A 72,089-nucleotide genomic window follows, 5' to 3' on the forward strand; every position below is an offset into this window, starting at 1 on the left:
GTTTAAATAAATAGCTGAGGTTCTTGTGCATGGCCTGGGATATTGATATACTACAATGTTTTTTCAAACTTGGCCAGTTTAACATGTGTGAACTTCAACTCTCTGAGTTCCCCAGCCAACATGTTGAAGTCCACACATCTTAAAGTGGCTCAGTTTGAAAACCACTGATACACTAGATATTGCACTCTGGATTCTTTTGCAAATTCTTTTCATTTTACACATAGCTTGGGCTTTGTTCTGGCTTTACATTTGTATCTAAATGTATAAGTGTGTCCCCTTAGTTCGGGATTTCCAGAGAGATCCAACTCTGCTACTAACTCTCAAATTCTATTTTAGTGTAAATCTTTCTGGTGTAAGTTTTATAAACAGAATCTCTGTCTAAAAACTCTTTGTATAAGTTCACATGTTTATAGCCAATAAGCAAACTGAAATCATTCCGAAAGAATCAGGAGGACAGAAGGGGAAATATATATGCATAGACTACTTTTGGAAGAAACTAAATTTATCTGGATCTAGTTATAATTCCATTTGACTTTGACAGGAGCCAAGCCACATCATCATAAAATGTTGCCTTTTGACTTTTAAACTTCTAAGAAAGTTGGTAAACCACTTCACAAAATACCAGACAGCCAAGGTATTGTTTTTTTCTTCTAAAGGTGGTTTTTAATTCATTTTTTGAAACAAAGGTAGCCCATCTTTTTCCACATACTTATTCATCAAGAGAAGAATGGATTTAGAAAATAAAAATTCAGATAAACTAGATATCTTCGGATCCTATTCACACTTTCAAACCTCTAGGACTGGTTATGTTTTATGATACTGCATTTAAAACATATCTTATTCAATGTTCACTGCTATTTTGTTGGTGTGCCAAATTGATGTATTAATTGGCACACATTTTTACATTCAGGTTAAAGTAAACCAGCCAGAGTCCCCTGATGGGAGGAGATGGGCGGGGACAAACTGGATAAATAAATAAATAAAATAAATAAAATAAATCAGTCAAAATGGTGCTTTTAGCAGTGTTATATTGAAGAAGTGGGTTATTTGGACCCTTGGCAATCATGGGTATAGCATGGAAGTTTGGTAATCAAAGCTTCAGTGGCCCTGCTACTTTTACCTGCTACTGCTGAATGCCAGGTTAGTCTTTAATACAGCTTATCTCATCTGTAATGTGGGGTACCACAGGGCTCAACTATCTTCCTGCTTCTATATAATGTCCACATGAAACCACTGGGTGAGGTCATCTGTCAGCATCGGGCTAAGTATTATCAGTATGCTGATTTTACTCTGTTATGTACCTCTGTCCTGACTCACCCAGGTTAAGCCATTAATGTGCTTTTTCAGTGCCTGGAAGCTGTACAGGTCTGGATGGACAAGAAACAGCTTTGGCTCAACCAATGCAAGACTAAGTGGCAGTGGGATTTAGGGCTCCCATATCTAGTGATTTTCTATTGGTGCATAATCTGGGGCTTCTCCTGGAGTCTCCTGTTCCTTCTCAAGCAGCAGGTGGCAGCCATAGCCAGGACAGCCTTTGCACAATTACATCTTGCGCACCAGTTATAGTCATTCTTAGATTGGGAGGCACTGCTCATGATCACTCATGTCTTAGTCACCTCCTGATTGGACTATTGCAATGCACTCTACTAGGATTGGGGATGCCCTTGAAGACCATTCAGAATCTTCAGTTGGTCCAGAAAACAGCAGCACATGAATTATTTGGTGCACCACAGTATACCCATATAACACCACTGCTATGTGAGCTGTGCTGGCTCCCAGTAGAATTCTGAGTGCAATTCAAGGTGCTGGTTGTCACCTTTAAAGCCCTACATGGCACTGGGTTAGGATACTTGCAGAAGCACCTCTTCCCAATGGTTTCTATTTGTCCCACTAGATTACAGATAGTGGGCAAGCCCTGATTCCCACTGGTAAAGCAGTGTCACTTTGTGGGGTCCAGGAAATGTGCCTTCTCTATCATGGTGCCTGTCTTGTGAAGCAGCCTTCCACTTAAGATGTGGCAGTCCTGATCCTGTTGGCTTTCTGGAAGGCTGTGAAGACCTGGTTGTTCCCAGGCACTGGGGCCAGGATGTGGATGGAGCTCTTACATGGATGTGGATGTATTCTGGATATGTCAGCACGAAGATTGTTTAGGAGCCTCAACTTAGATTCTCTTAATTGTATATTTGGATTTTGTTTTTATTTTGCTTTGTTCCCCAGAGTTTCTCTGGTAGATGGGCAGCTATATTAATTAATTAATTAATTAATTAATTCTGCATTGGTCACACTTGTGGATGATCTTTGGAAGATCTGAATCAGGGGAAGGCAATCCTCTGGGTCCTCATAAATTTCTGCATTTATTGATACCATTGACCATGATATATTTCTGGAACTCTTCCAGGGATTGCCATGGGATGTACTGCTTTGTAATAGCTTTCCTTCTTCTTAAGGGGGTAGTTCTATCTGGGAAGGGGAAAGCTGCCTGGAGACCTCTATTTTTTTGGAGTGCCTCAGGGTTCTGTACCGCCTCCATTTCTTTTTTAATGTTTACGTACAGTAAAACCACTGGGGGAGGTTATTCATTGGAACAGCATCCAGTATTAGAAAAAAAGGTATTGGTAGCAAAGTATTTTAGAAGGCACTTTCCAATCTGGTATCCTCCAGATGTATTGATTTATGCCCCAGAATTAATAGCCAGCATGACCAATGAGCAGGAATTATGGAATTTGTAGTCCATAACATCTTTATTATACCAAAATAACTTCAGCTGAGACAATAGAATTGCGTTGCAGAAAGATTGGTCAACGTTTCCAGGAACAACTTTTTGTTTCTTTTCGTTGAGACTGCTGGATCCAGTTAAGTGAAGCTGTTCAGTCAAATGCACTAGCTCATTTGGTAAGATCTGAAGACTGATTTCTCAAACCCTCTATGTTTTACTGATGGAAATAACTGGGTATAGTTTTATGATAGGTAGATTTATACTTCTTACTGACATAGGCTTACAGTTACTTGTACAGGAGGCATCAACTACAAATCACAAAACACAGTATTTGTAAATACTCTGAAGTCATGTGGATTAACAATGCAATTGTTGCAACACAATTATCATTTGCCAAAGCTTAGTTGCATTGTCCTTATTGCAACGTAGTTCTAGATGGTGATTCATAGCTCCTTATAGCATCATCCAATCTTTGTTATGCCTATATATCAGTAATAAAGTAATCAGTAATAAAGGCTTTATATCATCACAATAGCTATGTGATCATGGTATCTCCCCTGCCAGGTAAGTATGGCTGGCCAAGAATAAACTGTCCTTTCGAATAGAAAAATACCTGACAATGGGTCTGACTCAATACCATAGGATAGCTCTTACTAGAGCAAGGTTTGAGCAACTAGATTCTATGGTCAAATACGGACGATTCCACCAATTGCCTTACCTTGAGCGGACATGTGTTTGTGGAGCACCCGAAGTAGAAGACATTGCACATGTCCTATTTAACTGCCAACTATATGCCCCAGCAACGGCTCAGTACCTTCAGACATTAATTGACAAAACCACACACTGGGACCGTAACAAAAGACTGTGTTACTTCCTCCAGGGCACAAATACATATGTGGTCAATAGAACTGTTAAGTTTATAGTTAGGGCTGTCCAACTGAGAACACAACTTATAGAAAGCATTGGGGTGGCATGTAAAGCTGATGAATTTATTTAAACTCACATAGTTTCTGTATTTTATTACTTGTTTCATTACATCTTGCATTTTTATCTTACAATTTTATCCCTATCTTACCCTACTGTATTTTATCGTATTTTATCTCACCATAGTATATTTTAGCTAACTTTACTGTATTTCAGCTGTTTTATGGTATCTTATTTTATAGTTTATATCTTATAGTGGCTGATGCCCAACTTTCTGATATGGTCATTTGACTGATCAATAAAGTTATTCATTCATTCAATAGCTATGTGCCAGTATACTGTGTGACTCTAAAAATCACTCCTGAGGAAATGATCATTTATGAGGAAATTGCAGTGTTAAACTAATTTAATTCCTAAATTATATTTTAACTAGTAGACAGATAAGTCTGCTCCAAATTATTAAAAAGTGACATTTTGGTCTCTGTTGCAAACTGTTCAATTTTAGAGATCTTAGGTAATTAGTAAAGCAAGCCACCTTAATTTGACCTTATAAGAACAATGTGCATGTCAAGTCTTTTCTTTTTATATTAGTTGATCTGTATTTATTTTTATTTTTAGATGCTGACATTAGTCTATCAGCACAGGAGTCTTAAAGTGATTTAGAGAGAAGATATTCCTGTATATCTTTAGAGGGAACTATCAAATACTGTAGAAATCCTTGCCCTATTATGTCACTTTCCAGTGGAATAATCCACTGAAATATCTAGTCACGGTAGATTCCTAAGGCACTGAGGGTGGCTGCTATCAACTTCTTTCATCAAATACCACATCATTTTTCTCCTTTACACTGAAGAATATTGAAGAGCATAGCAGTTCTGAATCAATCTGGGAAGAGAGAACTAGTAGATCTATGGAAAAGGTAAGAATGTTATTTTTTTCCTTTGTGACAAAATTTGGTGAAAAAAAATGGAAACAATGTTGTGGGAGAACAGCTCACTTTTCTCATTGCAAGGTTAGAAAGCAAAGGGAAAATAAACCAACTAAGGGTATAATTGACCCCCTCCCTTCCCAAGAGGGTCTGGAAAATTTCCTAGTCATCTAGATGAGATTGACCAATGAGGGTTCATGCCATCAAAACGTTTGTACATTAAATTCAGGACCAGTAATAATATTAAAGTCAAGACCAGTGGAAAGGCACAGTGCTGCTATGGTTGACTTGGAATAAGGGAAGTATGGAACTAATAGTGGTGGGCTAAAGCTCAGTGTCTTAACACTTTCTGAATCAGAACACCTTTTCCTCTGCAGTCACTAGCCAGATGTTTCTAAGCTGATGACAATCAGGAGTGAACAGTGTTTCTCTGTTTGTTACTTGCCGTTGTATAGATATTGCCTCTGGCCATGGAAGTTTCACTGAGCAATTAGGAATAATTAAGATAGCTTCTGTGGATAGAACTTGGTTAAAGGAACAGTAGGCAATGAAGAAGGTATGGGATGACTCAGCTGGCCCATTGGAACCTTACCTTTCCCAGGAGAAAATCCAGCTGCCAGAGAGTCTAAGGATTACTATACACAGTTTTGTAATCCTAATTATTAAATGCTAGGCTCCTTAAAAGACTTTGAACTTCAGTGTGCTCCTTGAATGGGTGAAATAGTTTTGCCTATCTGCAGGATATAACTACTGAATAAAATAAATAAAAATAATGAAAATCAGATGCTATACTATATTTAGAATTACAATGAAATTATTTTTCAGAAAACTGATCAAAATCACAGAACTGAAAAAAAATAACTAAAGTTTGCACATAACTGTGTTTGTTTCTAATTTAGCCTTTGTTCCTGCCTCCTGATGTTATTCATCTAACTGATAGTAGAGGGTTTTAAATTGTTTCACAGAACACAGGCTGTACAAAGATTGGTCCTTCATCTGCTTTCTGACATCTCTAGCAATGGGGAAAAAAATCCAAGTAAGATGAAAAAGCCAGTGCCAGTCAGGATGACTAGTAAAGCTAGTCTGTTAGACCAATAATTTCATTAAATATGAAAAAGTTTACTATTCAAATTACTGCCTTAAGTCATTTCTCCAACAGAAAACATAGCATAGTGATGGCAGAGGAAGCACTGAAAGGTTATATTTACATGGAACTTTAATTAAAATGGTACATTTCAAAATATTTATCTTTAGAACTGAGTCATTAAAGCTTTAAGTTCCCTGAAATTTATAACATAGCATACCCATAACCACATTTATTTGAAGTTCAAAGTTCAAAGAACTTTGAATAAAGATCTTAGCATGTACATGAAAGGAAGACTACTTTTTCCCCAAAATAATTTCTCTTAAAATCAGAAGATTATCTTCTTGTCATTATGAGTACAAAAAGGAGGCAGGCAAGAATTTTGGTGTCTGTGTGTATGTGTGATCTAATCTTCCTCTGAAGATCCATTGGCATCTCTCTTTCATGCCTCCCAATTCAAACACCTATTTTCCTGAGGCTACAAAACTCCCAAGCGAGCACAGGAAAGGCCTGGTTCTTTTGAGGAACTACTTACAGGTTCAGTGAGGGTGCCAACTTTTGCCTGCTTTGAATCTGAATCCTGCAAATTTTCTGCCTGATCCAGGACTGATCAACTGGTTCTTTGTATTCTTACTAACTGTAGTCAAGTCCATAATCAAAGATATCTGTCTTACTTCTCTTACTCTATCTCAGTTGTGCAATACTACATTAATTTCTTTCTTCCTTTCTTTCTCAGTTGTATGCATTTGCATATCTCAAAAATTGTTAGTATTTTGAATTCCAATTTTGATTCCATCTGGCATCACTATCAGTCCTACCATTTTCATTATATATTTGTGGTATAAGTTAGAGATATGGGGATCCTGTTCATTCCCTTCCTTATTTTGAACTTCTCCAAATTCACAGATATTGATCTGGTTATGCTAGTAGTAATGACTTTCTGTCCTATCTCATCTTCCTTCCATGTGTCATGGACATATCCTTAGTTGGAAAGCCAGATAGAAATAAATTCTTAAAAGGATTTAAGCATAAAGAGTATAAGTGGAGCAGGGATTGTAAAAGCAACATTTAGAATAAGTGGGAAAGTTTCAGTCCTGGAAAATGTCCTTATTTTGGAGGCAAAAAAAGTTTACAACATGTAAAGAACAAGAATTGTATTAAACTATTCTAATAGTAGGAAACTTATTTCATGAAGACTTCTGAAGAGTCTTCTCTGGTCTTCCTGATCAAGAATAATATCTCCATTCCTGCATCTGGTTTTGATCAAAATCAAATAAAAGGTTTCCACAGGAACAGATGGCACTAGTTTGAATTCTTTGTTCTCTAATTAGAGTAGCTTGAAAATGAATGCAAATATTTGAATGCATCTGCATTAATATTACTGATTTCTACTACAGTCAGTCCATTATGTCAAAACTTGAGCTTAGTATTTACCGGGAATGACTCCAAAGGCTTCTTGATGGGAAACACAGAATTTCCTGTATTCTATTGTGTAGGTGCTGAGGTAAGTTGCTATTTTAGGGTTAAATGTTGTAGTCACTGATGCATATATATATATAAGGTTGTATTCATAAAACACTGCCTGTTGCCTGTATCAACCTCATATAGTCTAACAGTTACCATAGAGAGAAGAGAATCCAAGCTGAGGTAAGTAAACTCTGAAACAGTATTAGATTAGAAACAATAGTCACCTGCTTGAAGTAATGTGCCTGTATATTTTAGACCTGAATGCTACAAATATTCAAGAAATGAGACTACATCTAATGCTGACAGGAAAGAAAAATGTTTGTTTTTAATGATTGCTACAAGCCTCCTGTACCTAATCTGTACAGGATAATATTTTAATTATTCATTTTATCAGTGTTGGGAATGAGCATAAATGTTTATGTAGGAGAAGGACATGCCAAATTAATGTATTAATAAATTACAATATTTCCTCAAATTATTTAGTCTCCCTCCATGTCTCTCATTCAGTTCATATGATACCTAGCAATTTTGCAGAGTTATCCATCAATGTCAAAGGCTATCAGGACATTGAGATGTTGGATTTCATGTTTTAGATCAACAGTATACAAACACACCCACCACACAAACACACACAAACACACAGAGCAAAATATTGTTTTCCTGTTGCTTTAATAGTCTCTATAATTTTCAACATTACTGTTGTTTGTTATTTATAAATGCACAGACATTTCTGAAGACATTTCAGTATGTTTCTGCATCTAGTCTCTCCTTTTTTAAAGAGCTAATTTTATAAATCAAGACTCCTATAATTTGAGGTTTACTATTACAGAATTGTACAAATACTACCTTATGATAGAAACTTGGCTTGTGTATTCATTTTTTAATGTACAGCAATGGAAAAAGTTAGCTTCAGTGTGAATACTTTAAGAATGGACCTGGGCATAGAAATCTGATTATATGTCAAGCAACAAAAGTGAAGATCTAGACAGAATTTGTTTTCAGAGTAATTACATTTTTTTAGAAGAAAGTCAATAATTTTGTAGCACAGGGCTAACTGAAACAAAGCAGTAGATTTTTCAAAGTTCTCCAGACGTAGAAGGAACTTGCCTAAAGAGCAGCTATAATATTCTTTGATCTTCCTCTTGTGTGTGTAATGAGATCTGGACCTAGAAAACCTTCTCATCATAGAATCTAAAAATTAATTAAAGAATCACTGAACTAAGGCTGGATAGCTGTCAACCAAGGCAATGATGTCAGTTATTTGGGAAGGGGTACTGTTTGTTTGATTTTTTTGCAGATAAATATGTTGCCAGGTTAAGGAAAAGGGTGTGTTTAACAATTTAAAAAGTTTACTCTACTTTAAAGCTTCTTTTAAACAAATATTGAATGTCCACACAGCTTATTTGATTAGCAACTTATAAGGATTCCAGACTGATACATAAATTAGTTGTAGATCAGATCTGCTAAGCAACCCTTTTTCTAATAAAGATGGGGTAGGGGAGCAGACAGAACTTATAGAAGACTATATTTTACTCTTATGAAAATATAAACTTTCAAATTTTATTATAAAATTAAATTAATATATTTTGTTGCTGAAAAAAAAAGATGGACATGTATTCTGTAACTTTATTTTGCCCTCTTTTTAAGGTAAACTATGAATATAATATTCTGTTCCAGCCTTTTGGTATCCTTCTTAACCAATATGGTGTGGCCTCCCACTATCAGAGCAATGGATGATCAACCTAATCCATACAACTGGTTGTTTTATACTTTTGAGTGTCCACAAGAATGTTTCTGTCCTCCCAACTTTCCAAATGCTTTATACTGTGATAGCAAGACACTTAAAGAAATACCTGCTATCCCAGCAAGAATCTGGTATCTCTATCTCCAAAACAATCTCATTGAGACAATTACAGAGAAGTCTTTTGGGAATGCCACCCAACTAAAATGGATAAATCTGAACAACAACAAAATCACTACCGATGGAATTGAAAAGGGTGTGTTTAACAATTTAAAAAGTTTACTCTACTTGTTTCTGGAAGACAATTATTTAGAAGAGGTGCCTGCTCCCCTGCCAACAAGCCTTGAGCAATTGCGTTTAGCAAGAAACAAAATCAGTACAATCCCTGAAGGAGTTTTCAACAATTTGGAAAACCTAACTATGTTAGACTTACATCAAAACAAGCTGTTGGACAGCACTCTCTCAAGCAACACCTTCCAAGGACTGAGCAGCCTCATACAACTCAATGTTGCTCAAAATTCCCTTACAAAAATGCCACCAATCCTTCCAGCTAATGTGATGCAGCTATTTTTGGATAGTAATTCTATTGAAGCAATACCTGAAAATTATTTTGATGCAATGGTCAAGTTAGTTTCCCTACGGTTGAACAACAATAAATTAACTGATGGAGGTTTACCAGTCAAAGTCTTTAATATTTCATCCCTTCTTGATCTTCAGCTATCATACAATGAACTCACCATAATCCCAGCTATCAGTATCCACCTTGAGCATCTTCATCTTGATAACAACAGGATCAATAGTAAGTGCATATGGCCCAACTCTTTGAAGTAACTCTATTTTCCTACTATTTACAGAAATTTGCAATCTTGTTTTTAGATGGTCTTTCTTCTGAATAATATGCATTGGACTATGCTTCATACATCAGAATGGGGGGAATAAACAGCGTTTTGAAATTTTTCACACATATCAAGATACTGTACATTAATATAATTTATATATTTATTCAATAGATTTCAAGGCTACCCAACTCCAAAAACATTCTGGGTGGCTTGCAGTTTCAAAAGAGTACATAATATAAAAATATGAATGCCCAGATAGAGCCATACAATTAACAACAAAAACATTGTCAGGAGCTGCATATACACCCTAAACCCAGGCCTGGGAACAAAGCCAAGTCTTAATACTTGAAGGGTGGGAGCTGTATGTATATCTGCGGGGATGCTGTTCCAGACACCAGGCCGATGACAGAGAAGGCACTCTTCCTTGGTCCTGCAAGTTAACAATGTTTAACTGAAGACATCCAAAGCACACCCGCTCTGCCTGATCAGGCCCTATGCCATGAAGTGCTTTATAGGTGACAACTAGCACTTGGAAGCCAGCTGGTAACCAATGCAGCTCACTAAGCAATGATGACAAAGGAGGTAGCAAGAAATTCCCATTATTGCCTGTGCCACTGCATTTTGAAACAACAGTAGTTTCCAAATGGTTTTCAAGGGCAGAACGTTGCAATAGTCATGTCATGAAGTGAATAGGGCATGAATGACTATTGGAAGGGCCTCCAAATTGAAGAAAGGGTGCAACACAGGATGAACCTGTGCAAAGGCCCTCCTGACCTCCTTTGAGCAGGAGCTCAAAGCAGGGGGACTCCCAAATTGTGTAGTAGTCATGAATGGAGAAGTGCAACCCCATCCAAGAACAAAAGTTGAGAATGTGCCAGATCTAGGGGGCCCAAACAGCCACAACACTCAGTTTTTTCAGGACTGAGCTTGAGTCTGTTCCTCTCCATCCAGTCCTGAACAGCTTCTAGACACTGGGTCAGTATATTGACAGCTTCCCCTGTGCAGTCATGAGTTCAGATATACAATTGATACTGTCATGAGTACTGATGGCGAGCAGGAGGGGCCCTCTATCCAGGGGGGAAAACGCATGCGTAGTACTGAGGAATTAAGCAGCCATTCAAAGAGACACAGATCAGACCCGCCTTAACTTTCAGGGTTTATCTGTCTGGGTTTTTCCCACGCTTCTTCAGTTTGTTAGGATTCTGTTTAATGTAGCAGTAATAAACACTAGAGACCTACTCCTCATCTCAGTGTGATTTCTGACTGTTAGGACAGATACAATCTGATGATACCTGATTCTGAAGTTACAGATGACTTCACCAAGCAGTTTCATGCAAACAGGAGGGGTGACAGCATTGAGCCCTGAGGCATTAGCGAGGGACTATGGGCACAATCTCTTCCCTCTTCAATACCAACTGAAACTGATCACTGAGGAAGGAAGCAAACTACTGCAGCACAGGGTCCCCCACTTTCAACTCCCACAGCTAGTCCAGAAGGATACCATAGTCAGTGATATCAAAATACACTGAGGGATCAAGGAGCACAATGATGGATGCACCACCTCCATCCCAGCTGTGCAAAAGGTCATCAAAAGTACAACCACAACCACAAAGGGAAGGTTGGAAACCAGACAGTAACTGTCTCCAGTGGCAAAGTCAGTGATGACTCCTTGAGAAGAGGGGTACAGGGACAGGAAAGGAGCAACCTTGGACATCCCCCGGGCAATGGTGATATCACCAGCAAATCCTTTCAATACAGAAGCACCTTGATAGGTGCTTCTGACACACACACACACACAACTGGTCCCCTGGGATCCCCAGGCCTGATGACAAAGCCAGGTCTTGTGGGACTTTCTGAACCTTAGTAGGGATGGAATTAACCTAACTTCAGGGGGCAGAAGGTTCAAGAAGGGGGTGCCATGGCAGAGAAGGGCCCCCTCCTGGGACCCACCAAGTATAAATCCCTAGTGGATGGAACCCACAGCATGCCTTCTCTATCTGACCTGATGGGACAGGCAGATATAATCAGGAAGAGACAGCCCCTCAGACTTGTTAATTAGATTCTAATTAATGAAAACAATTTACTATTGTACAGTTGGAAATGCTGAGAGCCTCTGTTGCAAAGAACAAACATGGCAGAGAACAGAAACTTTAATAACTCAGAATACACAAAATTTATTCTAAAGTGCAAACTACAAAAAGACCAGACAAATCCATTACAGGGAACTGAATTACATGCAGAGCAAATTACTGGGAAAGTAAGCCAACTGCATCTGCTTCCTGTTTAGAAACATGTAGAAATGGTCTCTGAAATTCACAACAACATTGCATATGCATTTTGGAAGCTCTCACTGTAAACATTTTGCATTCTATTTTGTATGGAAATACACTGTTATCCAAGACAGTGCTTTTTGATTTTTAGAACTCCCTTACTGCAAGAAAATTTCCCACTCATACAGTTGCTGAAGACATTCCTGTGGCTTTCAGTGAGTTTCTGACCTTTTAAGGCAGAAGAGTAAAAACAAAACTGCCAAAATAAAGGTGAATATTTTTCCAGTCCCTGCAAGGGTCTTTATCTTTAAAAACAAAAAAAATAGTGTGCCCTCAAATTGTAAAATTCTTTGTCTGCAATCTATCTGGTGAAATATTGCCAAGATTATGTTTAAAAGTATTAGTTAACAAAGGATTTGAATGTAATGGCTAAATCTGTGGATTCAATACTTCAGTAGTCTTTATATATTTACTATATTTCTTGAAATTGTTTTAAACTTTTTCTATTCCAATAGGAACTTCAGAATATGTGCACTAAAGTCAGCTGACCTAATTTCCATGTCAATAATTACATAATTCTGTTTAAAAATGGACAATAAATTGGACCGTTGATGTATGAATAACTAAAGAGCTTTTCACAAGTTTACTTGACCCTTTCAACAATTAAGCTCTCATAAAAATGTCAGCATCAGGGTTCTTTTTTCCCCAGCCCTACCTCTATGACCAAGAGTAGCTTAAAATATAGCCTTATCTCAATTTATTCTTCAAATAGTTCTGAGAAGGATAATATGAAATGCTAAAGCAACTATCTTAAAAATTGAGTAGCACTTTAAACTTAGGTCTTCCATATCCAGGGAGAAGAATGATTTTTAACTCACTTCTGCAAACTAACTGTACTGTATATCTTATATGTACTTCCACATTTGGAAAATTTAAGTAGGACACTATCAAGTTCTGCTCTAGTGAATTATAGAAAAAGATCACAGTTCTGCTCTTTTTTACTTGTAAGCCGCCTACAGTCACTTATACAGTGAGATGGGCAGCATATAAATCTAATAAATAAATAAATAAATAAATAAATCTTGAGATGTACAACAGAGGCTTCACCATAGTTAATTTTACATTTTACAATTCTAAGAAATGGGAGTTGTCCAAAAACATTTTATTACACTAATAGTAATTTTATTTCTCTAAAATTACCAAATTGTTTTTATTATGATGCTGTAAAACAAACACCTCATTCATTCATTCATTCATTCATTCATTCATTCAAGATTTGTAAAAAGGATATGGAAAACAATTTCAAAGATGGTGTTGGAATGTGATTGTTCTCTTTAAAAGATATAAAGAGAGGAAGAAACTAAACAATATTAAATATGCCTCTGAATTAAACTTCCCTTTAAATTATCAGTGCCTTCACCTTGACAGCAAAGTTTAGATATATTTATTAAATTGATATGCCCCTTGACTCCCAACAACTCTGGGCAGTTCACAAGTAAAATACATTAAAAACAAGAGAGAGGGAGGGAGGGAGGGAGAGATGATAAGTTGGTGCTATCTAGAGATGGAGAAATCCAGTAATTTATTACAAATGCCATTAAACAAGTAAAGTCACCTAGTTGATATTGACTTCTTGGAAACCACACAGAAGTGGTTTGTCATGCTTTCTTCTGGGATATTTTTCAACTTCCAACTCTAGCCTACAGCTAGAGACTAGAAGCTATTTCCTGTAAGTTCCCCATCCAAGTTCTAACCAGATCTGATTCTGTTTAGCTTTTGAGCTTGGACAAAGTCAGCCAGATGCTGCTGCCTGCTGAGGCAAAGAAAAATCACACATCTTTATGATTTCAGAAATGATGTTGAAGGTACCCTTACCATTCAATTGATGGTTGACCAGCAAAACATCTCAATTTATTTTGCTATCTTTCTCACCTTCCATAGGAAAAAGGAGAACATGATGCTGACTGGTAATCTTACTCTCTTTTGAACAAAGTAAAAAAATAAATATTCAAAGGTATAATCACTTTTGCCCAGCAATCTAATGAGTTTTCTAGTAACTTTTATATTTATTTGGTGTTCTTTTTAGGTCTTAATGGAACTCAGGTGTGCCCAATTCCTATCCCAGGAGATTATGTTTATGAGACCAATTTGCCACAGCTCCGTTATCTCCGCCTTGATGGCAATGGAATCAAAGCCCCCGTTCCACTTGACCTCATGCTGTGCTTCCGGCTCCTTCAGGCTCTTGTTATTTAAAGACTGTTTTGTGACACAATGATGTAATGAACGATTTTCCTGGCATTGAACTTGTTACACTTTCCACGTATATTTTTGTTTTTCCTTGTATTTCCTACTTTTCCCTAGTAGCTCCTTTACTTTAAATATTCTATTAAGAGAATGTTTTTCATAGAGATGGATTCTAATACAGCCCTAAAAATTAGTTTAAAAATTGCTTTGTTGTATATTTTATGCATCTTGGTCTGCCTATTCAGGGAACTTGTTTTAACACATGTTAAGCAGAAGTAGTATGTGTAATTTAGACATAATCTTTATATAAAAATATATTACTGTAAATGTCAGATAGCTATGTTTAATTATGAAACTACATATCAACAATCTTCCCCCCTTCACTCCCCATTTATTCTGCTCCATTATTTCATAATTAAAAAGGACATACTTTAATCTATTTAGAAAAAAAATGAACATATGCAGTCACCATAATATTTTGAACTGTGCATATCTAGAGAATGTAATTCTATCATTTTTTTTTTAATAAAACGGTCTTCATTCCTATATAACAGCAAAACATGATTGAAGGTTTATTCAGAGAATTATGGTAAGCTTTGTAAGACATTCATGTATTCATAATTCCTCCCTTGGTACAAACTTACCTTGTCCATATTATATCTGGATAGCTTAATCCACACCAGTGTTTCTCAACCTTGGCAACTTTAAGATGTGTGGACTTCAACTCCCAGAATTCCCCAGTCAGTGTTCTGGGAGTTGAAGTTAACATATCTTAAAGTTGCCAAGGTTGAGAAACACTGATCTACACAGTATACATAAAATATCTATATCAGATAGATAGAGAAATACATATACATAAAATCTCTAGATATAAGTAAAAAGTAAGCCTAAAATATAATAATAATAATAATAATAATAATAATAATAATGTAAATCATCAAGATTAATACTATTCTTCAGTCATAAATGAGATGAATAGAAGAATTAGAAGCACAAAATCAAGCAATCCGGGAGGATACATCAGAGTCCTGGTCAGACAGAAAAAGTGACAAGCTTTGTACTCTCTGCCATCTGGATAGCAAAAACAGCATCCCTAGTTGTCAAGGAAAGAAAATATATATATTCAGGGGCATCCTACCATATAATTTTTCCTCCATTATCTATCTATCTATCTATCTATCTATCTATCTATCTATCTATCTATCTATCTATCTATCTAACTATCTATCTATCTATCTATCTATCAAATTTATATGGCCGCTCATCTCACAAAGAGTGAGCATACAGCAATTAAATAAAACAATAAATATATAAAAATAGTCATTATTAAAAATATAAAGCAATCATTATTAAAATATAATAAATTAAAGATTCAGAAATTATTGATAATATTCCATAATAGTGTGATCATGTGATATCTATTTACAAATAATTGTATTCAGTGGAGCTCATTCTTTAGTAACTGAGCTTAGAATTACAAATTAATGGCATCAACATAATGACAATATGCCTAGCTAGATGGCAACACTTAGCCAAATTTGACTAATTAAAAATAATAATAAACAGGATTGACCTGTTAATACTTGACTGAAGGAAATTATGCTCTTGTATTTCCTTTTTTAGGTATTCTTAACATTTTCTAAATTAAATTAATCAACATTTTCTAAAATCAAAGCAGAGCACAAAATATGAGAAAAATGCAAGCATGTTTAATTTCTATAAAACCAAATTATTGTGATTTGTTCTAAACCTGAAATCTCCAACAATGTCCAGAGACATTGATATGCCCATAGACCCACATCCAGTGTATTTCTTAGGGTTTTGTTTGTTTGTTTGTTTTAAATCTTAAAAATCAAAAAGGAAATTAGCCTGCAGAGCAAAGCACCAGCCTCCAGAATCAGGGATGCCCCTGAAATTGAAGAAAGAAAAAAAGAGCTGTTAAACTGTGATAAAATAATATAATCTACCCAAAATGCCCATCAGTAACTGACACTATTAATAATAACAGCCCATGGCAGATTTAAAATAAATACATTACTGCATGTGGAACATACTACACCATAATTAATGTAACATAATAATTAATAAAGAAAATCTGTCTAGTCATTAGACAAGACTTGTCACAGCGTTTTCAGTTGAAGACTATTGGGTCAAATGACTGTGCTGTCAACTTTTGAACAAATAATTTCCTCTTAGCCTCAGTTCTTTATTTTTCCTCTTGAGGACATACAAAATAATTACAGTAAAGCATTTGCATATAAAAACCCAACAGGCATTATAAAACAAAATTGTACATTTTCTATACATAATAAAAAGTTATTCTGTGTGTAGTTAATGAGTTTAAACGTCTTCTTTCTTGCTATATGTAAAAAAAGCAGCATCAAGTATTCCAGCTTTCTGTTTGTTCTTGAAAATGGCATGAATGATGAATTAGTTGTTTCAGTAAGGGATTTTGAAACATAATCTCTTTCCTCAAAAATAAATTACACCTAGCTACTGTACAAGGTTTTGCATTCAGAAGGTGTTATATGAAGTGTTAAAACACCAAGAAATTTCTCAGGATTTGATCTTACCACATCATCTTCCCACAACCCCAGACCAGACCACGACTGGCTAGGTTCAAATACCACAGACTCTTCACTAGATCTGGCTCAGTGATTCTGTGCCATTTGAGAAGGCAGAAGTAAAAGGTAAGTGTTCTGTTTCTTTTGCCATTTATAAGAAACTAGTTATTCTTGGAAACACACACATACGCACAAACACACCCCTAATCTTACGCTTATGTGTCAGAGTATTTTGATTCTTTGAAAAGAATAATAATTATAAGGATATACTTTATATTATTTGCTTTTTAATTTGACTTAGTGCTTTTGAAAGGGATGAATATAATTTCTGTCAAAATAGTTGACGTCTCTTGTAGCTGTTTATAGATTTATACTATGTCCTAGGATTCTGCTTATGAATAAAAAAAACAAACACAGATTTTCCAAACAGGTTTACACAGAAAGCAGGTTTACAAAAGTATGTGAAGACTGAAGCATATACTAAGGCTGGTATAAAGTTATAGAAATATATGATGAACTAGCTAGATACAATGCCAAAATATTATTCTCTGAGCAGTTTTAATTTGACAATATTTCAGTACATTATTAACCAGAAAATAAAAGCATAATATAAGTTTACAGCCTGGGTCCATCCTATTATTTTTCTCTAAATCAGGATACTATAATTCAGTGAATTTAGTGATGGATTTGGAGCTGGAAGAGATGTGAGTTCATACGGCTCAGAGTTCAATATACCATCTTATAGACTCAGTTTTTCAAGTATATGTTTGGACCATCAAATTCAGAATGTCAAACAAATAATTATCCAAGGTCCTTCTAGATAAAAAGTTCTAGATAACATTTATGGTAGTTATCTAGAATACAAACTTGTAAAACTCAGTACACATTTTGGAATAATATGTAAATAGAGATTAAAAGCCATCTCAGTTTGTTGATTTAATGTTTATACCAAGATATCTATTACGTTTGTCCAGTCACTGAAAAGTTTGCTTCTTTTTATTAGCATGATATATCAAAAGAATATTCTAAATAAATCATTGCTGAAAAGTGCAACACAGTTAACCTTTGAGTAAAAGGAATTTAGCTGCCTTTAAGTTCTGTCTACTAGCTATTTCAAAATAATTGAAAGCATACAAGATAAAAATGAGTCCCTTGTGCTGTTTGCTATTCCCATTGGAATTTCATACCTTCATGAGGAAATCTGTTTCACAAAGGCCTTCTTTCAAGATTTTAATATCAGAATGTTTGAGTCTGGGCAACCTCAACAGTAAAAGTGCTTCATGAATTTCTAATATTATAAGCACAGTTTATACATGATTTTTTTTTAAAGGCATGAGTGAAGACCTCTGCTTTCAGACATCGGGTTTATACATACAGTACTTTTCCTCATATATCAGTACTTCTATTGTTCAGTATATGTGAAGAATGAAAATGAATTTTTGTTTGGGAATATTTAAAATTGGAAATATATTGCTTTAAAGTCAGAACATTTATGACCAATATTCAAATAAGTATTCATTGCTTAAGACCCATTGCAATCAGTGGTACTTGGAGTGCAAATAACAAAGGGGGGTTAACTTTAACTGCATCATAAACCCAGTCATTAAAAAAAAATCAAAGTTACTCATCTAAATCTGCTTTAAATGTCAAGGAAAGAAGGCAAAGTTATAGGTATGAATCATTCAAAAGAACTATATTGGCTGAATTTCCATTATTACCAAATACTTGCATCCACTCCATTGTAGCAGCCTGCACATTTAATCATGTGTTGCTATGGTCATGCCTGGGTAATTCTTCTGAAATATAATCTTGGTGAGTTCTTCTGCAGAATAATGTTTGGGGAACATATCTCCAATGAGGAATTTAATTGCCTCAATCCAAATCCAAAGGTATTCAGTTTGGACTGCCAGCTACTATGTCTTCCCACTGGACATGCTCTCCCACCTTTCTGTTCAAGAATCCAGTTGCCAATTATTACCTTCCTGTGCATGGCTCTATCTGGATGTACATTACACACAATCCATATATACAAAGTAAAACTGAACATACAAACAAACAGACACACACATGTACAAGCATTAACTCAGTTGAACTCAGTGTTTTTTTCTTTGCAAAGTAACCAATGAACTGCTAGGGTTAGCCTGCAACAAACTAAAATATGCTGTTCAAAACAAATAGGAACATTAGAGGCAACATAACAGAAAAGCATACTTTGAAAGTGGAGCAGAAAAGTGCACTTTGAAGTCACTTTAACCTTGAATGGCAGATTAATAAAGGATGACACTATCTATGTTCTCCAGAAATAGTTACCTGACCATTCTGATGACAAGATAACCAGGCTGTGCAGATTAGCCCTAAGCCACAGCTGTCTTAAGAGATATCCCAGAACTAAACTGTATCTAGATATTTGTGCTGGGGAGATCCCACATGAGAGAGCACTTGCTCATTGCTATATATATTGTTATATGCTCACTGCTCTAGTTAGCCTCTAACTAGCCTGGAAATCCCAGAAAGTGTCTTGCTATTATGAAGGAACCATTCCAGTAATATACACAACTCCATCTTCCAGCATGGGATGCCCCTTGAGGACTGTAATGAGCCCACAATACAAGTATCCATTAACTTTCCCTGGTGGAAATCTCCATTAAGACACCAGGAGTTGAGTTAAATTCAGAGATTTTTATATTTAATACATAAATACATTTGAAAGAGTTGTTTTATATAGCAAAAATAAAGAAACTATTCTTCTGAAACATGTCCATTCTAACTTCAGTTTAAATGACTAATTTCCAGCCATACATTTGATTTAAGAAACACTTTAGTTTATTAACATTCTAGCTAACATGATTCAGTGTAATGCAATGCTAATCTTTCATAGACTGTTTGCGATTAGATTGGTAATCATCACTTTTACATATATATTTTTCCTCAGAAGGATTGAAGAATGAGAGCTTTTACAGGGATTCTCATGGGGTATTTTATCTTTGATGCTATTATGGCTGCTCCTACAATGAGTTCTGTAACTTATGATTCTGAAACATACAAAGTAGCTTTTGAAGATCTGGATAACTCAGATGACTATGAGGGAAAACTATATATGGATCAAGCACAGGTAACTTAAATTATGTATGTTGTCTTTATTTATTATACAATCCATATTGAGGTGATGAGTAATTCTGAATGTGGGACAGGCCATTCTTTGTTAAGAATAGTTCTTGGGGAAAGATGGTCATGGAAGAAAAGGAAAGAAGTGAAAGAAACTAGAGTGAAGTAGAATGACTGCAGGAACAGAAAGCACAAAGTCCTGTATGAAAATAAATTAAAAGTAAGATTAATCTCCCATAAGGAAAGAGAATGTGAAAGTTGTTTGGAGTAGAGTAAAAAAGAATTATGTTACAAAGCATCACAGCAATGAGAAGTATGAAAAAGAATATTTGGTGGAATTATGAGGTGAAAGAGGCTCTAGATGAAGAAAAATGCATAGAAGAGAAAGACTGATAAATATGAGACCTAAAGACAGAATTTGTATAATGGGAATAGAGAGCAGTAAATATACACATAGAACACAGTCAAAGGGAGCAAGGAACTGTTCACGTTTTTTAAAAAGTAGAAAAATGCAGAACAATTTTAATGGAAATGAAACATTGTTTGGGAAGTGGGTTGAAAGGGCTAAACAAGGGGCCTCTAGCAGAGTGAATGGAATTATAAATAAAAATGATGAATTCTTTGGGATAACACTGAAGTAAGGGAATGCTGGAAACAGTATTACAGAGATTTTTGTGGAAATTATAGTGATATGTTGAAAGATGGAATTAAAATGAATCTGTACATGGTAATTCCCAAGGAAAAAATACAAAAGGAAGAGGATACCAAAGCATAATAAGGTTGCTGGTGCAGGTGATACAGTAAAACTGGACAAATGTTAACATTTGAATATGGTCTGCTTATGGAAAGGGTACATGACTGGTTTAATGCCTATTTGAAGCCTTATTTGTGCCTGACAATTGGAAAAAATGCTGTTAGTGTTCCCCCTGAACAAAGTGAAAGGGAGAAAGTCAACTGAGGGATTTGGTTGTTATTTATACCTGTGAAGGTGTTTGGCAAAATCCTTAATGAAAAGGTACTCAAGGAGATAGTAAGCAAACTTTGGGAAGTACAGTACAGTCTGATGGAAGTAAAACACGTATAAGAATAAATGGAATTCTTAGTAAATGATTCAATCTTAAGCACAGAATAAGGTAAAGATGGATAATGTCCCTTGGTTGTTTAATGTTTTTATGGATAAACTAAGGATGTCTGCCCTAAGGGTAATTATGATATTTGACACACCTTAATTTTTTTAATAACTTGAATAACTACTTTAAGAATCAATTAAGTCAGCTTCCAGAGGAAGAATTGGCAGACTGAAGAGCTGGAAAGTTCCCAAACGCTGACTGTATCCTGAGTCTCATCATTGATCATGTCTGGGGCAGAACCTATCTCATGAGAAGAGGAGGCCACTACTTTAGAACTGTAAGAGCTAAATAAGACTTTCAGCTGCTTCAGCTGTGGCCTGGGGATGAGATAAAGACAGTAAGCACTATCAATTGACCAGACTAAGAAACCAATGCCATATAGATCTAAAACTACTTTTACTGGAACAGCTATTGTAACAGAAACTTGAAAATCTGAATGTGCTTCCCTCTTCTGTCTCTTTACCTTTGGGTGAATTAGGGAGGGGCCGGTCTGAGATGTTTTCTCAAATTAGTTTCTTGGAATGGACTCAAGCCTCACCTGTCTGATTGTTGCCTTGGTAGTGGCTCTTCCTCCTGTCCTTCAAGGCCATTCCCTGTTCCCTCTACAAAGGTCTCTGCATGGCAAAATGGTGGTCATGGCAGTGGGATTGAAGCCCCACCCCTTTGTATGTTCATGTGGTGACAGCACATGTACAAAAGTAGTAGGGCTTCAGTCCCACTGCCACAATTACTATATTTCCTGTCTGGGCATAACATATACCTGTGGATGATGCTAGATGAAGACAACAACATCAACACATGCCATATAAAAACGTTTGCTAGGGCATATTCCTATCACAATTAGGGCAACATGAAAATGAACCCAAAATGTCAGGAAGAAGGGGCTATTTCCTATTTGGATTTTAAACTTGCCAGTACCTGGGCAAATATTCCATATTATGTTTTCTTCTTGACATTTGAAGTTGTTCTCAAAATGTTAAGGAAAGTTCATATTCTGTGCAGGTTGCAACTTTAGGATAATAAGCACAGTTTCCATTACCTTCTCTTCTTCATTGTTCCCATTTCTGAAAACCTTCAGAATGGGAAGTTAGTAGATTGAAACAGAAGACTGAATTTATTTGAATAATCTTGTTGTGATAGCTAACAATAGTGGAAAGTGCTGAGAATTTACTGTTTCTCAAAAATCTGCAGATGAGATGATATGTTGGCTTTAATTTCTCATTTGGTTTCCAAGTCCTAGAAACTTGGAACTTTTTGAAAGATTTCCTGCTAAGGGAGTTTATTGTTCAGAAGAGAAGACTTAAGGGAAAAATATTATTCGAGTAGATCATTTATGTGGGTGTTTCCAAGCAGAGACAACAGGAAAAAGGAAATGTTAAAAGGAGGCAAACATTAGAACAAGGAAGATATGGTTAGGTCCAGCAGGAGAAAGAGACTAGGAAGGAGTGCATTTAGAAGGGTAGTTTTTGCTCATTTTTACTTTTAAGGTGAGCTTCAAAATGTTCCTCAGGATTACAAAATGTAGTCACATATGTTCATCAATATTTCTCCTATGTTTATCAGAGTTATCCCAGGAGTGCCCAAGTATAAGTTTATTGTTGGTAGAATATCCAATTTCTATAAATTATTAGAATGGATACAAGTTTAATGTCTCTGACTAGAAGCATAATAATGATGTGATAGCTACTTGACAACTACTCTGAGGACTGTTCTGAAATAAAAATAAGCCAAACAATGCAAAATGTGAATTGGTTATAGAAAAATAGATTTGAAAACTTGGGTGGTAATGCATATCTGAGAGCAAGCTAAACCACATATGGCTTTGAAAAAAAAGCCCTTCACTTTCAGCATATGCTTCACATTTATAGGTTAAAAATGTGCACACCGTTTATCAGTTATAGAAGAATAATTGATGTATTAATATTGTGATCTAATCATGGTCCCATCTTGTGATGTCTATAATGGGGCTTTGTCAGCCTTCAAGGTGGTACTTCCCTTCAATGAAATTTCAAGGGAAGCTCTACTTCAAAGCTGCTTCACAAATCAACATGACCACTTTGCATTTAAAAGTAAAGTCAAGCATCTTTCTTTGCTCTGCTCTGGTTCAGTGACCCTTGTAGCTTTTCTGACTATCCTTGCTAAACTTCAGCAACTGTTTCTGCAGAAGGTGCTTCTTGGAAAATGCAAACCTGGCATGGTTCATCCCAAACTTTTGCAAACTATGCTGGAGAACCCACCTCTCTGCTTTCCCAGCATGCCTTTGTCAAAACTGAAGAGGCTTCTGCCAAACACGGTGTTTGGACAGAAGACGTTCCTGGCCTTGGCAAATGACAGGTAAGAGATAGAGAGAAGTTTTGAAGCAACAGAAAAAGCTCCATTGAAGCAAATTGTTTCCCTGCAAACCTAGGACACCCTGCATGGTATTGTATGTAATACAAATTAGTCAGCATAGCAGATAAATTAGCCTTTAATACTTCTGAAAATTGAAAGGTGTGAAATTTCTTCCATTGCACACTTGAATAGTACACAAGAAGCAAATACATTCAAGGCCTCTTCCACAGAACTGAGCTTTGTCCTCAAATTGTTTAAAGTAGATAGGGAGTGCTATGCAATAATATCAGAGTGTCCTCACTTTTTTCATCCTTTTAAACTATTAATGATGACCAATGGGAGTCTGCTAAAAGTGACAACTAGTCAGAATCCCATCCCTTTCCTTGTGCATCCTTTAGCATGTTTGCTTGTTATGTGGAGGAAAAAAAGGTTCAGACAAAGTAGTGCAGATATATGGCAGAACCTTTGAATTCTGCTGGAGAAAATTGTTGAGAATATCTTGGATTACAAGAAGAACCAATAATTAAGTATTAGACAAAGTAAAACCAACTGCTCACTGGAAGCATTAAAAATAAAGCTAAGCTTAGATATTCTGGAGAAATACAAATGCAAGAGTGATTGAGGAAGACCCTAATGCTTGGAAAAATTGAAGGCAATTTAAAAAAGAGGTTACAAATGATAAGGTGGATCAATGCTGATGCCATAAACAAGACCGTACAATAACTTAAACCATTATAGATCGTTATGTGGTTGGTTTGGATTTGAAGAGAAATGTATGTGTCACAGAACTTGAACAACAAGCAGGCCATTGGACATATTGATCATTGCAAAAACATGGAATACTAGTAAGATTTTTTGTGTGGACATTCTGTTGCCCGACTTTGCCCATTATGTTGGAAAGGTGAAAAAGGCCAGTTTCCAAAAGTGACACACATGGATTAATCATGTATTAATCTCAAGCAGAGCTAAACCATTCCTCATATCCCACCTTTTCTTAATTAAAGTTCCTGCCTACTTAAAGATTAGTGGTATTTTTAATGGCTGTGACAAAAATTGTAGAAACAACAGAGTGAATATGTACACTGGAAAATAATTTTCATAATGAATAACAGGATTCAAAATTATCAAAATATCCGAAAACTAGATTCATAGTTTTGCTTTAGGAAAAATGAGCTCCAAATAATTCTATAGGAGTGCTGTTGCCAAAATTAAAGGAAAAATTCTGAATGACCAACGAATAAAAAATATCTTCCATGGCCATCAATCTATCAGGGTCATTTCTGCATTTAGGTTATAACTGTTTCTGTATAATGCCATGTAACAAGCCTTTCTTCACTGAATAAACAGCAGTCCCAACAGGTATTGTGATCTGTCGTTTCAACTGTTTGGAGTCTTTACCAGGGCAAGATCCAGAAACTATTTTAAAATGTAGCTGCTGTCATCTGAGGGAATTGTCTCATTTGAAAGAAACTGGAACTATCTGCTACCTGAGCTACAAATACACATATTCTTTTCTATTGAAACCATTTGCTTAGTTAAGAGAAAAATGCTTGAATGTAGAATTAATAAATAAAGCAGCAGACACATCCAATTATGGAAATTAATAATTGTATTTAATATTTTATATTCTCAGCAATGCTAGTCACAATATGTAACTGGACCCGGGTATGTTTCATAGAAAAGCTGGGACATAAGAGCCCAATTCATATCTTGTTAAACAAAGTTAATATGCAATTTTTATTAGAATCATCTCACTTATTGAAATTGTTTCAATGGAATTCATTTTTCAACTGAAATAGAGAGCACTCAAATTCCCTTATTTTATATCTAAAATAAAAAAGGAAAGGAAATGCCTTATTCATATATGGGAGTTGCACACAAGCCTTGTATTAAAAAGTAGACATTTGGATAGGGTTTATCAGGGGGTGTACAGGCAACTCACATAAAAAGCAGGTGGAGCTATGATCATATTGTTGTAGCTGCCATCTTGACTGTTTTGAACACACCCTGCAGACACCCCTGATATATGTATATTTTAAAAACACAGTATTTTTGTAAGAGTGTAAGATCTAGACCTTTTTCAAAGGTAAAATAATATTATCATTTGAAGAACTGAAGGGCTAATTGATTGACACTCTGGAATGCATACTATATATTTATTGGTGGGGGGGAATTAAAGAAGTTGTGAAATGCAGAGGAAATGCAGATGTTGCATAGTGGAATGGGGAAAGTATTATTTTTCTCCAGAATACCTATTCTGAATTAAAGCCATATAGGTATTTATATCTACTATATGGATCTTTCTGTTTAATTTAGTTTTTTTCATTTTTTTCTTCACCATATAATCACTATTTAATTTAGCCTCCTTATTTATTTATTTACTTGTTTTTGTATTTTACTATACAATTTTAATATTAAAAAAACCTGGGATAATCCAGAACTCATTACAATTGTAAGTACCAGCAACTAAATCATATGAGCAGCAGTAAAGGGGTGTGAGGGGGTTAATTTAATCCATAATCAGATTGCAACTTCTATCTACTCATCCAGTCATCTTTGAAATGCTTTAGAATGCTTCTGCTGGATTTAATTTTGGAAAGATAATTCAGATTTTGGTGATCTCGATGCTTTCAAGAGGTTTTGTTCTTTTAAAAATGTTATCTTCTACCAATATCAATACAAGATATAGAAGTTGCAGAAAATCCACTTGTATCCTAAAGTGCAAAAGCTGGGTTGCAGTTAAACTCAAAAAACCCCCCAAGATTATGGCAACCAGCCTGATTGATAACTGGCAAATAGAGGGAGAAAATGTAGAGGCAGTGATAGACTTTGTATTTCTAGGTGCAAAGATTACTGCAGACACTGACTGCAGCCAGGAAATCAGAAGATGTTTAATTCTTGGGAGGAGACCAATGACAAATCTTGATAAAATAGTTAAGAGCAGAGACATCACACTGACAACAAAGGTCCGCATGGTTAAAGCAATGGTGTTCCCCGTAGTAACATATGGCTGCAAAGAGCTGGACCATAGGGAAGGCTGAGCGAAGGAAGATCGATGCTTTTGAACTGTGGTGTTGGAAGAAAATTCTGAGAGTGCCTTGGACTGCAAGAAGATCAAACCAGTCCATCCTCCAGGAAATCAAGCCAGACTGCTCACTTGAGGGAATGATATTCAAGGCAAAACTGAGATACTTTGGCCACATAATGAGAAGACAGGATATTGTGGAGAAGATGCTGATGCTGGGGAAAGTGGAAGGCAAAAGGAAGAGGGGCCGACCAAGGGCAATATGGATGAATGATATTCTAGAGGTGACGGATTCAACCTTGGGGGAGCTGGGGGTGTTGATGACCGACAGGAAGCTCTGGTGTGGGCTGATCCATGAAGGCACGAAGAGTCGGAGGTGACTGAACAAATAAACAACAAAATCTTATAAAAAAGATAGCCCCCACCCCTAACATAATGGTATTTACAGAAAGGTTATCAATTGAGTAACATGGATTTCTCCCTTGGGCATTTGTACAGTTGTGACATTCCCAGTTCTCTGCATCTGTTAACCCCAGTGTATCTTTTCCCCAAAATATGGTATAATTATCACTTAAAATTTATTTTATAAAAAGAGATATTGTTTAGTACTCCACTGAGCAAAAATAAATGGCTAATAATGCTTGCCCTTCTCATGAGTACAATTAATTGCATATTTATAATAAGAGTGATGTAGTGCTGTGCCAAGATATCTGAAATGCATTTCTTCCTCTAGGTTTCTTCCAGAAAACATCTGCCTTGATTTCCTGTTTCTTGGTATGTTTTTATTTGTCCCCAAGTCCATTTCTTTATAAGTTGTCTTCCTTTCAAAATGACAGATGGCCACAATATGTTTTAGAGACACACATACACCCTAAGGATCTTCATGCTTACATATTATCACCCTAGTGAAACAAGGACTACATTCATTTGGTACTTAATCCATTCTACAAGATTTCTCAAGATAATGCATAAAGGTTCAACCAACCATCAGCAAGGTTGCTGAGTATTCTAGGATGAAATTCATTTCACCTTTATGATTTAAGCTTCCAAAATAAATGAATATACCCTGTCCATTTTTCTATGAATCTCAGTTTCAGTTCTGTCCTTCACAGTTGCCTTGTGAAACACATTTCTATTTATGTGTGTGTTTGTTTAAAATATTATATAGTGTCCACTCTCAAGACCCTGGGCAGGGTACAATAAATAATAGCATAGAAAGATTAACCATCCTAACAAACCATAATTATAACATAACTAAAAGTTTGCCCTATATTTATTAGTTGTCAAATATCCATTTAAAAATAAAAAAAAAATAAAGCTTTCCTGAATGCCAGAAATGTAAGGGTCAAGTGCATCTCCGGGTGCAGCATATTCCATAAAATTGGAGTGATCACATAGAAGGTTTACCTTTTGGCCTATGCCACTCTTACTTTTAGGTCTGGAACCCTAAACAGCACTTCTACAGATGTCTTCATACACTAAGTTTGAAGAAGACAGAGCTAAAATATGAGTTGACCATATTGTTGCAGCTGCTAATACATTGATTATAACTTTCTGAGTCATTTAAAGCCATGTTTAATGGATTGACTTTAGCCCAGACAATGTGACCATGAAGTGGGCAGAAGATTGTTGGGGTCCTTCACAAAGTTTAACTTGCTGTTACAGTGCCAAGGATGCTGCCAGGTCTTTGAGGAGTCGAACATAGACACTCCAGTACATTGCCTTCTTAAACTGAGAAGCATAGCTTTCCTGGGTACATGGAGCAGCCCCTGCTAAGTTGGGTTTCATATCCTGAAAGAGCCAGCTAGTTTAGCTGACCACCTTCAAGTCAGTGAAATGGATACACTAATCCCCAAAGGCATACAACAGTGATATACCAATGTCCGCCACCCTCTGAACTGGTCTGAGAACTAAGGCTTGACGAAGTCAAAAAGCAAACTGAAATGACCTAGCCTAAAAATGCAACAACCCCTAAGGACAGGGACCCCTTTTTCACCTTCCATTCTGGAGGTTCTGTCTATGAAAAATCCACAAGAACTGGGAATGTGCAGTCACTGTAGTGAAAAGATACACCTGTCCTCCTTTCTCCCCTCTCCCTGCTTCTAAGTTATTGAATATTTGTCATTGCATACAAGCTAGCTTCTCAGTCCCTTTGTCTTCTTCTTTTTCTTCCCCAGCCCCATCTCTCTGTTCCAAATAGTCTGACTTCCCAGTCCTTTCCCCTTTTTCCCACTTTTGCTTCTCTGAAATGCATATACTTTCTCATACCCACTCCCTCCCACAACACTCTGCAAAGCAAAAAGATTTATAAAGAGTATATACATTCTATGCCACTGCTAAGCCCAAGGGATTGTTCCTTGCTATTCCCTCAAATGATTTTTAAGTCACATTGAACTTTCTGTAGAACACAACCCACAATGTATTAAAGCTGAATTACAGTACTCTATACTGATAGCCAGTTTAAGGCATCAGGCTAGAAACTGGGAGACTGTGCGCTCTAGTCCCGCATCAGGCAGAAAGCCAGCTGGGTGACCTTGGGCCAGTCACTCCCTCTCAGCCCTAGGAAGGAGGCAATGGCAAACCACTTCTGAAAAACCTTGCCAAGAAAACTGCAGGGACTTGTCCAGGCAGTCTCCAAGAATCGGACACGATTGAACGGATTAAAAAAAAAAGTTATACTATTTTAAACAGTTTTAAAAGCTTTTGCAACAATTAGGCAAACTGTTTTTAGTTTAGTATATGTCAATATATTTTAACTTGTTTTAATGAAATATACTATTTGCCTTATTTTGACATTTACAGGAAAGCCATTTTGCAAACAATAAGATATGTTGTGCTATTTGCAAACATTTCATCCTTTCCTTCTCCTATTACTGAATACACAGATGTCAGCTCAGAAGCAGAAGGCATGCTTATAAAGTTTCCCTGATATAAAACTGCACATGCAAGAGAGAAAGAAAATGACAAGGGTTGGATCCTTAGGCATTAATGGGTGAGGGTGAGGAACTATCCTTATGGGAAGAACCCTGAAGAAAGAGATGGGAAGGCAGGCAAAAGCATTAGAGAAGTCAGCTCACCTGGAGTCTTAATTGTTCCATTGGGCTGTTATCGCCAAAGGGTCCTAGAAGTTTGTTGTCTACTTGTTTTAAATACTGTAGTATTTATTTGTGTTCTTATTTACAATTGTTTTTATACCTTGTAAGCTTCTTTGGAAAATTGTCACCCTGAAAATTGTAATCATCATCATTATCATCATCTCCTCCTCATCATCATCACCATCAACCCAGAGTTCATAATAAAATACTTGTAAAAGAATGTTTGAATTATTATCGCCTAACAGAATCTCTTGCAAATCCAAATTACGAAGCTTAATATTACACATAAATTCAGAATATATTTTGACCATATTTAAATAAACCATGTTACATTTTCAATTAATACTCATTTATTACTTGCTGAATGTTGCTTTAGTCCATGTGAAGAAGAGTCCTGTAGTACATACAATAATAAAGTCAATGCAAGGCACTTGGACTTGCTGTGATAAGGCATTTTGCACCAAGGAGGCATCATGATCCTCATTATCCATTTCCTCAAAATCTTAGTTGGCAGTTCTTGGAAAAGAAGCCTCTTTCAGTTTCAGTTACATTACTGGTAAAAAGGCCCCAGAGGAGAAGTTAAGCAAAGTATCCTAGCCCTTTGGATATCTGCATAATTCCAGTACTTATGCCAGTACAACATTTCATTGATAGTGATACAGCATGAACTCCCTCGTGCAGTGTTTCTCAACCCTGACAGCTTGAAGATGTGCGGACTTCAGTTCCAGAATTCCCCAGCCTGGTTGGGGACAGGTTGGGGAATTGTGGGAGCTGAAGTCCACACATCTTCAGGCTGCCAAGGCTGAGAAACACTGCACTAGTATGTCATTCTACTGTTTCTGAGAGAGAGTGCTCACACAAACAGATTTTGACCCCTATATGTCTGTCATTATTTGTGCTGCACACAGAATTTTTAAGTATGTTACCTAAAAGAGGGTAATATGAAAATGGCCTCAGTGCCACTTTTCCTTTTTTGCTTCTCTAAGAGAAAGTAAGTTGCCTGTGACTGAGGTTAGACTAACCTGATCGTTTTGTTGGAGTGAATTAGCAAACCAGTCTCCTGTGAATATACCAGCAAGATGTTTATTTCTCCTGTTAAAAATACTTTTATGGCAAGTAATAGGAAATATTATTAGCCTAACTTATCATCAACTTAACTGCTGATATTATAATTTATGTTGATGGTTGTTACTGTTTGATATTTTTGATTACTTGTGAATTATTGTAATTTTATGTGCTGTATATTTTGCTGTAGGCCATTTAGAGCTAAACGATTGAAGTGGCATTAAAAACACTTATAATAAACAAACAATAACAGAAACAAACTTTCCCTTGAATGAAACACTTTGGGGTTTCTGTCATGGGTCATTCTGGGACACTCATCCACCCAAGATTAGCCTAGGAGAGGAGAAGACAGATTTCCCTCTCCAAAGCATCCAAGGATCCCAGGTTTGCAATCTTAATGAAATTCAGATTTATGGTAATTATAAATGCAAACGCTTAATGAGTCTAAATTTGCATCTCCTTTTTTAGCAAAATTTTAAATTACTGTTGAAGTTCCAATATTAAAGTTTTCTCTGCTACAAGAAGAAGAAGAAGAAGAAGAAGAAGAAGAAGAAGAAGAAGAAGAAGAAGAAGAAGAAAATTGATACAAACATTTTTTCAATAAAATGATAGACTAATTTCTCATAGTTTATTATTGCATATTAACAATACAGAATATTTATACGATGCCACTATACTCTGGATTAATTAACATGTTATATATGAGAAAGCTTTATATAAAAATATTAATATATATTAATATATAAGATTTCTGCATTCATTGTACCATATATATAGGTACAATGAATGCAGAAATCTTATTAAGTAATTAGAAATGAACTGAATGGAAAATTATTGATAAGAATTGAATTCTTGATAAGGAGAAATAAAATCAAATGAAAAAATGTTGTGATAAAAGAGTTACAGAATATTTGTTCTCTTTGTTTCAAAGAATGTATGCCATCTAGTGGAAGTATAAAATTATGAAACTGTATGCTGCATTTTATTTAGTAATCTAAAACCACTAAAATTTAGGCATATTAATGGCATGCTTTTCTTTAACAGCAGCTCACTAAACATTACAAAATTACAAAGAGTTTTTGAACGTCCTCTCTCTTAAAAAGAAAAGGTTGTGATTCAAAAAGACATAATTAAAAAACCCTTTTGGGCATGCAGAACTAATTGAGAACTTCCTTAATTCAGAGTTTTTTAGAGTTGTTAGATTCTAGCAATATTTTTAAAATAACACATACTGCAACTTTGGCACTTGAAAAAGTCCTTAATTTAAAAACATTCATTATACTTGTCAGAAATTGTATGAGAGAAAATTCCATTCTTGTTCTTACAAATTCAAGTTTCCTGAAAAAGGCAGATTCTTGCCCAGTTTAGGTTTCAAGGAAACATGGATTAATTTAAACATGTGTCTCTAACCCTGCTGAGGAATCATTAGGGTTAGAAGATGATGAATAATACATTCTATTGTAGGAAGTTCAAATATCCATTTCTTGATACTTAGGGCATAAATTCATGTATGTTACAACTATTTCATATTTCCTCAAAGCTAGTAGAAAACATATTTCCATTAAATATCTAATCTAACAAATAAGTATTTATTGATACAGTCTTGATCCATCTCATCACAGAATCATGTAAGGCATTTAATATGAAAGATCGGAACATGGAAGGTTTATATTAAAATGAATACTGAATGGTACATTGGTCTTATTCTGTACTTTTTTTTTTCTCTAGGCAGAGATCGGAACAGTTTTAGCATCCATAACTCAAGCAATTTATTTATCTCCTCCACTGTCAGAAGAACATGAAGAGGAAGCATCCACAACTAAACTTATTGATGGATCTTCACCTCATGAACCAGAAGTTCTTGGTCCTCATGCAAAAGAAGGTTTGTAAAGCAACAACAACAGCAGCAAGAAAACCCAAATCACATTATGGTGATCTTCCACTTAAAGTAAATTTAGAACACTAATTGTGTCAATTGTCTTTGTCCTCCCTGGATTCCTGTATTTTTATCTCATTTTTTGTTAAGTATGCAGTTTAGCATTTGTGTTCATTCAGATAAATTATATTGATTATTTTTATTATCAATCCCTGAAGAGTACATTTAAACTTTACTCGGGTTTCTGTCTGTATGCCTCTTTGTGCTTAACCTCAGAAATCCTGCGTTGTTAGAAATATGATAGCTGGCAAATCAAAGAAGGGCTTCTTGTGGATCATAAAAATGAATGCTAAATCAATTACTAGACTATATAAGTCTTCTCTGATATAGGATTTACTCTTAAATAAACAGATTTAACTGGATTTTCAAATAGAAACTGAATGTTGTGCAGTAAGTATAGCAACATTAAATTTGTTAATGACCTGTCAAGTCTGAAGGCTTAAGCTATCATTCTTAGATGCCCATGCACAGAAGTTCATATGATTTAGAACTAGATTGGGGACCCTTCCAATCCTTATGTCTATATATGGGTGACAATTGCAAGAGCAAAGTAATACATCTGATCACCATAATCAATGCAAACTTGTGGATGATGTGAAGGCAAAGTTTTGTAAAAAATACTTGATATTTCCTGAGAATAAGCAAATTATCTTGATACACGTCAAGACCTAGCAGGTCTAATACGAAAATCTAACTTTTTGCTAGAGGGGTGGGTAGGTAGGAATTATGCAGCACTCCAAAACCTGGAACAGTCTGCTATCTTTAACACATGATAGACATCATCTGTTTTGTTGACTGGGACCACAGTGGGGAAAGCGGCTCTAGCTATTGCCTTTTCTATACCATCTAAGTATTTAAAGAATCATTCCCTAGAGATACCCTGTATGGAAATACATTATCAAGATGTGTCACACTGCCAAGATTCATCTTATCTAAGGTCTACACTGCTACTGCTTTATCCAAGAAGAAACTGGAGAAAGGGAGACAGCCGCTTAAAATAAAAATTACAGAATATGAGAAAAATAAGTTGGGAGAGATAAATAGGAATAAAGAGAATGGTATAAATAGAGAAAGAGGCTTAAGGCTGAAGCTCACCAGAGAGAAAACAAGAAAGTATGTCTGGCAAAATACAAATGGAAATGCTTTCCCACCTAGCCCAAACATGCTAATAAAGAATGTCTTGCATTTTATCTGGGGATATATACAGACATTGGTGCTTTCCAGTCAGTCCCAAAAGGCTCATATATAATAATTCTGTTATAAAGGTTGCCAACTAAAATTGGGCAGATAGTACAAACAAGTGATTTACTTTCAACACTATTTTCAATAAATATACCTTATATTCCTCAGTCCCCCCGCTTTTTAAAAAAATCATTTAGTAATCGTTTTTATAAAGAAGCTTAGCGACAATTTTATCTGCATGCCTCTTTCTTCTCATCCATAAATTGAATTAAATGCTTCAGGTCTTTTTCTTAGTCATTGGTTATGTTATTTCATAATATACAGCTTCAAAGGAGTTTTAATTCAAAGGATGGTTGAAACTTTTCCTGATGTCCTGATGTTCCACATCATATTTTAAGGAAACTGAGTACTCAGCAAAAAAATAAATAAAATTAGTTTCCTCAAAAGTCATTTTAAAAGCCTATGTGTTACCATCCTAAAAGTAAGCTGTTCTGGCAAGGTCTGGCAAGGTCATTGTGATTATGGCTCATAGAGACTAGTATGGATTAAATATTTCATTGTTTATAAGAATCTTTGTAATAAAACACTACAGACACAGTAATATATATATATATATATATATATATATATATATATATATATATATATATATATATATATATATAATTTGATAATGTGAGCAATAATTTACATGCTACAAGCAATCTTCAGAGAGATACAACCTGAGGATCCAAGGCTCCACTGAGTCCCTAAAACATCCAAGTTATTACCATATATTTAATGTGACATAAAATTATGAAGTATACAACTGGAAAGTAATCATACTAATCATATTAACTATATTTAATTCTAATTTATGTAAAGGAAAGGAAATTCATTTTTTGACCTGGGTTTATCTATCACTTTTGAAATGCCTTTCCCAGCTGCCCTTCAAGTCCGAGTATGGCCTCAGTCAGAAAAGGTTGCATTCTCTTGGTCTGCCTGATTTAACTACATGGAATCTTTTATCATGGTTGATCTCAACAGTCTCACTGAATCCTAATTTGTGATTTCTGTGGAAAACATGCAAATGAAAATAGCCATAATGGACTAAGAATCACTGATCTATGCTTATACTTTAGCTGTACAAATAAATACAAAGCTGTTAATGCAAGCATGCCCCCTTAGGATTTTCCAATCCCTACCAAAAAAAGTATATAAGGAGGGAGGGGGGAAGGAGATGCCATTATCTCCATATGCAATTTATTTAATCACATATAAAGCCATGTTAGAGGGCTTGTCTTTAGAAGCACCAAAACTGCACAAATATTCATAAGAGAGATAAGTGTCATCATAAACCTAAAGACTCTGGTGAAACTAGGAAGAGAATCTTAAAACCTATGTTCAGAGATATTCCTGAAATTACAACTGGCACAACTCCAAGTAAACACGTAAATTATTAATTGTTTTTGGCTAATCCTGGGGGGAAACACCCAGTATAGAATTTGTCTGATCAGTGTATAGTTGCTGCAGTGCAAATTAAATTTACTCCTACAACCAGTGCTCAAACAAAGGACTGTAACATGACTTTCTGGATTATATTTTTCACAAATATTTCTGTTCCTACTCATAGTAATATTCATTTATCTATATGGACTTAGTATTCAATTTATTAATAGGCTTTATTGGTGGAAATACTATAAGATGGAGAAGAATATCCCTGTTGTTCAAGCTATAACACAGTACTGTACCATGTTACACAATGAAGCACCACAGATCCTGTAGTATTGTCTTTATGATGTTTTTTTTAGAATACAAATAGACCTTTGGGTTGAAATCTATATGGGGGTGTGGGTGGGGAAGAGACATTATTTTAGTTTTTTATCTTTACACATATTTGAATTTTAACTTTCCTCAATCTGTTATGATACAATAAATTAGGCTTTTCAAAGTGGTGCAAAAATAATTCTGATTTCTAAAGAATATCTATGCATATGCATGAATTTTAAAAATACAGAGTTGCTGATAGAAAAAGATTGAACATTTGACACAGATACTGTTCCATACTTCTTATTTTAACAGTTGAAATAATTTTGTGTCCCAAAGTAATTTGTTTCTTGTTTTACTATTTTAGATCTCCCAACTTGTTTTCTGTGCACCTGTCTGGGTTCCTCAGTATATTGTGATGACTGTGAACTGGAAGTTCTCCCACCCTTGCTCAAGCAAACCACCCATTTCTATGCCCGTTTCAATAGGATAAAAAAGATAAACAGGGATGCTTTTGCTCACCTAGGTATGGTTTACTATGCTAATAACTTTCCTAAATTTTATTTTTTAACATGTACTGTAATACAAAGAATTTGATGAGACTGAATTATGAATATATATGATATGACATATTTTAGGCTGCAAGTAACTGAAGCCTATTTAAGAGTGAGAACTAATGTTTTAGAACCATTTGTAGTTTAAAAAAAAAAACACTGGTAGCTTTTTCGCCCACAGTGTTGGATATCAAATCAGTCAGAAATTCTTTCTAAGAGCATTTTAAATGTTTCCTTGCTTTATTTTCTTCACTAGGCAACCTGAAAAGGATTGATTTGACTTCTAATTTTATCTCAGAAGTAGATGAAGATGCCTTCAGAAATTTACCACAACTTCAGGAGCTGATACTTAGAGATAATGAAATAAGGCAACTTCCAGAATTGCCAACAACACTTAAATTCATTGATATCAGTAACAACAGACTTGGTCACAAAGGGATAAAAGAAGAAGCATTTAAAGTGAGTTCCATTGCTTGATTTTTTAAAAAAAATTCTACCAATTGGATAAATGATATATAATAACCAACAGATGAACAAAATATCACATTTATAGAATTTGGGGTGCAAAAACATAAAAGGCAGACAACTCTGAATTATGCAGAAAACAGACAGTTCTAAACCATGTAGTATTGTCTACTATAATTTGTTGTAAACCGCCCAGAGTCCCTCTAGGGAGACGAGATGGGTGGTGACAAATTTGATAGATAAATAAATAAATAAATAAATAAATAAATAAATAAATAAATAAAAATAATGTCTTCTAGTGATTTTGAACAGATTATGCTGACTTCAGTTAGGATTGTGCAAAGCATCCCATCAGTGGCTTGTATCTCATATCTATGTATGCAAATACATGCTTATAAGGGCATTATTTGAAGTTCCAGCTTTGAATATTGGCAAAATTAGACCTAAACATGGAGATGAATCTCTTCTTTCATTCTATACATTGACAACAGTTTTCAACATAAGTACCTTACGAACGCAACCAGTCTATATTATGACTTTTATATATGTTTTCCTCACACCAGATTAAAGATGGAAGACACAGAACATGAGTCACTAAGGACCACAACTTCATTTAATAACCAAGGGATATGCAGTGTATTAGTCTCCCATCCTAATAGCATAAGTTATTTTTCTAGGTACATTCTTCAAGTATCTCAAACTTGACTCAACACATTAGGCCAAAGGTAGGCAATTTAATATTGGCCTAATGTTCTGTACAATAACTCTCAACAGCTGTAGCCAGTGTGACCAATGGTCAGAGATTGCAAAAGTTGTCCTAAACATCTATAAAACACCAGATTGCCTATGCTTGTACAATTATGAAAATCAGAGAATCATAGAATTGTAGAGCTGGAAGAGACCAGAAGGATCATCATGTCCAATCTTCTACAATGTGTAGGAAAGCCATTTAAACCATCCATGAGAAATGGCTGTCCAGCCTCTTCTAAAGAAACTTCCAGAGGTGGAAAACCCACAACCTCCATATACGGACTGTTCCACTGTTGTATAGAACTTACTATAAGGAAGATTTTTTCCCTTATATTTAAATGAAATCTTGGTAGCTGCAACTTATGCACATTATTTCTAGTCCTAGTTTCTGGGGCCTTGGAAAATAATTCATGACCATTCTCCCTGCACTTTGTAACCTATAGCCTGAACATGGATATTACATCTCCCCCAAATATTCTTTTATTCAGATTGAACAACCCAAGTCCCTTTAGATTTATAAGGCAAGTTTCAACTTCCTCTATCATCTTTGTCACCCATCTTTGTTCTAACCTGGCAATATCCCTTGGAAATGGGGTTCCCAAAATCATATGCAATACTCCAGATGTGGTCTCATCAATGCCAACTAGAGAGGAATGATTACTTCCCATATATTGGATACAGCACTTCTTTTAATGCAGCATAGCTCATAGCAACTATCTTACACTGCCCAGTCATTATTATCTTGTTCTCAATCATCACACACAAGTTCTTTTCAGATATTGTGTTTCCAAATCATGAAATCCCCTTTTTTGTTTGTGTCCTACTGGTTTTTGTTTCCTCTCTAAATATAATACCTTACATTTCTTCCTGTTACAGGGTATTGTATTCCTTTCAGCCCAGTCATCCAACCTGCCCAGATTAGACTGCAATCTTGTTCTGTCATTCTGAGTGTGGATGACATCCACTCCACCCCATTTTGTGCCATCCACAAATCTGACAAACAACCCATCAAGCCTATCATCCAGGTCATTAATAAAAGTGTTGAATCATGCTGACTCCAAGATTGATCCCTGCAGAACCCCACTAGTTACTGCTCTCTAACTCAATGGAGGGCCACTAATACAGATTCTCTGAGTACAGTTAGCTAGCCAGTTGTGGACTCACTATATGATAGCACAAACCAAACACACTTCAATAGTATGTCAATGAGAATGTATGTAGAATCTTGTCAAACACTTTGCTGAAATCAAAGTAGATTAAAGCCACCATATTCTTCTTAGTCAAGATTTGTTTTACATTATTTATTTTTGACAAACAATGTTAACAATCACAACGTTGTCTTCAAGATGCTTACTCCTTCCAGGGATTGATGTTAAGTTCACTGGTCAATAATTACCTAGATATCATTTTTTTCTCCTTCCTTGAAGAGGGGGATCACATTTGTTTTTAAAGAGGTTCAGTTGTCTACAATACCTTTGCATTTAAGGGTTGGGGTATTTTTGCCGTAGTATCTTTCCAACTATTTCCCTTAGTTAAATAGCATTAACTTTGCTACTGTAGAACCCATGGTTTGTATTTCACTGCTTTTTACCAAACTAGTTTGTTAAAATAAATAAAATAAGGAAATAAATACATATATACATACATACATACATACATACAATTTCTTGCTGCCTTACTTCCAACACCTATTAAAAGTATGTTGAAAAAATGAGGCCTGTATGAGCGTGTAGGGTCTTGCAGGAAGCCACTTGTTGAGGAAGAGACAAATATGTGGTAAAATGATAATATTTTGCATTTTATGATATTGAAAAGAAAAAGAGTGCAAGACAACATAAAGTACACTGGAGGCAAGCCTCAAGTCTTAATAAGTGGTTATTTTAAATATCACTGTCTGCATTTGCAGTTGAATTGCTTGTTTGTTTATTTTTAAACTCATACTTCATTTTGATTGAGATGAAAGGAAATCACTTCTATATTTATGGATTTTTTTCCTTTCCTGTAGGATATGATTGACTTGCACCATCTCTACATCACTAATAATAATTTGGATCACATCCCAGTTCCACTCCCTGAAAGTCTCCAGTCACTTCATCTGCAAGTATGACATAATTTTCATTGTATTATAGCTACAATGTTTATACACAGGGGAAAGACATGACGGCAGATTTATTTCATGGATGTAATCCTTGTGCACTTGGTTACAAACAGCCGAACCTCATTTGGGAAATGTTAGGTGCTTAAATTTGATAATGTATATGTGCCTTCAAGTCATTGTTGACTCCTGGCAACTGCCTGGACAAGTCCCTGTAGTTTTCTTGGCAAGTTTTTGGAAGTGGTTTGCAATTGCCTTCTTCCCAAGGCTACAAGAGAGTGACTGGCTCAAGGTCACCCAGCTGGCTTTCTGCCTAAGGCAGGTCTAGAACTCATGGTTTCTAGCCCAGTGCCTTAATCACTATACCAAACTGATTCTCTCAAAAATTTGATAATACGAACTCGGAAAGGTAGGTTTTAATTCCAGGTCGCTAATCCACTTTGTTGTTTTCATCTGGATTTACTGCAGTTTGCTGATTTCCTTCCTAAAATGTAGTGCCCAGAGATAGATTCAATGTTCTAGGTTCTGCCTAACCAACACAGAATGAAGACAAACAATGACTTACCTTGATTTGACACTAGACTTCTGTGCATATTTCCTATCTAAAGTTCAGGGGATATTGGCAGGGATAGATAACATGTGGTCATCCCAGTGATATTGAACACCAAGTCTCATCAGTTCCAATCAACATGAACAAAACATTTTTAGAAATATAACAACAGTTCTTTCTTTTATGGTACCCTAAAGCTTGCTAGTTTAATTGGAGAAATTCTTCCTCTGGTTTGGCTTTACAATAAACTCATTAAACTGGCTGGTCAGGGCAGAGAAAATGGTATATTGCCAGGGCAAGACCATGTTACATGCTGTACCTCATGGCCTTATACCAACCTTAAGTTAAGTAATCATTCATACCCAGAACTATATAAACATCACAAAAAGATCATTTTGCTTAGTGAAATGGGTATATAAAAAGTATAGGCTTGCTATAACTAGTATATCTAACACAAGTACTGAACTCAATTAGTTCAGCTTCTTCAGCCAATCCTTCCCACTCGTCCAGCTAGTGTAAATAGGAATCAGCGCTCTTTCAACCAACCCTGGTTTGACAGTGAATGTCATGCAGCTAAGAAACAACTGATCTCTTGCTTTAAGGAATATAAAAATGATCCTCTCTCTTACTCAGCTCAGGATCTCTTGCTCCTCAAGAAGAAATATAAACAGCTGCTACAGGCAAAGAAGAGGCAGGCTCTGAGAGAGTCCTGGAATCAACTAATTTCTGCTGCTCAAAGAATTCAGCTTTATTCTGGAAATGTGTAACTTTCCAATCTGCTTCCTCTAATTTACGAATCTTGTCTGTTATTCCTACTTCAGCCTGGGAAGACCACTTCAGATCATTGTATACACAGGAGGAATCATTTTATCTGAAGAGGGGACTAGACTATGAAGCTCACTCACTCCCTTCCTGGCCCCCAGTCTCAGGCTCTGAGATCATAAACCTGATTAAACAGCTGAAATCAAACAAAGCTCCAGGATATGACTTCATTTCACTGGAGGTCATTCACAACAATTTAGATTGGTGGGCACCCATTTTGGCTTCCCTATTCACCTATATTGACAACTATACTAAGGTACCTGATGATTGGGATCTAGCTTTGGTGATCCCATTCTATAAAAAAGGATGCAGAGATTTACCTGCTAATTATTGGCCTGTCGGCCTTCTCAGTGCGATTAACACATTATATGCTAAACATCTATACAATAAGTTCCTTGATTGGGTTATAACTGAGAATATCTTGGCTGATGAGCAGGCAGGCTTTAGAGAAGGCTTTGACCACACTTTACACCTCCGGAGCTTGCTCAACACTCTATGCAGCATTTATTGACCTCAGATGTGCCTTTGATTTCATTGCTAGAGCCAAACTATGGGAGAAATTGAACTCTTCCTCAATTGACAGAAGTTTGCTAGTCCTTATAGATAAGCTTTATGAAAATTCCCGGATGAAAGTCCTATGTAATAGTATGGACATTGCACTAAGGAAATCCCAGTGAAGAGAGGAGTGAGACAAGGGTGTATTCTAGCTCCCCTTCTTTTTAATCTATATATTAACTCTCTTATAGACAAACTGAATAGCCCAAATAGCTGAATAGCCTTCATTCCCCAAAACTGGAAACAGACGCATCTCTGTTCTTTTATATGCAGATGATGCAGTGTTGCTTTCTTGGACACAGATTGGCCTGAAGTGGGTGCTCTGTATGCTTGCTGAGCACTGTGGAGAAAAATGGCTGGAAATAAACTACTCGAAAACCAAGGTTATGGTTTTTGCCAAGTGCCCTAAGGCACATGTCTGGTGATTAAACAATCATTTAATAGAGCAAGTCAAGGCCTTTAAATACTTGGGGATTGTTTTTCATGCCATAGGTAACTGCAAATTCCATGTTGACTATGTCAGCCTGAGTGCACAAAAAACAGCGTCAGCAGTATGATCTTTCTGTTTCTCCAAAGGAGCTCAATATATACCAGCAGCAATTAAAGTCTTCTCAGCTAAGATCCAAGCTCAGCTCCTTTTTGGAGCACAATTGGGTCCCTACAGGTCATTCCTTTCTCTTGAAAGAGTCCAATCCAAGTTTCTAAGAATTATATTTCAAGTACCTCGCTGCGTCCCCGACGTGGTGCTTCGCTGTGAAGTTGGCCTACTAAAAATAGAAACTTCTGCTTGGATTTATACTTTTTCATACTGGCTTAAGCTTTCTTCCTTCCCAGTTGGCTTGGCCCCTTTGATTACAACTGACAGCTTTCAATCTTCTTGGTGCCAGGCAATACATGCCAAACTGCAATTATCTGGCTTTTCAGGGGCAGCCAGCATCCTGTTGGGCTATGAATGTCCACTAGCTTATCTCAGACAATGGGCCATTGATTTAGAGCTACAATCAGATTTATCAGTTTTACCTAAAACATTTTTTGGGGGGCCATTCTACACGTTTTCTCCAACCAGCCAGATATCTTAGCTGCATAACAATTCCAAAATTTAAAAGGGCCTTATCTTTGGCTAGATTTAATGCCTGTGAGGTTTCAGCCCATGTCTGACTCCAAAAACAAAACTTATCCAGAGTCAGAGGGGGAAACTGAAACTGCTCAGGAGACGCTTGAAAAAGCAGAACCAGGAAGTGACTCAGCAGAATGGGAGAAATAGCAAACGGGGATTGGACAAGCTTCGGTGGGGGATTTGAACTCTCCAATAAGCGCACGAGATGGGAGAGCTGAGAGGCACATGAACCAGAAAGCAGCCCAATTGGCTGCTGGAGAGAAAAGGTGTGGAAGGGATCGGCATAAAAGGAAGATGCACGAACAGCAAGCTGCCGGAGACAACTGATCCTTCGAGGTCACAGCCCTTGCAGAAGAGTCCTTACCTGCATCAGAAGCCTCTCCTGTAGCCAGTTTGGAATCAGTGCCAGTGTCTTCTACTTCTGAAGATTTGCCTTCTGCACAAGCCACTTCAGAGGATCCTCCCCCTGCCATCCTGGCTGAGCACAGTCTCGCATCTAGCTTGGGACCTCGTCGCCGCATTTCAGCCCAAATCAGGTGTGCACCCAGGCCTGCTCCTAGCCCTCAGCCGTGCCTGGGAACTCCAGTTTGGTCCAGTCCTGCTTCCAAGTCCCAATCTTGCCTAGGATCTCCAGTCCAGCCCAGTCTTGCTTTCAAGCCTACAGCCTTACCTAGGATCTTCAGTCCAGTCTAGTCCTGCTTCTAAGCTCCAGCCTTGCCCAGGATCTCCAGTCCAGTCCAGCCTTGTTCCAAGCCCACAGCCATGTCTAGAATCTTCAGTCCAGTCTAGTCTGGCTCCAAGCTCTCAGCCTTGCCTAGGAACTCCAGTCCAGTCCAGTCCATCCTTGTTTCAAGCCTGCAGTCTTGCCTCAAGTCTCCAGTCCAGTCCAACCTTGCTTCCAGTTCTCAGCCTTGCCTAGAATATCCAGCCAAGCCCAGCCTAGCCTCCAGAGTCAAGCCTTGTCCAGTGGTTCCAGTTCAGTCTCACCTAGCCTGTGTCAGTCTGATCCTATCTGTGTGCCAGCTCACAGAACATTGCCTCCAGCTTCTGCTTTGCCATGCTCTCTAGCTTCACCAAGACTGACAGCTTCAATCAGAGAGTTAGCTGAATTCTGCCTTGCTGTTCTGCCACAGTCTGACCCTGCAGCCGTGCCTGTTCATCTGTCATTGCCTGGGTGGTCTTGATTAGAACTACCTTGCCTTATTATTCACCAGGACTCTATTACTGTAAATAGTTGTTTTAAATGAAGAGTTTTTGATAATAATTCTGTCCGGCCGCCTCATAGTCTGAACAGGACAATGCCCTTCCAACAGCTGTTATCGAAAGGAGATATCGAAATATCCCTTTTGATCAAAGATTGTGCCCATGTGGTAGAGGAGTAATTGAAACAATGGAACATGTCATTTTATACTGTCCCCTCTATGCAGATGCTCATCAGAAATTATTATCTCAATTTTTTACTAAACATCCAGGTCGCTCGGATTCTTTTTATCTCAAGCTGTTTCTATCAGACCAATCTGATTTTATTTCATTGACCATAGCTAAATATTGCTCTATAATTTGTACAGCATGCCACAATATCTCTTCAAATTTTTCCTAGAATTTTTTTAGAATTTTAAGTGTTTTCTCTTTTATTCTAATTAGATGTGAATTTTCTGATTTAATTGCTGGTCTAAGACTGAATAAAAACTGATTTGATTTGATAATATAAGTTAGCATAGTTTTACATTCTTGTAGTGTTTTACAAATTTTAGTATTACTTACATCCTTTTATGGTTATTTGCCCTAGTTATTTATAGTATTTAGATTATTAATGGTAAAATTAATTGTAATTTTACAGGACTCTTTTGTTTTTTAATACCCGCACTCTATAATTTTACCTTAATAATTTCATCTTTACCTTATTTTATGCTATCACTATTACTTTTTATTTGCATTTCTATTTTAGTGTAATTGTTATGTTACTAGTTGAACACTGGTCTATGACAGAAATAAAATTGATTGATTGATTGATTGATTGACTGTATCTGTGGAGTCATATAGTTTGTGACTCCTTCCTTGCTGAAAATGTATCTTATATCTAGTGATGAATATTATATTGATAAGTTGTTAGCAGTTTTTAGTGTTTTTAAGGACCCACTGACACTATTGAGAATTACACATACTGTAAGCAGATATGAATATTCATAGGTATTTCTTTTTTTTTCCTTTTAGAATAACAATATTCTAGAGATGCATGAAGATACTTTCTGCAAAATGAATGATCTTTCTTATATCCGTAAACCTCTTGAAGACATTAGATTAGATGGCAATGCTATTAACCTGAGCAAAACTCCATATGCCTATACGTGCCTGCCCCGTTTTCCTGTTGGAAGGTTTTTCTAAGCTTGGACAGTAACAGTGGTGTTGTGTAACACTATTTCTTTCACAAGTAAAATACTGCTTTTAAAAACAGTGCATATTATTTTAACTCATAGTATTAGAATATGGTTTCATTAAGGTATATATGTTTCATTTATATATGTTACTGATTAAGTATATACTTAATCAGTAACATATATACTGATTCTAGACATTATTGAAGTATATAGTGTTTCTAGATGATTATCATTTCATTATTTTTGATTGATTATGTGCCATCAAGTTGATGTCAACTCTATTAGATCACATAAATGGACCTTCTCCAAGGTGATCTACCCTGTACTGAGTCAATCCATTTTGCTGCAAGCCATCTTCTTCTTCTCTTTTCTTCCATCTTTTCACCATTACAGACTTCTCAAGAAAGCTCAGTCTTCACATATTATGTCCAAAATTTAATCATCTTACATTAATTAAAATTATAACAGTAAAGCTATAAAAATAATATGTAAATAGTACATGAATCATATTTTTTTGATGGTAATTACATTTTATGTTCCCAACATGTGTAAGAGTTTTTCATTTTTTTAATAATAAGACCATTGGGTCATGCTGGAGGAAATCAAAGTTCCATAAAGTCTACCATCCTCTTTTATACAGATTCCAATCAGATAAAAGATGAAGCTATTTTTTTCTGAAATATTTAACATTAAAAATACATTTCTTCTTTTGTAGAATAGTGAACTCTTTATTGTGATAGAAGACTAATACATAATAAAATTCAATAATGTGAAACAGGTTACATATATATGGAAAAATACGAATCATAAAATTATCTGGATACATCAGTCAACTGACTGCATTTTATATGTAAAGTAACAGAATTTAGCTACACTTAGCATGCTGGAGTTGTGTGTATCTAAGAGCAAAAATTGTAAATAAAACTAGTCAGAATGACTAGGAAATTTGTTTAAATGTGGGTTTATCACTACTGAACATGTGCCAGCATAAAATGGGAGGACCTTTTGTAAAACATTAAAAATTGTCTTGAACCGCATAGGAAATGTGGAAAATGTACATAAACAATAAATGTATGTTGAGTATGTGTGTAGTTTTTCCTTTTTTCTTTAATAATAATAATTCAGTTAACTCAGATTCTCCCAACTTGGTGCTCTCCAAACTTTTGAAACTGCAACTCTCATCACACTAACCATCAAGAAATGTGGACTACATAAAAGTGAATAAATAAAAATATTTACTTCTAATACCATTACAGTAAAATTGAAACAATATCTTAAATACTTCCAGGTATTATGTGCAGAACCAGAGACATGGCATAAGCTGTACTGAATGCTGTTGTTCATGTATTTAACATTGTTATGAGACACTTTCAAGTACAAAAATTTGCTTCATAAAATGGGTTGAGCTAGAATCTACAATGATCTCTCTCTACATCATGTAGTTTGCATGTCTCTCCAGACATATGCATTCCTTGCTAGCATCACACCCACTGTAAGAATCTTTGATGCCCTACACCAGTGTTTTTCAAACTTGGCAAGTTTAAGGTGTGTGGACTTCAATTCACAGATTACTCCCAGAAGTCCACTCATTTAAAGTTGCCAAGTTTGAAAAACACTGTCCTATACTCTGTCCTTCCACAATTAGTTTCTTCCCTAAATAGTATGTTCAGATATTACACAGCAAAAACACGAGGCTTGTCACTGAATGTATAGTTAACAAGAAATCCAAGACCTATTTTTAAGAGATAGATATGTTCTCAAAGTCCTATTTCTTACATCCCCATGATTTTAATTATAATTTTTAATAATATTAAGGATGTATGTAATATAATTCTTCAGCAAAGGATTGTTACCTTGTTGTGGTGCTGGAGCTTCAGCACATCAATGATGCCATGAGCTAAACTGTGAAGGGCCACCCAAGACGGGAAGGTCATGACAGAGAGGTCAGACTAAATGCGATCCCTGGGGAAGGTAATGGCAACCCACCCCAGTATTCTTGCTGTGAAAACTAAATGGATCAGTACAACCAGAGATACGTCGGTATACCATCGGAAGATGAGAGCCCCAGGTCGGAAGATGGTCAAAATGCTACTGGGGAGGAACAGAGGATGAGTTCAACTAGCCCCAGACGTGATGACGCAGCTAGCTCAAAGCCGAAAGGACGGCTAGAAGCCGACGGTGCTGGTGGTGAACAGCGAATCCGATGTTCTAAGGATCAACACACCATTGGAACCTGGAATGCAAGATCTATGAGCCAGGGAAAATTGGATGTGGTTATTGGTGAGATGTCAAGATTAAAGATAGACATTTTAGGCGTCAGTGAACTGAAATGGACTGGAATGGGCCACTTCACATCAAATGACCACCAGATCTACTACTGTGGACAAGAGGACCACAGAAGAAATGGAGTAGCCCTCATAATTAATAGTAAAGTGGCTAAAGCAGTGCTTGGATACAATCCAAAAAACGACAGAATGATCTCAATTCGAATTCAGGGCAAGCCATCTAACATCACAGTGATCCAAATATACGCCCCAACCACAGATGCTGAAGAACCTGAAGTAGAGCAGTTCTATGAGGATCTGCAGCACCTACTGGACAACACTCCTAAAAGAGATGTTATTTTCATCACAGGAGACTGGAATGCTAAGGTGGGCAGTCAAATGACACCTGGAATTACAGGTAAGCATGGCCTGGGAGAACAAAATGAAGCAGGACATAGGCTGATAGAATTTTGCCAAGACAACTCACTCTGCATAACAAACACTCTCTTCCAATAACCTAAGAAACGGCTTTATACATGGACTTCACCAGGTGGACAACACTGAAATCAGATTGACTACATCCTTTGCAGCCAAAGGTGGCAGACATCTGTACAGTCGGTAAAAACAAGACCTGGAGCTGACTGTAGTTCAGATCACGAACTTCTTCTTGCACAATTTAGGATCAGTCTAAAGAGATTAGGGAAGACCCACAGATCAGCTAGATATGAGCTCACTAACATTCCTAAGGAATATGTAGTGGAGGTGAATAATAGATTTAAGGGACTGGACTTAGTAGATAGGTTCCCGGAAGAACTCTGGACAGAAGTTCGCAACATTGTTCAGGAGGCGGCAACAAAATACATCGCAAAGAAAGAGAAAACCAAGAAGGCAAAATGGCTGTCTGCTGAGACACTAGAAGTAGCCCAAGAAAGAAGGAAAGCAAAAGGCAACAGTGATAGGGGGAGATATGCCCAATTAAATGCAAAATTCCAGAGGTTAGCCAGAAGAGATAAGGAAGTATTTTTAAACAAGCAATGTGCAGAAGTGGAAGAAGACAATAGAATAGGAAGGACAAGAGACCTCTTCCAGAAAATTAGAATAATTGGAGGTAAATTCCAGGCAAAAATGGGCATGATCAAAAACAAAGATGGCAAGGACCTAACAGAAGAAGACGAGATCAAGAAAAGGTGGCAAGAATATACGGAAGACCTGTATAGGAAGGATAACAATATTGGGGATAGCTTTGACAGTGTGGTCAGGGAGCTAGAGCCAGACATCCTGAAGAGTGCGGTTGAATGGGCCTTAAGAAGCATTGCTAATAACAAGGCAGCAGGAGACGACGGCATCCCAGCTGAACTGTTCAAAATCTCGCAAGATGATGCTGTCAAGGTAATGCATGCTATATGCCAGCAAATTTGGAAAACACAAGAATGGCCATCAGATTGGAAAAAAGCAACTTATATCCCCATACCAAAAAAGGGAAACACTAAAGAATGTTCAAACTATCGAACAGTGGCACTCATTTCACATGCCAGTAAGGTAATGCTCAAGATCCTTCAAGGTAGACTTCAGCAATTCATGGAGCAGAATTGCCAGATGTACAATCTGGCTTTAGAAAAGGCAGAGGAACTAGAGATCAAATTGCCAATATCCGCTGGATAATGGAAAAAGCCAGGGAGTTTCAGAAAAACATCTATTTCTGTTTTATTGACTATTCTAAAGCCTTTGACTGTGTGGACCATAACAAATTGTGGCAAGTTCTTAGTGGTATGGGGATACCAAGTCATCTTGTCTGCCTCCTGAGGAATCTGTATAACGACCAAGCAGCAACAGTAAGAACAGACCACGGAACAACGGACTGGTTTAAGATTGGGAAAGGAGTACGGCAGGGCTGTATACTCTCACCCGACCTATTCAACTTGTATGCAGAACACATCATGCGACAAGCTGGGCTTGAGGAATCCAAGGCTGGAGTTAAAATCTCTGGAAGAAACATTAACAATCTCAGATATGCAGATGATACCACTTTGATGGCTGAAAGTGAAGAGGAACTGAGGAGCCTTATGATGAAGGTGAAAGAAGAAAGTGCAAAAGCTGGCTTGCAGCTAAACCTCAAAAAAACCAAGATTATGGCAACCAGCTTGATTGATAACTGGCAAATAGAGGGAGAAAATGTAGAAGCAGTGAAAGACTTTGTATTCCTAGGAGCAAAGATTACTGCAGATGCTGACTGCAGTCAGGAAATCAGAAGACGCTTAATCCTTGGGAGAAGAGCAATGACAAATCTCGATAAAATAGTTAAGAGCAGAGACATCACACTGACAACAAAGGCCCGCATAGTTAAAGCAATGGTGTTCCCCGTAGTAACATATGGCTGCGAGAGCTGGACCATAAGGAAGGCTGAGTGAAGGAAGATCGATGCTTTTGAACTGTGGTGTTGGAGGAAAATTCTGAGAGTGCCTTGGACTGCAAGAAGATCAAACCAGTCCATCCTCCAGGAAATAAAGCCAGACTGCTCACTTGAGGGAATGATATTAAAGGCAAAACCGAAATACTTTGGCCACATAATGAGAAGACAGGACACCCTGGAGAAGATGCTGATGCTAGGGAGAGTGGAGGGCAAAAGGAACAGGGGCCGACCAAGGGCAAGATGGATGGATGATATTCTAGAGGTGATGGACTCGTCCCTGGGGGAGCTGGGGGTGTTGACGACCGACAGGAAGCTCTGGCGTGGGCTGGTCCATGAAGTCACGAAGAGTCGGAAGCAACTAAACGAATGAACAACAAATGTAATATAATTAGTCTCTTCAGCAAATAATTTTACTTGGGGCTTTTAAATACTCCTCCATTGGCATTGTCATCTAGGTGCCCCTAAAATCTGTTTTGCAGGGTGGGATGACAGGGAGGGAAAAGTCTGCTGCCAATAGAAAGAAGTCTGTGTGATATTGGGTGGAATCATATCTGTAGTGTTTGTACCACTTTTGAATAAAATTCAGCCCATACTGCATTTTACACCATTAAGGTAGTGTAAGGATGTGATATGAATTAATAGCTAGGACATTATATTTATTTATACCTTGACTCAAATAGGTTAGGTAATAGAAAGGAACAAGGAAAAAAAAATGAGAGAAGAGAGTAGGATGTTCATCGTCTAGAGAAAAATGGCCTGCAAGTACTCTGAAGTGAATGTGCTTCATTTACTCATATTTATTTCATGATTATTTTGCAGTCTAGTACTGCCATCAAGTGTTAAGACTGCATAAAATATATACTACCAAAATAAATTATGAAAGTTGTAGTCCAACACATCTGGAGGGTGGGTGAAATACTGCACTATAGGAATGTGCCAATATTCATGTGCTCTTTAGCTATTAAACTGTCTAGAGAATAAAATTAAGCAATCTAGATGATGATAGGTAGAAGAGAGAGAGAGATTTCCTTTATGTTTCTCTGACGTTTCTTTATATGGAAAAGAAATGACATTTTCTTTTAAATGATTACTTCTGGTTCTAGTAAAAAAAAACTGTGCAGGGCATACTAGAACTAGAATCTTTGCCTCTCTTAACTGCCAAATTATCAGAAGCTTATGCTTAAATGTGGCTTGGAATGTTCATAAATGCCTGTTTCCAAGATATGCAGTAGAATAGAGATGGTGATAAAGGAGATACAGAGCGAATAGCAGGCTTTCGCTCTTGCTTGAATAAAATAAATAGTATAATTTATTTCATCAGTGCTTGCCTAAAAGTTTTTGTGGCTCAAACACAAAGGATAACATAGTATATCCATTTCAACTGGCAGTGTATTTTACTTCAACAGCTTCATTCATCAAGCTTAAATACAAAGCAGGTCATAAAAATACACAGCTTGGTTTGATCCCAATCACTCAATATTTGTTTCGTGAGATAAGTGTCTCATTTTGTCTAAAAATATATCTGACTCTAGTTCAGGGAATAAATTCACCATCTATTCTATGAATGAAAAAGGTTTAGCTCCTAGTCCTACTTTATACTGAAGCTTAATTACTTTATCTTACATTTACTGGAACTGTTGAGATAGCTGATAATTGTTTAACCCCATACTCCTAATGGCTTGGATCCTATGTTCTATGAGAAAGGTTCAATTTATGGCTTGTCTTCCTGCTTCTCACTTAAGACCCCTACAATCCCTCAGAAATTGTACGTAAGGGTTGAAGAATATCTTGGATGAGAGGGTGTCAGCAAAAACAAGAGAGAAGCATATCACACTAAGTTAGGGCTCCAATATATTACTTTGGGTTAAATTATGCTTGGCTAAAACATGTATATTAACGTGCCTATTATTGCACTTATACAAGGCTAGATGTTCTGGAGTCTCAGGCAGATAAATTAGGTTTTGCTTTCACAAAGTCTCAGACAAAAGAATACCTAGCATGGCCCCACTCCTGGTTTCAGGCCAGTGGAATGCCCAGTTTCAGCCCCGCCCATTGCTTTATGATTGGTTCCCTGTTGCCCAGGGTGATGAAGATGCTTTATTTAATCTATACAGCAGTCCCAAGTGGAAACAAGTCACCAACGCCAGTGGTGTGACAACAAAAGCCCGCTGAATCTGGGTTGAAGCAATACCTCACATCAGAGTTTCATTGTGTTACAAGCAGTATAAGGGGCTTGGAGGAGAGCCACAAATGAGGAGGAAGACATAGAAGTCAATCAGGAGTAAGACTGTTGGAAAACTGATAGTGGGTGCCCACCTCATTAAAGGCAGACGAAGCAAACTGCATTATACACAGCAAACAACACAAGCAGTGGACACTGTGGTAAGGAGATCTCTGGCAAGACAGCAAATATAAAAGGTGGAGAAGATTCTATCTGGAACAGGGTTCCTACCAATCTCCAACTAAGATGTGGAGACAAGGACGACAGTGTTATCTGCAGTTGTCTTTGCAACAAGGATATAATAATCAGTGGCCTGTGATGGCAGGGAGGGTAGTAAATGCGGGAAAACACAGTCCCAGAGTGTCTCATTGCAATCATTACAATACTAAAATGCAGCAGCACAAAGGTAATCTATCCTCAAAATGGAAGAATTGTAGATTCTCTAAAAATGGTAGATTGTGGAAGAAAAAAGGAAGCTATTGGAGGGGAACAAGATCACAGAAGAAGCAGCAAATAAAGCATTGTCATACTGCTGCTCACCAGCGAAACTCCAGATTCTGTAGGATCTGTCAAAAACAGCATCATCAGCATAGTCGGAAGCAGTTCTTCAGAAGACAGCGTTTGTTGGCATTTATGCGTGCCGCAATAAAGGGACGACTCCGCCCAATGAACCTGTGTGGGTGGAGAGCCCCCGGAATGCGTGCCCCTCGAAACACAACACAATTTATCATGCATCAGGTGTATCAAGACATGCACCAGGAGAAAAAAGCAGCAGCAGCTGCTGCAGCAGCAGCAGCAGCTGCAAGCAAAAGAGAAAGAGAGAAATCAGATTTAGAACTCTCCATAGGAGATAATGATTGCAACATGGTATCAACAAGTGCCAGTTGCATGGCTACCATATTGGCTATAAGCCCAGAAAGGAACATTCTCTCAGGAGATGAGGTTGGAGAAAATGAGAACAGTCAGAACAGCTACACTTGTGAGAATATTGTTCTGGAATCTCACCTTAGCATTTCCTGTGAGCCATAAAAGATACAGTATTGGAACAAAAATGCATTTGATGTTGGATTCATCAGTAGTTCAAGGTTGCCATTGATGTGCAGATTCTTAAATAAATGTAAACTGTACTGTCTCTACTCTACTTCATGGCTGACTGGTGTCTTATTTATACATACCCAGAAACATAAGATGGTATTCAAGTCTAAATTTTTAGTTTAAAAATTGATTCACGGCATACTGTATTTAAAGATGCCAACTCTTATTGGATATAATTTGGTTATCATTTATCTTTTGATATGCAAATCCCACTCTGTTCAGTAGAAACTGCACATCATGTTGTGTTTTCACCATCTGTAATAAGTTCATGTTGTGTACTGTATTTCAGGTGGAGCAGACAGTTGAGCCAGAATCCATAGGAGAAACAATATGTTCCATTGAAAACCCAGCAGTAATGGAGTGCTTAAAGCTTTATGGTAGCTAGGAAGCCCTAGTTGTTCTCCCAATTAGTCCATGAGGAGAAATGGTGTCTTGAGGTCATAATTAGGATTCTTTCAGGCTTAAATCAGTTAATGGACACCCTGAGAGAAATTGTTAACAAACACTTCTGGAGCTGGTTCCTTTTGCACAGACATTTTGCACACACCTATGTATAACATAGTTTTATTAGTAATGATACTTTTGCTATGAGTTAAAAAAATAATCTTTGTACCAAAACCATTGGACATAAACCAAAGAACACGCTTTGAAAAGAAGTGTAAAATCATGAAAAAGAAACTGATACAAAAGTTCTGATCTGAGCTAAAATCAGTCCAAACAAGGAGACCCACAACCATGTAATAAAACTCAAACAAGAATATAAACAATAGGAATTGGAAAAAAATATTTTGGTAAATTTGCGGGAGTTCTAGAATTAGCAGCCTGTGAGAAAAAACTTCTGGTATTTAGTTATAGGCAAATCAAGTAAAGTAAAATTATCCTTGATACTCCTACTGCAGCATGAATTTAGGAAGATTTTTATTCAGACTTATTTAATGAAAATGCTTTTGAAGACAGATACATTTCAGATTATAATATCCATTGAATTCCACCCCTCTGTGGTTCCCAGTGTCTGCACAAGGGATTGCTCACTTCAGTTATTAAAAAATGGCAAGGCCCCTGGGTACAGCATGGTGTCAGAGAAGGGAAGAGGTGGGCCAGGTAATAAATGTGCATCATGAAGCAAAAACCATCACCTTTCAAAGTGATTCAAAGTGCTGCTCATCACTTATAAAGCCCTATGTGGCATGGGACCCAGTTATTTGAGGGACCATCTGTCTCCTGTGGTTTCTGTCTGGCCAGAGCTGACAGAATAGGCATGATCTGGGTCCCCTTGATCAAACAATGTCTCATTTAGGAACCTGGGGATCACGCGTGGGGATCATGGTGGCATCTGTCTTCTGGAATGAACCTTCCCCCCACCCCCAAGATACAGATAGCTCCCACCCTGATGGCATTCCAGAAGCCCTTAAAGACTTTCCAAACAGAAAAGTATCTGAACATAAAAATAAAATATCAGAAAGCCTTGACTTGTCTGCCTTTTGAGCACATGGATACTATGGTGATGGACAGTTTTGTGTTTACCACATCAGGAAAGTGTCTGTGTTTGTGGGGGACCAGCACTGGAAGACCTGACCCATTCCCTTGTTGAGGGCCAACTTTCCTTCCTAGTGAAAGGAACAAAACAAAGTAACATCCTGTGCCATAAAGACCTCTCAGCTAAAACACAACACTTGGCTTTGATTGGAGTCAGCTGCCATGATGATTCTAAAATATCAGGACTTATTTATTAGATTGACATCCCATATTTCATTCAGGAGCATATGGTAGCATACACAGAGCTCCTCTTTTTCCCCAGCTGAGAGAAAGTGACTGGTCCCAAGTTATCCAGGGAGATTCTGTGGCTGAGAGTTAACTTGAGTCTAGGTCATCACAATACCAGCTGATTAATCTGCTCATGAGGAAATGCTACAAAGACAGTTTTTCAGTCTCACCTCTCAGTCTGTAGAGCAAGTGGATGGTGGAAGGAATACTCTCCCATATCCCATTTCTCTCCTTGCTCTTGCAGGCACCTATTGCTCTATTCTGTAGTCACACCAGCTTGTACATTTTTTCCCTGCTTCTTGTAAAAACAAAAACACAACTGTGCTGAAAAGTTTATGGTACATAAGTTGGCTGTCATTTTTTGTGCCTTCCCCCAGCCAGCTGGATGGAATGCTGGTTAACACTTATCTCCTGGGTAAGGTACGTGATGTGGTGACTGCCCTCTCTTGGTACCTGGAGGTTGTAGGGGTGTGGATGGGGAACAACAGGCTTCAGCTAAACCCTGGTAAGATGGAGTGGCTGTGGGTTAATGGCTCTTCCACATCCAGGACTTTGTCATCTTTGGTTCTGGATGGGGTTGCACTGCCCCAGACAGACCCAGTACATAATCTGGGGGTCCTCCTGGACGCATGGCTCCTGCCTGAAGAGCAGGTGGCAGCTATGGCTAGGAGGGCCTTTGCACAGCTTCATGTTGTGCGCCAGTTACGTCCTTTCCTGGATTGGGAGGCCCTTCGAACAGTCACTCATGCCCTTGTTATCTCCCACATAGACTATTGCAATGTGCTGTACATGGGGCTACTCTTGAAGAGTATCCAGAAGCTACAGCTGGTCCAGAATGCAGCTGCATGGGTTATTTTTGGTGCCCCTAGATCAGCACATGTAACATCTCTACTACACGAGTTGCACTGGGTATCAGTCTGCTTCTGGGTCCAATTCAAGGTGTTGGTTATCACCTTTAAAGCCCTGCATAGCATGGGGCCAGGTTACATGAGGCCTCTTCCCCATTAGATCAACCTGTCCCACCCGATCATGAGGAGAGGGCATATTGTGGACCCCGTCTATGAGAGAATTCCATTTGGTGAGGTCCAGAAAGCAGGTCTTCTCTGCATTAGCTCCCGCCCTATAGAACACGCTGCCCCTGGAAGTGTGGTTAGCCCCATCGCTCCTGGTCTTCTGGAGGAACCTGAAGACTTGGCTTTGCCATCTTGCTTGGGGTGGAGAAGGGAGTAGCTCCGCATGGGGATGGCTGGCACCTTACAGTGTTCCTCACACACATGGACTGAATTAGATCTTGCCACTTGGATTTTACTCTTATTCTTATTTTTATATTTATTTATTAATGGTATTTATATTTTTATACATTATATTTGTATTTTATATTTACTGTTTTAATTGACTACCTTTGTTGTAAACTGCCCAGAGTCCCTCTGGTGGCAGGAGATGGGCGGTGACAAATTTGATAAATAAATAAATAAAATAACAACCTGGACAGAAGGAACTCAGCCAAGGGAACAGTTATCTGTTACCACAAAGCTGCTGTGCAGGGATAGAACAGCCAGGCCAGTGGCTGTGTGGAAATGCCATCAGAATACCCTTTGTAGAGTCACTAGGACCATCTCTTGCTCTACTCTTCCCCTTGAACTGCCATTTTGTACAGGCCAACAAATTAATATTAATGCTCCTTGTGCCCGTGGTATTGGTATTATTCAAAGCATCTAAATCACTGTCTCTTCTAAGATTATATTGTTTTTGCCTGAATTTGTCTGCATGGAAGTTAAGAAATTAGATTATCATTATCATGATAATAAAAGACCTGATAGATATTCTAACTTGATCTATGGTACAAGTTCGTCAATCTCTATTTTTCTCTTTCTCTTGGTATAATTCTACCTCCTGTCAGGTTCATCGCTAAATTTTCATTTCACAGTTGACTTAGAAAATTTAAGCCTTATCCTATGAGAGAAATAAATTGTAAAGGAGAATAGGTCTATGTAGAAGAATGATTCCTTTTTTATACAGTAAGACTTCCACAAATAGAAAATCAATTCCTATTTCCTGTTTTTCATTATAGAGAAAAGATTATGGCAACCTTCAGAGCACTTACTCTAAAGCAGTCTTCTTGATTGTCTTTGAAAGCTTTTGTTTAGGTGCCTACAGTTTCAAGAGAATGACAGCTAAAAGTAAACTTTTGATCAAAGATAACTCACCTAATTTAGCATGGAGGTAAAATAATTTAGGGGGAAGGCATATTTTTCTGGGGATGACAATGTTGATAAAACAGATTGAAATTCTCACACAATTATTTTCCTCATAATCTATACAAATGAGATAAATTCAGTCTGGCATTCACAAAGACTGGTTTCCTTAATAATCTCTAATGGGAAGTAGACATCTGCTGAAACACTCTTGAAGTGGCTGGCTGGAAGGATTAAATATATGAACCAAAACCTCTTAACCTGGTGGCTTCTAGATATAATGATCACCAATTCCCCAGCCACAGATGTTGTCCAATGAATTGGAAGACTATTGTGTGAAAAAGCTACTTTTCATAACGCCATAATGTCTTGAAATGTGTTTTCTTGTTTGGGAGGGAGAGAGGCAGGGAAGGGGGGAGAGAAATACTGTATAATATACAGTATTTCCCATGGAAGTTTTAGATCTAATCCTCTTTGAATCCCTCCCTTCCAATGTTCATTGTCACATCTGGTAAAAGCAAAGTATATCCCATTAATTATTTAACATATAAAAAAACATTGTTTTTCTTCTCTTCTAAATGGATTGATGATCAATTTAATTGAGTGACCCTGAAATCTGTTGTGAAAGACACATTTTTCTTTCTACACTTTCTCCGTGCCCTCATTTAATAGAGTTGAATCTTTTCTTCCCTTTTAGTATTTTTTTTAATTTAATGCCCAAATGTTTCAGCCATGCCATGTAGAGGAGTATTTTTTTCAATCTCTTGATCATTTTATTGACCTCTGGCAGTTCATTTGGTTCTACACTCTCTCTTTTGAGAATTTCACTTAACATTCCAAATGCCACAGTACTATTTATATCAGCCTTCTCTAACCTGGGGCCCTTTAGATATGTTAAAATTCCATTAATTAGAATTCCTAGTCACTGTGGAAGGAGAACATGTTGACTGGGGAATTTTAGGGGTTTCAGAGCCAAACTGTGGAGGACTAAGTTATGTAAAGTTATCATAATATTATTAGAGTTACTTATAATTCAACCTGAGCATCAGATATACTTTGACAGTTAATAGTTTCAGTGAATTTTCTGAGATTAATTCTGAGACACATTCCCTGGGTTTTCCCCAGTTCAAACTATATCAATGTACAAGTGGTTGGGATTTTGGCCTGTATTGGTGATGGCCCTACTGGAAGATTGACAAGGAGGAAATGGTCAGGATACAGTGGCCTTTCCCTTAGGTACATAAAATTCCATATTCCCATATAATGGTTGCACAGTTAATTTGCACAGACTGTAACCACCCATGGGATGTTCCAAATAAATGGAGAAAACCTAAAGAAGGTGGATATCTCTCAGTACCTTGGCTCCCATCTCCAAGGTGACAGTGGCATCAGCAGTGATGTGCAAGCGAGGGTGAATGTGGCCTGGTTGTGCTGGTGAGAACTCACCAGTGTGCTTTGTGACAAACAAATACCAACCTGTCTCAAATCTAAGATCTATAAGACGATTGTTTGCCCTGTGGCACTGTATGGAACCGAGTGTTGGGCAGCAACAAAGGGTATAGAGAGCCACTTCCATGTTATGGAAATGCGTATGCTCCATTGGATATCGGGCATCTCCCTGCTTGATCATGTCATAAATTATGCCATCCAACAACAACTAGGTGTGTCATTAATTACAAAGAAGATGAGAGAAAGCCGGCTTCATTGGTATGGACATGTCCTTAGAGTGGAAGCTTCCACCGTCCCCAAAATACTTTACCATCTTAAAATCGATGGCCTGTGGCCACGTGGGCAACCAAACCAGAAATGGCAAGACACCATCAATAAGGACATGCAAATTGCGGGTTTGTGCCCTGAGGATGTGGACAATCAGACAAAGTGGCGTTTCAGGATCTGAAAAGCAGACCCTGCGATAACGGGAAAATGCTAGGAAGAAGAAGTTGCCCAGTTAAATGCATTTGAATATTTAGCACAATAGATCAGTTAACCTTAAATATCTATTCTGTTTGATTATCTTGCCTTGTCCTTGGCATGAAACATCTGATTAAAAAAAAAAAAGACACTCCAGCATGAAACAAATATAAACAAGTACACTCCTTACCCTTGGCATGGCCTTGTTCTCTGAATAGGTACAATAAGTGAAGCTTGTCAAAGATAAGGTAAAATAAACTTCTCCTTATTTTGGAAAGGCAGGTAGATATGTTGATAATATCCTTCATGGAAGAAAGCAGGCATGTCCAGTTATGATTGATTATTGTCTGTGATCTATGATCTATATCCGTGTTTCTCAACCTTGGCAACTTGAAGATGTGTGGACTTCAGCTTGCAAAATTCTCCAGCCAGCTTACCACACATCTTCAAGTTGCCAAAGTTGAGAAACACTGATCTATATAAATCATTCAGAAGTGCCTCAGTATAGACCTAATCTGGGAGGTGTTGGATTGAGAAGGGTCACTGTCATCAAGGTTTCCTGACAGGCAAGGTTTCTTTCTCTTTCTCTGAAGTTGGCATTATACTCTTTGTAAGATTTCATTGCTTTTTAGAAGTTAGTATTATACTCTTTGTAAGCTGTATTCTATTGTCTTTCCTTATTTTTCCTATTGCCTTGGAATAAAGCCTTGATTACCTATACGCTGATTGCCTCTGAATCCAAAAGTACCTGAAGTAGAAATAGGATGTGGCCTCCAAGCTGGACACTTCACTGAATACCATTTTTCAGCACACTCACTTTTCTTGAATCAATTGGTGTTTCCCACTAACTTGGCGATTTCATTACCTATCATTTGATGCTAGAACATTTATGCATAAATTAAAGAGTATAGAGCCTTCCTTAGAAAAGTAAGGGTAACTTAAGAACCTGATTGGAAGGTGTCATTTACCTGGGAGGACATGGGTTATTGTTTTAATTGTTGGGTTTTAATCTTTGTACACTGCCCAGAGTCACTGTTAGATGGGCAGCTGTATAAATTAATTAATTAAATAAATAAATTTGTACTTGCAATAATTCTGTAAGATTTAACCTGATTAGCCCGCAATGCCAATTTCATAAAAACCCACAAAAAGCTTGAAATATTGAACTGGTTCAAAATCAAGGCAGAGGTGCTCTCCCATAATTATTTCATAATAACAATAGGAACAGACTGTTTTACTGAGTTCATTTTTAAAAGCAAAATTATGTACATACTCATGTATAAGCCCATCCACAGATAAACTGACCCTTGAATTTTTAACCAAAATACCATGAAAAATGTGTCACCCACGGATAAGCCAACCCTTGAATTTTCCTGTTTTAATTTTCACAGTTGGCTTATCTGCAGGTGGTGCATTTTTTACGGTATTTTGGTTAAAAATTCAAGAGTCATCTTATCTGTGAATGGGCTTATATGTGAGTATATATGGATACTTTTAAAAAATGTTACCATATATATTCACAAATAATCCCATCCACGGATAAGTCAAACCCAATTTTGGGGGGTGTATTTTGGCACCTAAAATGCTTGGCTTATCCAGGAGTATATATGGTATTAAAGTTTTCCCATTTACTCATAACAAAATAGAAGGAATTTGACATTAAAATAATTCAAATATAAGGGAAATTTATCTTTCCACATAGAGTACTTTGTATACTCTCCTGCTAAATTAAGGCGCCAATTCTCTCTCTCTCTCTTTTTTTTCTTTCAGGCTCCTCATCTTTATTACATGCTAGACAGACAAGTACAACTTGACTGTTGTCAAGAATATTTCTACATCTTCAGTTTGGCCATACCAAAATTTGTATGTTTATTTTTCAACAGATGAAAAAATGATTTTTGAAAGTCAGGTAGGAAAAAATGGAATAGATTTCTCCATCCAATCATAGCACTTCATATAGTTATATCTTTGTTATATATACAGAAGTGTGCATGCCTGTATATATTGGTATAGATATACTCTTTATTCTTTTTTCAGATAAAAGCATAATGCTATGAACCATGTAGATAACTATTAACTAAATGTAATTCCACTTGGTGGCACTATTTTCAAAACAGAAATAAGCTGATATTTTTGTAGTATCTATGCAAGCTTTAAAGAAATGTCTTCAGCCTAAAAAAAGAATTTGCCGAGTATGATTTGCACACTTCAGCAAGTATACACACACAGACACACACAGACATACACCACACACACACTTGCATCTCATTGGTCTATAGCAAAGTTCAGTACAGTCTTCCTGCATATGATGCCCTATGCATATTTGGAACTTTGTCTTTCTTCATTCTCAGTGAGTATGTAGTCCATAGTGTGTAATTTTGAGCCAAAGCTTCATTTATCCTTTGCTGTCAGTGGCTGCCTTTGGAAAAGTAGACAGGACAAGACAAAGAAATGGTTAGGAAAAGGAGAAAAATAAATTTGATGAAGTGAAATATTGTCCTTGCTGATGGAGAAATTACAAGTTAAGGAGACCCAGATGCAGCATTCCTTTGCATCAACAATAACAATAGCCCTTTCCCTCAGTTCTTCTCCTAAAATGCCCCACAGGAAGGTGGCCAGAGTTTTTGGTGGGCAATTGGTGCATAGAATTCAACAGTTAGAATTCAGCTACCTGAGTAGTAGAATTCAGCTACCCGATTCCCAGGTTGCAGAGATCTTAGACCAGGGATATGTAACTTCTGATGACTTGAAGATCAGATGGGGATTAGAAGGTCACACTGAGTGCTGTACACCAAAGTTCCATTTCTGACAGCTCCATTTTTTGCAGGCTTGCATTTCTTAAGGGGTTAGAGCATTTCTTAAGCATTTGCTGAAATTTTGTTTAAGAATTCCTTCACTGCTTAAATGTTCCCTGAATTCCAAAAAAACTAAACAGGGGGCTGAATTGATAGTCACTCCCATTCTGGGGGACTCCAGGGACCCAGAAAGAGCCCTGGCTGGTCACAGATAGCTACCACATTAATATACTTTGTAACTCACACTAAATGACTATTTCAGATGAGACAGAATCTTCCCACAGTTTACATGGTCATTCACCTGTGTCACACTGGGCCATTGCAAAATGGTATGAGGCCTTGGAGGAGAATGAGGTGAATTCTGTCACTGGCCTTAGTGTTTTTACAGGTCAAGGAAAGATGGATAATCATCTTAATGCCAATCCAGCATACTATACCAACTGAAGAGATCAGAAATAACCAAAGTGCTGATACTGGCCTTCCTCATGGTACCATGGCAACCTGTTCTGCAGTGCTTAAGCAATGGAAACATCAGCTGTGCACTTCATTTGCATTTCATTTCCCCTCTCCTTTTAATGTTCTTTTCTTTTTCAGTGAAGCCTATGCAGCACACATTTTTAGAAACAGATTTTCTCCCTAGATGATGTGCTTGGCATATCATTGCCCCAAGATGTCCCACAGCTGGAATAAAGATGTTCTGCCCACACATGGATTTTATAGCTTTTGTTTTCAAGTTACTTTCAGAAGAAGGCAGAATTCCAAAGATATATCTCCAGTGTTGCCTAGTTAGATACTTCAGGGAACCACCTAAGATAACCTGCTGAGAAGATATAATACTTCAGTTTACATTATGAAAATTTGTCCTACCTGTCTATTGTACTATGGGATTTGAAGAGCAATTAATCTCCTCTCTAATGACTCTGATAGTGCAATTTACTTATTTTAGGGAGACTGCTAGAACCACATCTATATACTACTAAAACTCTTGTGTCTGTTTGTAACCTTCAAACTGGGTGAAAAGGTGCATCATAAGGCAACAATTTTTGAATCAATATACTTCAACTTTACAGAATGCATCCAAAATCTGGAACCCATTACTCCCATGGGATTGAAATTTGGAAAAGTTGTGGCTGCTTCAGCCCCACTGCACCTTCTGACTACACTTCCCAGAAACCTGTAGGTTGCATAGCTCAAGGGAAGATGGGAGGGGCATATCCCTGCCCTCTTCCCCACCGCCCTCTGTCCTCTGCTCCCAATTGGCTGGTGGCAGGCCTGACAGATGAGCAGCGATTGGTTGCTTTGACACTGAGGCCAAAATTTGAAATCTTTTAATGGCAGTGGATGGCAAGGGAAGGACAAGGGAGCAACTTGGATGCCTGCTGGCAAGGTAGGGTTGGCTGGGAAGTGCTGGCAGTTGACAGGTGAGCCCTCTTTCTCCTTGGAGGGAGGGGGCCTTGGGGACACACCAGGATGGGCAGCTGGAGTGCAGTTTTCCTCATGGTCCATGGCTTCCTTTGTTCCTCCTCCCTCAGCAAAGTGGCAGGTAGTTCTGCTGATCAGCTGACGAGGAGGAGGAGGAGGAGGAGGAGGAGGGAATTCTGACACTCCCTGCCAGCTTCCCACAAGCAAAGTCAATGGGGAAGCCTGCAGGAAGTCAGAAGTCATTCCCACTCTCACTGCTTTTTTGCCTGCCTGTAGTCATTCTGTTTCTCTGTTTAGGTAAGGAAATATCTCTGAAAGAATAACCCAATGTTCATGGGTTGTCTAATCTCTACTAAATATAGAATTTTAATCATGACAGGTAACATATTTTCCATCTTAATGCAATTTTAATTCAGATTTTTTTCCTGATGTGTAAAAGAAATTAGAGGATAATTATACCAGCTATTTAGACTCTTTATAATATTTTTCAAAGGAGATCATCTCAATTTTATAAGATATGTTTATATAATGTATTCCTTATTGAGGGATACAGGTTTTTTGGGCATTAAAAGACCTCACAAGCATTAAAAATTATTATTTGCAATAAAAATTATTATTTCCTCTATTTAATTTCAGATAGTTAACCAAGTTCAGCATTACTGAGATGGAAAGTTCTACTAAACCGGCTTTCAGTAGGTAAAAATGCTGATTGATTCAACAGAAACCCATTATTACTTAATATTCTAAAAAGCATCTTGGTTGGAACACCAATATACTGATTTCCATAAATCCTATTTAACACAAAGAGCCATCAATATAATTATACATAGCCTAAATAAGCGACCATTTCTGCATTTCCCTCCTTGCTTCTCCCCCCACCCCTTTTTTTGGCACCAGTCCTCATGTACCTAATTTTGTTGCCTAAAACTAAGAAAGAAAGAAATGGGATAATCAGGAAAATCTATTCCAGCTGCCTTATTCCAGAATACCCTATTTTAACTCTCATTCCTGTTCTTTTTGTCTACTCCTCCAATACCCAGCTAGCGTTCCATGTGCACAGGGAGCTCAGTTTCCTCCCTGATAGTTGTTCTTCTGCAAACCTCAGGGCCCTCCTGAGTTTGCAGCGTCCAAGATCTTTTGTCTTGTGGACCAATTGTCTCATTTTTGTTTCATGAGGACTGTTATAGATTACCCTAAGAAGTTTACAAGAATAAAGTTTAGTTGGAGATGACACAGGTGACCTTTCATGTGCTTTTTTTCTTGCAGAAGGGTTATTTGGATCCCATCCATAAAGACTCCTTGTTGAATCCTGCTTGATTAGGCTTTCTCTTGAAATATTGTGACAAATTCCACACCAGTGCTTTCCCCACTAGGGAAATAGATGTAAAATATATTTAAAAGTTCGTTAGCTTCATCCAGTTCTGGTACTAAAAACTAATTCCTGACATCAGACTAAGTCTATATCTTTTACACCAGTTTATATTAATGTTTTAGTGTTGTAGCTTATGATTGTATACTGCACCTAGTTATAGATGCATAAAGAATAAAGCTGCTCTTCCTCTTATTGTTGGATCATTACAAAAAAACAACAACATTAGAAATCTGAAGTCTGCTCACCTCTGTTCTAAGAGATTGGAAAACATCTAGGACATGAATATTCAGTGACAGTGAATGACACATAATCCTAAAACACAATGTTGTAATTTTTACATAATCTTGTAAAATTCTATATTGACAGAGAAACAAATATACATATATAAATATACTGTATATGGGCAAAAATAGAAAGTTATTCCATATTCATGCCCTGAACCTGAGTTGCAAAGGGTCCATACAGTCCATACCTTGCTTGGTTGCTATAATACCCAATGACCTGGATTCCTGCATTTCCTTACTGATTTAGCTGGTGGTATTGCCATTTCTTCCTTGGGAGAAGAGCAATGACAAATCTTGATAAAATAGTTAAGAGCAGAGACATCACACTGACAACAAAGGTCCGCATAGTTAAAGCAATGGTGTTCCCTGTAGTAACATATGGCTGCGAGAGCTGGACCATAAGGAAGGCTGAGAGAAGGAAGATCGATGCTTTTGAACTGTTGTGTTGGAGGAAAATTCTGAAACTGCCTTGGACTGCAAGAAGATCAAACCAGTCCATCCTCCAGGAAATAAAGCCAGACTGCTCACTTGAGGGAATGATATTCAAGGCAAAACTGAAGTACTTTGGCCACATAATGAGAAGACAGGATATTGTGGAGAAGATGCTGATGCTGGGGAAAGTGGAAGGCAAAAGGAAGAGGGGCCGACCAAGGGCAATATGGATGAATGATATTCTAGAGGTGACGGATTCAACCTTGGGGGAGCTGGGGGTGTTGATGACCGACAGGAAGCTCTGGCGTGGGCTGGTCCATGAAGTCACGAAGAGTCGGAAGCGACTAAATGAATAAACAACAACATTGCCATTTCTTAAATGAATAGTAATTTATCACACAGAGGTTTTATTGGCTCAGTGCCTCCAGAACAGATAACTACTTGGCATTCATTTGACAGAGGAAGGGAACATTCCACTTGACTAGTTACATTATAAATAAAGTAATTAAAATAGGAAATGTCATCTATTTTCACACCTACAATTTTATATAATAGGGTCATATAAGTCTTCCTACATTTGCGTTACCAGTTTCCAAAACAATATGGAGAATGCATCTAATTTTTAAACATTTTCTTACATTATACTTTGTGAAAAAGACATTCAGAAACCAGGGCATACATGGTCATCTAAAATTATGGGTGAATTGCTTATTAATTCCACCGTGCCACTAATTAGGTTACATAAAGTATCCTATACTTTCACAGATTTAATATGTGTATTTTCTTATCTAGTTTTAACAGATGTGAGTTAATGCCACTCATATGGAAGACAGTATTGACTTTATGTTGCAGCTAAAATATAAACTCATTTTCTTTCAGCTTATCTTGGTCTTTCTTAAAATCCAAATTCTGCTTGAAGACAATGGAAACTTCTCTTTGGAACCAAAACATGTCATGAAGCAGTGGCCTCTTGGACTGAAAGTAGAAGATTGCCATGGGCTAGCTACTGGACAGTTCAGACTTGCTCCAGTTTGTAATTATTACTTTGTTTTGTGTAATCACAAAGGTTAAGTTTCAACAGAACATCAGAATAAACTCTTAATGGCAAGAGCAATCAATATGACCACTTTGGGAGAGGACTGTCCACTACTGGAGATCCCCAAGCATAAGGCTGCCATATTTTGTACTAACACAGTAAGTCCCACATAGAACGCATTTGAAACAATCTAAACAAGAAGCTACATGGAGCTGAGTAACTGAAGCTTGGCTATTTCTATTCAGACAGATTTTTTTACCCATCCATTACTACCTTTGAATCTTGGTCTGAGCAGAGCATCCTAATCATCCTAAAAAGAAAATATTACATAAGGATAGGCAAAGATTACCCAAATTTCTCAATCCTTTACCCAATAATCCATAGTCCTATGTCTGCATATTAGAGAAAGTAATCACAGGGAATCATCCACCTGCCACCAAGTATTGATTAGTGCTTTATGTACAGAGATAATATGGAGACAACATTAAGACTATGTGCTAACATGCTATGTTAACTTTTGTTTCTATAGATATTATTGTGCTACTACTTTTGCTACTTGCTATCCGCCTTGCAATTCTGCTGCACCTACCTGAAAAAAAGCCTTTTCTTTTTCAAAAGTTTCAAGGTTATAAAAGTTTCTTTTAAATTTCCATTGGTGATATTTTGAGTTTACTTTATTGTTAAAGGTAGTAAAAATTGCTACTCTTGGTATTATTTTCTGCTTCATGTCTTTCCATTATTCTGAAGCTTCCCTGACTGCCCATACTTCCAGAAGAAGGCCAATGAGATAAATTTCCTCTTGTTGACTTCCCATGGGATTTAATTGAAGTGTGAAAGTCTAGGAGGCTGCAGACCATTGGAGACCATTGCCAAGTGAAAGGCAGTACATTCACGTGCTCTCTCTCTCTCTCTCACACACACACACATACACACACAACAAAAGACACACAGACTTTGGCCATCTCATATTAAATAAGTAGAAGAAAAACACTCTCCACCAAAGAAAAATGATCAGAAATTCTCTTCGTAGAAAGAAATGTTAGCAGCAGATTCTTTTATCAAATGGGGAGAATTTTTCTGGACAATGTTAGCATTAGTTCTGGTGTCGTGAATAGTATAGGACTGGTCTGCTTATCACATTTTTTTAAGGTTTGCAAACATGGATCTTTCATTGTGATCCATAGCAAATTAACAAAATGGAAGTTTTTACTAAACATCCTCAAAAATCAAGTTTACCAGTTAAGGCTTCCAGCATCACTTGCTAAAGATACTGTACTTACTAATTTAAGAATCCAAAACAATCAATACTTATTATGCCAAACAAAAATGATTTGGGGTAGGATTGACACTAAGCCTTAGACAAAAAGTTGAATAGTTAAGGTTGGCAGCTCCTGACCCGAAGTTGACCCCTCTGATGCAAACAGATGCATTAAATGTGGAAATACCTCTTCTCTAACAGTAGTGCTGCAGTTAAGCAGGTGCCATGCCCATGACATTTTCCCTGCTAGATATTTATCCTGCTTATGTGGTACAATGGGCTTCAAACTTTCTTTTTGGGGTGGTGGACTTAGTTTTTACCTATCAACTATAATTATATTTTAATTATAATAATATAACTATAAACCAGGAATAAATCTGGTTTCTTCCTGACCTTGCCAGAATTGATTCTTACAGTAATTATAAATGGGGCAAACCAAGGATTGTATGCCGGGCTGTGATAGGTTTACATGCCCAATATGTCATTATCCATAACTGCGTCTATATTCTAAAAAGGTTTAATTCTTTGGAACTTCTTAAAAATAGGTAATAAAAAGGATAGAAGAAGCACTGAAAAACATAGGAAAATTATAAGTAGATTACAGCACAGTTTGGTGTCATCCTCCTCTTCCCTTAAACTGTAAATGAACGACACATGATGGTTTGAACATTTGAGTTGAAAATGTGTAATTAATTTTTGAAAGTGTCCTGAGAAAACTGCCATTCCCAGGAATTTTGATTCTTGGAAAAGTGTAATCTCAGCCCTCATGTATGAGGGAATTACTGATTATAAGTGGTTTATAATGACCCATTTTTAAACCAACAAGTTTTCAGTGAAAAAAAATGATAAAATCAGTCACAAAGCATTCCTAGGATATGACAAAATATAAAGACTACTGCAACTCTTCCCAAAGGACTCCACATTTCCTTATAAACAAGCCAAGAGTAACTATTCAATAATGAGCTCCTTATACAAATCCATCACCAATTTCATTATGAACCCAGAATTATCAGGTCAGGTCAGTCATTTCTTCCAAACCTATTTATAAATAACATACTGAGTAGTTGCTGGCAAGGTTGATGGAAAATTCATGAGCTTTCAAAAATTTGAGCTCCAAAAATGCAGCAAATCTTAGAACTCAGATTGTAACGATGTTATATATTGTTTAACAAGCTGAATCACCTTTATTACTTTTCTGATTGCTCTATTGAAACTATTAATTTCTAGCATCTTATTTGTAGTTTATTCTCTGGTCATTTTATGGTAAAAAAAAAGAAGCTCTCAATGATATGCTACTAGCACCCTTGAAACTGAAGACATGGGCACACAGACATTACTTTTGTCTCACAACTTTCAGAATCATTTCTAATCTATCCAGAAAATATTTTGTATTCGCCATCACTTGAGTAGCATTCCTACCAGCTGTCAAATATGGAAGAGTAAAACTTGGCAAATAACAAATACCCTGCACTGTCCCTGACCTCATCCATACCTTGTTGGTTTGTTTTCATGGAGGAGGAAAATAAAAGCCCATCAGTTGCAAGGGAGCTGCAGGGTCATCCTTGCTCCACCAGAATGATAGGTGGGAAGATGGCAGTTTCCACAGTCGCTTTATGTCAGCAAAGAAAAGATTGCTGTGGAATTGGTGGATATTTAACATGAGAGTCCCTCCCCACACTTCATGGGAAAGGTCCAGTATGCAGGCTGCAGAAGTGTTCATGCACTGGCTTCTTTTGCACTACAGTTGTGCTATAATAAGATCAGTGTCAAGCATCCAAAAACATTACAGAAACAATGGTGTGATACCTGTTCTGTATGGTACAAATATCACAAGTGGAAGGGTAGCTACTTATAATAAGTTCAAGCACTGTTAGGATGAAAACAAGTTCATTGTGTGATACTAGATAGTCATACATTCTTAATCTAACTTGCCTCAGAAGCTTGTCATGGGAGTAAAATGTGGGTGGAAATGGGAGCACTCAATACCCTCCTAAGTTTCTTGGAGGAAAGGCAGACTATAAGTGTAATAGAATAACAACAAGATAAATGCACCAGTACAATGTGATGGACAGAATGTTGTCTCTAGAGGAGACAACAGGCTCATTTAATTAAATCCTTCCTGAAAATCTTGTACTTAAATGCTGTAATTCTAGGATTTTGACACTCAATCAGATTTGTAAGATACAACATCTAAGTAAGATAACTGGAATTCCATACATTTGAAGGTTCTTAGTACAAATGAAGTACATACTATCTGTTGCTACATAAGGTGTTAAAACAGATACTGGTCAAGTAAATAGAAAAGATGAAAATGCAGTGCCAAGAAAATTGTACAAGGACAGTTGTTGCTACAGACTACAAATGTTTTTGTCAATGTTTTCAAGCATGTATTAGTAAATTTAGGCCTTCATTTTCTTCATAGATTACAGGTAGTCCTTGTTTAGTGACTGCCTCATTTAGCAACCATTCACAGTTACAGTGGTGATGAAAAAATAACTTTATGACCAATCCTTGCATTTATGACCTTCACAGGTCTATAAAGCAAAGGAAAGCTGAAGTAAAATCATAAACACAGTGGTGGTTTCACTTAGCGATGACTTCACTTAACGACCAAGTTGCCGGTCCCATTGAGATCTCTAAACAAGGACTACCTGTATTCATCCATCGAAATGCATAGCCACTGTTTTGGAAATATCAACAATTCTGTTTATGATTGTTATTGTTGCAAATATGTAGTAATCATAATCCAAATATCCATTTTTATTATTACAGTATATGAGCCATTAATCATGCAATTATCATTCTAATGTCAGTGTGCCATATTTTCAACACAGGGCAGTAGCTTGAAAGTATTTGCAGCAGCAGCTCTTTGTTGAAATTCAAATTCATAGGGCTTCCTGATGGATAACCTCCATCCAAGTTTGCAAGGCTATTTTTACCTTGTGAAAAATAGTTGTTTTCAGCAACTTTCATAAGAGGAAATTTACATATTTTCAAAGAGTTTAGGATTTACCATTATGAGAGCAAAGAGCAAATAGCTACCATTACTTTTATACTGTTTATATGATGTGAAAGGTCCCCTGTGCGAGTCACATCTGAGCCTGTTGGGGGATGCCGAGTTTCGCGACGTTTTCTTGGCAGACTATAGTGGGGTGGTTTGCTATTGCCTTCCCCAGTCATCACCTTCCCCAGCAATCTGGGTGATCATTTTACAGACCTTGGAAGGATGGAAGGCTGAGGAGAGTTTTGATTGCAATACTGCCGCCTTCCACTCTGCACTACACAAGGCTCATTCATATATATATATATATGGATGAGGAAAAAGGAAATAAAGAAAAAAACATATAAAAATACATATGTTACATATTATATCATTTAGTCTAATTTTTAAACACAATACATAAACATGTCCATGCAGAATAATACTTTGTTTTGTTTTTTCATCACATTGATAAAGAACCAGTTCATAAGCAGAAAATGAACACACAAGATTGTAAATATGAGTTTGTACATTTTTACAACACTGAAGCATAACTATTTATACTGTCTCTCATGCTTGATATATAATTTATTAAACATAACTTTTTATATAATAGCATACCTTCATCTGTTTTATTCTTTCTAAGATATAAAAACTATAAACATATAATGTAAAATATAAAATATTTCTAAGACATAAAAAGTATCTGTGAAGTTGTTGTATGAACACATGCATCGGAAGAGAATCAGAATTAAAGATTGGAACACTGACAAATGGAAGTATACAGATAACACAACTTTGCCAGATTTTTTTTTTAATACTTATAAGAACTTACTATGAAAGTAAAATTGGAAAAATTACTATGCCTGGCAAGATTGACAGGGGTAGAAAAGGAAGAAGACACCCCTGGAAGATAGGTGGCATTAGCAAGAGTTATCAAGCCATGACCCCTAAAGCAGAAGGCAGAACCAGGATGTGTGAAGACTCTGGGAAAGGTGGTTTGGTATCTCCATCTTTTCACCCTACAGGCCTCAACCTTAATATAAGCTCAAAGAAGTATCTAGTCACACTAAATGACTAGTGTGGCCATTTAAATTTAATTGTATTTGAATATTTAGTCATTTGGTTTAGAAGGTAAGTAGAATTTAAAATCAATAAATTACAAATAAACAAGTTATTGGTCAATGGACAGATGAAATGAAAACAATGCTAGGCAAATACGGGCAGTGACAAAGGTTCTTATAGTATTGAATTCCCAAGGGAACAGCACATGTAATGAATCCACGATGTTGTTGTTTATTCCTTTAGTCTCTTCTGACTCTTCGTGACTTCATGGACCAGCCCACGCCAGAACTGTGACCCAGTTCTATCAATATTCTGTCTTTCAGAAGAATAGATCAAAGTCAAGGTGGGAAATGATTTTTCTAGTCAAGAAATCTGAGCTCAATTTCTTCACCCATCACTCATGTTATATAAAGATCATATTCTATAAGGGGTCATTGCCATAACAAAAAAATTATATCAAGTTGTTGGTTCTAAGCCCAGAAGAATTACAGAATAAAAGCGGCCATTCCAGTGAGGCATGATAAAAATTTAATCCTAAGTGTTAAGACTTGAAAACAAGTACCATTGAAATCAGGGGAATTTTCATCCAATAATATATTTAGGATTGACTGTAACTGACAAATAAAGTACACCAATTCTGAATATCCAAAGATTAGTCTTTTCATTTCAAATTGTGTACTGAGCAAAGAAAACAGTCAAAAAAGTCAGATTATGTCCCAATGTGTACAGTGATAATTATATAATGCATAATGATTTAGTCTTTTTTCTACAAAATGCACTTGTATGATCAATATATAATAAAGCTGGTTGTCATAATCTTGGTTTTTTTGAGGTTTAGCTGCAAGCCAGCTTTTGCACTTTCTTCTTTCACCTTCATCATAAGGCTCCTCAGTTCCTCTTCGCTTTC

General features: G+C 37.0%; 2 protein-coding genes across 2 annotated transcripts; both read left to right on the forward strand.

The window, feature by feature from the left end:
* Positions 1–8,773: 8,773 nt before the first annotated feature.
* On the forward strand, positions 8,774–14,230 carry KERA (keratocan). Its single transcript, XM_063308880.1, has 2 exons — positions 8,774–9,659; positions 14,056–14,230. The coding sequence occupies exons 1-2, from the start codon at positions 8,774–8,776 to the stop codon at positions 14,220–14,222; spliced, it is 1,053 nt and encodes a 350-aa protein (XP_063164950.1). The 3' UTR covers positions 14,223–14,230.
* A 5,491-nt stretch (positions 14,231–19,721) lies between these two features.
* On the forward strand, positions 19,722–44,685 carry EPYC (epiphycan). The gene is made up of 6 exons (XM_063308570.1): positions 19,722–19,889; positions 32,257–32,410; positions 35,760–35,918; positions 36,203–36,405; positions 39,167–39,262; positions 44,515–44,685. The coding sequence occupies exons 1-6, from the start codon at positions 19,722–19,724 to the stop codon at positions 44,683–44,685; spliced, it is 951 nt and encodes a 316-aa protein (XP_063164640.1).
* The last annotated feature ends 27,404 nt before the right edge of the window (positions 44,686–72,089 follow it).

The sequence above is a fragment of the Candoia aspera genome, chromosome 7 (genome assembly GCF_035149785.1).
Source record: "Candoia aspera isolate rCanAsp1 chromosome 7, rCanAsp1.hap2, whole genome shotgun sequence".
NCBI classification, from domain to species: domain Eukaryota; kingdom Metazoa; phylum Chordata; class Lepidosauria; order Squamata; family Boidae; genus Candoia; species Candoia aspera.

Bases quoted from the DNA above. Each gene is read 5' to 3' on its own strand.
- EPYC (XM_063308570.1), top strand. From the start codon at position 19,722: ATGAGAGCTTTTACAGGGATTCTCATGGGGTATTTTATCTTTGATGCT. The intron at 32,411-35,759 runs GTTTGTAAAGCA...TTACTATTTTAG, and splicing joins TGGTCCTCATGCAAAAGAAG to ATCTCCCAACTTGTTTTCTG. The intron at 36,406-39,166 runs GTGAGTTCCATT...CCTTTCCTGTAG, and splicing joins TAAAAGAAGAAGCATTTAAA to GATATGATTGACTTGCACCA.
- KERA (XM_063308880.1), top strand. From the start codon at position 8,774: ATGAATATAATATTCTGTTCCAGCCTTTTGGTATCCTTCTTAACCAAT. The intron at 9,660-14,055 runs GTAAGTGCATAT...TGTTCTTTTTAG, and splicing joins TGATAACAACAGGATCAATA to GTCTTAATGGAACTCAGGTG.